This window comes from Stegastes partitus, unplaced genomic scaffold (assembly GCF_000690725.1).
Source record: "Stegastes partitus isolate 25-593 unplaced genomic scaffold, Stegastes_partitus-1.0.2 Scaffold172, whole genome shotgun sequence".
Taxonomy (NCBI): Eukaryota; Metazoa; Chordata; class Actinopteri; family Pomacentridae; genus Stegastes; species Stegastes partitus.
In genome coordinates this window covers 574,243-646,331 of record NW_007577903.1, presented here as the reverse complement: position 1 = coordinate 646,331, position 72,089 = coordinate 574,243, and the positions used below count along the sequence as shown (strand labels likewise).

Here is a 72,089-nt window from a genome sequence, read left to right as displayed (position 1 = left end):
AAATGCAATTTGGCTTGAATGTCTTCACCGAAATCATTAAAAAAAAAAAACAAAAAAAAAAAAACAGAAGATAAGATAGGAGCCAAGATGGAACCTTTGGGGAACACCTTTAGTTAACTCAAAAAAATTGAATTTCCCTTCTGGGATGAATAAAGTATTTTTCATTCTTTCATTTCATTTCTTTCAAAATCTGATTTGTGGCTCTCTGCTTGGACACACTGAGTTCTACCTGTGAAGTAACTGTTAAATCATTTCAGAGGCTTGGAACCAAAGCACATCTCTGAATTTATCTAGAACTAGCTCATGATCCACTGAATGCTTTTGAAAGATCTACAAATAAAGCAGCACAATGGTGTTTCCTGTCCAAAGGTACCAATGAGATCATTCGTCACATCCATGGCAGCAGTGATGGTACTGTGACCACTTCTAAAGCCAGACTGACGCTCACATAAAATGTTAATATCAGACAGAAACTATTTCAACTATAAACTGACCTGAGATTCAAGCATCTTGTTTTTTAAGAGACATTTTAAGAGAGTTGAGCTGGCCCTCAACTTTTATCAAGCGCAGAAAAACTGACTCAAATTTCCCTCCAGATGAGGTAAGTCTATAGATAATTATGCCAGAATAGAAAAAAAAACTGCTAAAAACGGATGGAATTTAGCTTTGTGCTAAATCAGGTGTATTTACTGCAACCTTGTGTAAACAACGAGTGTGTGTCACCATGTTGTAAGTGATGTAAGCAATGCCTAACTTATTCTATTCCAATTTAGTACTGTGGTATATGTGCGTTTGTGACACTGCCCCCAGCAGTTTGGTAACAGATGCCGCGTGGAGTGCGCAGAGTATAACAGCCACCTGCGTTTCTCATGCTGATTCCATGTGTCATGTTCATACAGAAAGCATCATCCAGCCTTTATGATTTCCGTATGAACGTGACATGATTTCTGAAAACCAGGGATTTTCCCTACCACTAACCCTGAACTTCTCAATAGGAACATGCTTATTAGAAATGGACAGGAAGATTGAGTGAAAAAAATCCCATGCCAGCTCAACCTCAGGAATTCGAGTGACTCTGCTAACGTCACTATCGTATAAATCATGCATGAAGTACTGCCCTTCAAAAATTTTGAATTGTCTTTTAAAAATAAACAGTGGTTTTTCCTTGGGGATTTTTGTATTTCTAACACAGGCAAATGTACAGTGATCACGAACATCATTGCAAAATATGCCAGTTGAGGAGTATTTATGTGATGCATTTGTTATAATTAGGTCAAGCAAGGTAGATTCATTTTCTGATTGAAGATTTGGCCTTGTTGGTGCATTAATGAGTTGCACAAGGTTTAAAGAGTCACGCAATTCTATAAAACAATCTGAGGTTCAGGAGAGCCAGTCCTTATTTAAATCACCCATGAGGATGAATTCAGAATCATTTAAATCATGTAAAATATCTGATATAGACTGGAAGGCATCTTTTGATGCAGAAGTGGGTCTGTAACAGCCAACCACTGTGATATGAAAATCCTTCGACACACCCACTTTAACAGCCAGGATCTCAAACTCAAACTTAATTTGTCAGATAATTTGTACAGCATCATTTGCCACTCTAAAAATGGTGAGGGGCCATGGATAGGTGTTAAACTATCCAAGTAGACAAATGGGTTTGGGACCTAACAGTTCAATTTAGATCTCATACAGAGGTCAATCCAGTGACAGTGGAGGGTCCTCAACAAGGTGACCCAACTGTGAGCAGGCTTTCTCTAGCAAACAAGGCCTCCATACATGTCAGGGCCTCCTACTGTTAGCTGAGGGCTCTGTAGGAGCGCTCAGGGAGGATACTGTTTCTGCTACTGTCAGTTAGATGGATGAAGGGGGAAATATAGGATAAGGGAGAGTCTATTTAGGCCTGATGACTGTGTTTGACACACAATATCACACACACACACACCCTCCCCTACCAACTGTTTTTGCTCTCTCACAATGTGTCCCCAAACACTTTAAGACATATGCAAAAGAAATTAGATTACCACTGACGATGAGGACCAAATTACATTTGTCACACCCTCACATGGGAATAGAGAGTGCACAAGGCAATGTACACACATGTCTGAACACATATATGAGACCACGCGTGTGTAGTACAAAGGTTAGAATTTCACACAAAAGAGCAAAGGGATGACACCATACTGTGCCACAGACAGGCAGGGTGATGGATATGATGGATCAATCACCTTCTCTGTTTAATGAGGACATCAGTCAACGAACTCGATGGGTTGCTGGGGTGGGGGCGTGATGGTAAAGTGGGAGGTGAGGTGTGGGTGAGAAAAGAGTGTGAGGGAGAGCTGGAGGCTCTTTATAACCACAATTAACCTCTGATGAGAATCTTTATGGCTGAATGGAATGGGGATGCCGTATGTTTAACAAGCAACAAGCACATGCTGGTGCTGCATAGTGATGTCTTGTTAAGTCACGGGAAGAAGGAGAAAAGTAGTAGTTCAAAAAGAAGGTTAAATATCTGCAACTGATAAGAGAAAATATAATGAAATAAACTTTTTTTGGGAGGGCGGGCTTTTTTTTTAGGACATTTACAGCAATGCTAGTGGTGGTGACGAAGGAGCCATTGGTTTATATTGACGTAGTTGAAAAGCGTTAATAGGTTTGGAACTCTTCCTATAGCTCTCTTTTATTGTTTGGTATGAAGCCCAGACAAACTGTGGACAATGATCAAATGTTAAATTATGTCTGAAATGCAAATTATCCTTCATCAGTGCTGTTTGGTCTTAATATATTGACTGTGAATGACTGAAAACTGGGTGTATATGCACACCCGAATACACTCCTCTTTTTAAAATGCCTTCCTAAAATCATGGCCACAATTTTTTCTCAATTATCCAGCTGCAGGCTTATTTTGGGGTGCTTAGATAAGCATGTCTGTTCTCATCTGATAAGTTTAAATATTAAACAGTATTATTGATTATGTAAATGTACGTGAATAATTTAAATGTTGTGGTTAAGACTCTACAACATCATATAAAATATAAATTACCACACTAACTTAAATGTCAGGGTTAGGAACCTACAATATTATATACTCTAACAAATCAAATAAAATCAATCCAATTTTTCTTGAAATAGAAATGTTTAGGAAACTTAGAGGAAGTGTGCATTCTATGATTTTGTTTAAATAGGCTAATGTCATTCAATTTTAAATTTGATCAATATCAGGTCAACACACAAACAGTGTTATATTTCCAGTATTTCTAATGAGCAAGGTGTTAGAACTGCATTTACTTTTTTTTTTTTTTCAAATAAAAAAAACACTTTATTCTACACTTTGGTATCTGCATTAGGGTGCACTGTGGACACTTGGTTTGATGACCTCAGGACTTGATCAATCCTGGCTTCAGCTCAGACTCTGGACACTCTGCTGGAGGTTTTATTTTTATATTTTTTAACTGTAAAACATCCAAAGAAGGTTGAAGTAGGGTGAAAGTAGTCTGTATGCAGAGAGGCAAAATTTTGGATAATAATAATAAGACTTTCATTATTTCCTCTTTTGTCATTTGGATTGCTCCAGCCGGGTAGTAAGAGTGCACGGAAATTGAAACTATAAAAGGATGCGTAAGAGGGGACCCAAGATCGGCTGATGACATTTCAGCAGGACAGGCCCACTGTCCCCACACCCTTGGCTCAGTGAAATTAATGAGGGTGCTGCGTTTTTGCAACACAGTTGTCTGGCTGAACATGACCTTCGTGTATACACATAGACCCTCTAGCATTTGTTTTCTGCATCTTTCTCAAGGCCAGTTCATGGTTGCTGTGTGTAAAAAGGTCACCTTTGGGATGCTTGTTATGGGCACCATGTGTATACCATGATGTTTATACTGTATCCCACATCTGTATATGTTTTCTTCTTGCTGCTGTGGAATACAATCATACATGCATACCCCAGTTGTAATTGGTATAGAGACGCATACCGGTCAGAGATGTCTGCCCTGAGCTTGAGCCACCCCTCTGGAACCGTGTCTAAAAGACTGGAAGGAAGCAGGGTGTGGATGGATCAATGCAATGTGGCAAACTTATCAATTTATTGCTGACCTGTCAGATCTTTGTGAGTGTGGCGGCAACTTATTTTCACTTCATGTAGATGTATGTGAGAGCTAGTTTGATAAAGAGAAGCATAAACCTGACAAGGCTTTCAGGCACAGCATCTCATTTCCTCCAGTGTACTTCTTGTTGCACTAAAATATCAAACTAATAGAGGTCTGAAACTTGAGTGTTTTGTGCTTTCATCTTGATATTGAAGCGACCCTAGTGAGGATTAAGCAATGTGTAGATAATGGATGGATGGATGCTGTATTCTGAAACAACAAGGCAGTGATCTGCACTTTCCTTGGTTAAAAGTTTGTGTTATGTTAAGATGACAAGTGTTTCTGAGTGAGAAAATGAGTGTATTATTATAAAAGGAGTTTACAAGGTAATGAGCGTCTCAAGAAAAATCCTGTGAGTTATGACTGGATGTTGAGTAACATCATGGCTCCTTCCTCTTCACTGGGTTCTTCAGCTTTCACACACCAGCAACTCACGACGTCACTGTAAACCCCAGTCTGCAGGAAACAGCTATTGTTACTGCAGGGAACAGTGGCAAGCAAGGAGTGTGAATTGTGAACTGTATGTTTGGCAGCAGGAGCGTGGTGGGGGGTGGTGGTGGGCATGCTTATGATGGATGTGTCTCTCTTCCTGTTTGTAGTTTCTCAGGATTGCTCTTTTTCCCATGCTGTGAATCACACACACTCATACACTTGCTGCCATGCTTTCTCTGTGCACACTGTGGGAGAAGAGCGGGCACAAGACGAAAGAGAGGAGGGAGATGAAAGAGTCACAGGAGTAAATCTCATTCCCCTCGGACCAAAGGATCTGTCAAACACATACTCAGGAGGGCTGGAGAGTCTTTTAAGTCAAATTCTTCATTCCCCCCTGTTTTGACATAAAACTACAGCCTCCACGGTGGTGTTGGTGGTGCTTGGGCACATAAGCTCATGTTCCTCTCAAGCTCTGGCCCTATCATACATCTTTTCAGTTGAGCAAACATGGACCTGCCCCTCTGCGTTCACTCACAGTTTTTAATTTTAGCTGATAATTGCCCTGATACCTAACCTTTGCTTATTTCAGCTCCAGATGACCGGGGAGGGAGGAGACCTCCAAGGTACTCCAAAAAGAAAAAGATGAAGATAGAAACAAGAGCTTAACCAGATCAGCTTCCCAGCTAGCCAATACTTCAAACCTGACCCTTGACCTCTCCATTTGGACTGTCAGAATCACCTGTCCTCCTTTCTCTCTTTTTGTCCAGCCCTCTTGAGAAAGATGATCCTCAGCGCTGACCACCACTTGTCACATATACGTGGTGGTGACAACTAAGTTCCTTCAGTCTTTTGTCACAGAGGTCATCTCTGAAGCTCCTTTAACACTTAATTACACTCTCCTAAGAGGAAAGGGGACATGGCTGTCACATGCGAGACAGACCTTCAGGTCTTTACTGGCGCTGACACAAACATATCGTCAGGAGGAAGATATTTGGCATATGGCAGTCATTGTGAAAGGAGAGCTCCTTTTAGCGATTTTAAATTGAATGAATTGTTAGGATGGCCATTCTAGAGTAATGGTCAGTCGGAGGATGGACATCTGGTCAGTGGCTCAATGGAAGTTGTCAAGGTGACACGGTAGCACTTGGTGTGTAATGATTTAGGGAAAGTGGCAAAAGAAATGCAACCACAGAGGTAGGTGATAGGCACTGTGGGGACATTATAATATTCATTTAAGGATTTTAACATTTTTCAAGTGATCTCATTTGAGCTTCTTCACAAATCCAACAAAAGAATGCTGCAAACTTTAGTTACCTTTACAGTTATTTCACTGACAGTTTCAGTTTTCTGAACATGGGCATTTGGATCATCAGTTTGATGAATATCTTGGAGAAAAAAAAATGTGTGGCGTTGTTTTAATTTCCTCTTTGATCATAACCAAGCAATGACAGTTACAATACAAAATGTTGTTAAAGTTGTTGGCCCTTCCCACAATGATCACAAGCATTAAAAACACACCAAGTTGCTATTGCTGTTTGTGTCTATTCAGTTCTCAAAGAGTGGATTGAGTATAATTATGCAAAGGTTCTTTTAGCCCGGGTCTGGCTGTCTTCCTTCAGACTGGCTCTCTCTTGTTTGAAGATTTATACATACAAATGAAGCCCCCGAGACTCAAATCAAATCAAATACAGAGAACACCAACACTGACAGTTACGTGACCCACCATCCATTATAGAGAATCATTGGCCAAAAGTGTTCTTATTCTTCCCAATCGCACCTAAAAAAATAAATAAATAATAAAAAAAGAGCTGATAGTGACACTGCTCACATCTGCTTGAGTGTTAGACAGACTAGACCCTTTAAACAAACCGAAGACCCTCATTAATTTCCAACACAATGCCTGCTGGGTAACATTTTCAATTAACATTGAGAGGAAATGTTCATTTCTATACAGTGACAGTAATAATACATTGGATTTATTTCCCCCAAATAATCTGATCTTGCTAAACTACATCCACTAATTGTGGCGAAGGCATTGAAAAGATTTTTATGGACACGTTAGACACTGACAGCACTTGGTTAGAGTTAAGAAAAATTGCAGTTTGGTTTAACCCTCTGAGTTTCAAACCCAAGGAATGAGAGAAAACATTTTCTTTCCTTCAAAAGAAAATCATGAAAATGACTCCATTTCTCAGACATAAACTCTCAAAATTGGAATAATCATTAGATTTTCAGCTTCCCAGTGGTCCAAGTGTGATTCTATGAGGAAACATAACCAAATTTAAACTGCAGCATTTCATCAAAATTAGTTCATTTTAAATGTTTCATTTATAAAAACACCAGCAATAAACCTGTAATAAAAACATTTAAAATATCTGTATTTCTCAGCAAACAGAGTCAGCTGTTTTTGGGTGAAATGCAGGCTGTGAGAGGAAAATGAAACATGCTAGGTGAATTACATAAATGCTGCATGGTTCAACAATGGTATACAGAGGAGCAAGTTGTTGGAAGATACATGTAGCATGGTGGAACATCCAGACTGGGTGTGCAGCATAGTGGGAAAACGGCAGTTTTTTGGGGTTTTTAAAATTTTGATTGTTAAATTTTTTTTATTTTTTGGACCATTTTTTCCCCTTTTGGTTCCTTTGAAATTGTTGGTTTTTTTTTTTCATTTTTGTAAAATAAAAAACTGCTTGGAGTTCAGAGGGTTAATACAGAAAAAGTCCCCAATGACTGAGCAACCCTAGAGGGAACCTTCGACGCAACATGTTTCCAAACATTTAATAAGAACCATCAGCATAAATGGGGAAACAACTTGGTAATGTGTAGATTTAATTTCTCTTTTTCTTTACTGGACCTTATCAGACTGACAGAATTGGCCCAGCTGGTATTCCAGGTGACAGCATTACAGCTTAATAAGTAGGAACCAAATAGGCCAGTGAAGGCATCTAATGACACAGCCACTGTAGCTATACTGCATTTGCACACACACACACACACACACACACACACACACACACACGCACACACACGCACACACACACACACACTAAAGTCAGTCAAAAGGTGTGGTGTGTGTTTCACTGGTACCACTGGTCAGTGCTGCAGTTCAGACTCCCCACAACTCTCCACTCCACTGACCTCTTAAACTACATCTTCCCTTTTTCTCCTCCACATCCACAATTCCTTCCTTAAAATCTCCACCTCCACCATCCTCCTCTTTTGTCTTCCTCTGCTCTTCACCTCTCCCATACCCAGCCTGAGGTGAAAGAATCGTTTTCATTCAGGGCAGTGGAGGGAGGAGGGGTAGGCTTGCTTTCAGGTTCCCCGCCTCAATGGCTCTCTAGGCCAGGATCCCTGGGCCATCAACATGACAATGTGACAATGTGGCAGGCCTTTTTAAAAGAGATCCTGTGTTTGTTAAGTGTTTTCCCTCTGAAGAGCACCCACGGGGCAGGGTCAGGGGACCTGAAAAGTGTCTGTGAAAGAAGAGGGCCAACTTTGATCACACAATGTGAAAGGGGAGAACTTTTTGATTAACTTGAGCTGGGAGAGCTTACGTTGGATTTTGGACTGTAGTTGGGGCAAATCTTTGTTCTGATGATACTCTACAATTCATAAAAATTCCATCAAGCTTATTTTTCAAAGGTTGTTTATGGACATTTGAATGCATATATTTCATACAGACAGAGGAAAGTTTCAGACATGCAGCAAATGGTCCCTGGCTAGGAATCAAACCAGAGAATCACTACTAAGGACCTTTGCACTCATCTGTCCTTACCACTTGGCTATCAGGTTACTCCAGCTAACATTCTTTTTAGGAAGCATTCAAATACACGTAGTCAGACATTCTTAAAGAGGCTTACCATGAATGACTTACAGTCTAGTGAAAATGCTTTAGAGGGGATTTCATACTTGAGGAGAATCCTCATATCTTCCACACCAATGAATGTCTTTTGCTTATTGTGTGCAGTGTAGAGTTATGTGGACTGGTCAGATCACTGAGATTTATCTCAATTCATAAATGTCAGTGGGATCAATACAAACGTTCCTAGTAGTGGAATGCACTGTCTTGGCGATGCTGTGGCTGTGGAAGCAGGTAAACAGGTAGTGGCATAATCTCATTTAGCAGTTAATTATGAAACTAGTGGCTATACAAATGCTTTATATACATAGTTTAAACAAACCACTTGTTCAAATCCTTAAATTCTTGACTGTTGCCTAAAATGTCTTTAATTATCTTAAAAATTATCCCTAACTTTACTGAGTAACAGTTCCACGACTATAGATCAGAGAAACTTGAGCAACATGATTGATTGATTTATTTTCGTGTCATGCACACAAATGTGTCCAACCCTCATGGGTTTACAAGACACCAGTATTATAGCGTGGCAGCAATACATCCAAAACACACATTATCCAGCAGCTCAGTCCTTAAAAAAATATGTTGCCTTCTATCCCAGGCCTGGCAAAGAAATTCTGCCATAAAAACAAAAACATTTGAAATACAATACATAAGTCTCTGTGTTCCCACCACCAGGCCAGTGTGTTTTTTGACTACCACATCCACTAAACTGTACTTAGATACTTGAGAAGACAATGTGCAGAGTCAGCAATCTTCTACACACTTGCACTTGTAGGATTATTGCAAATTACTCAGACGGCACAACAACCTACTGAGATATGAAAGTTTCTATCACGTGTCCTCGTCTGACTGCTTGTCAGCCTCTGTGTGGTTGCCTTTCCATAAACCATCCCACAATCCTGTTTCTGTATGTGCTGTTTAGAAAGTAATCACCACATGTAACCTCACAAGATATTTGTTCTGCTTCTTTTGTTAACATGCAGAGTACTTTCCAAAGGGATTGTGCAACAAACGTTGCTCTTACAAATTTAGACAGTAAAAACCACAACAACATAAATGAAGCACGGACTGGCGACCTGTCCAGGGTGTCCCCTGCCTTCGCCCTAAGTCAGCTGGGATAGACTCCAGCACCCCCGCGACCCTAATGAGGATTAAGCGGTGTATAGATAATGGATGGATGGATGGATAAATGAAGCACAACACTGTGCATCTGTTTGAATCATAGGAAACTCCATCCATCCATCACACCGTTCATAAGACATCGCAGGGCAAGGATTTGAGTTGTTGTAGATCTTCCAGGTGTAAATCCATTTTGATTTAGTCCAAGATGAGTCGAGCACTGGTTGTATGTAATTCAAGACCATTTGATTGATAAGCTTGACTACAATTGCTATCAGGTTAATTCCTCTGTAGTTTTTGTGCTTGCTGAGGTTTCCCCTTCTTTGGCAAATTTGAAATTACCCATAACAAACAGCAGATTGTTTTGTGGACTTAAACTGATTGCTTTGGTCAGTAATGAGTAGCGGCCTTCTGCACACTTATTACATAAAGATGTTACCTTTGTTAAAGCTTGTCATGAAAATGAAACCACATTGTAAGGTCTGTGGGGGTGGGGCAGTGGAGGACAACACTAATGCTTAAGTGCAGCTGGCCACACAACATGAAAGCAAACCTGGAAGGTCACTTTTTTTGCTACATCCATACATTATCTATACACCGCTTAATCCTCACTAGGGTCACGGGGGGGCTGGAGTCTATCGCAGCCAACTCAGGACGAAGGCAGAGGACACCCTAGACAGGTCGCCAGTCTCTTGCAGGGCCACACACAGAGACAACAAGCACACTCACATCGACGGACAGTTTAGAATTGTCAATTAACCTCAGCATGTTTTTGGACTGTGGGAGGAAGCCAGAGAATCCACGCTGCTGTCACGACTCAGACAAAGACTCAAACACGGACAAAGACTCTGCAGAACAGAACATTTCACAGTTAAAGATTTACAATACAGGAAACAGAAACTGAGTCAAAGACAGCAATACAAACACACTCAACACTGACGCCAAAGGTGTGGCGGACAGAGTATGAGCCAGAATCAGATATGTTACTTTTAGCAAGCGAACACAAAAACCCGTATTGGGAAATACTGAGTCAGGAAGTCAAAAAAAAAAAAAAAAGAAAAAGAAAATCTACCATACAAGTTGAGGAAAAACAGGAATTAGAGAATACAGTTTACTAAAGACAACAACGTGCGCCGTGGCAGAGGGAGGGAATGCTGACATGGCAGACAGATGCAGTGACCGGTGGAGATGAACCAAGAGACCATGAATGGAGGCAGCGGTACAGCAGAGCAGATGAGGTGGAACAGAACCACGTAATCATTGGCGGCAATGCAGGTCCAGCGGAAGCAGAAATGAAACCAGGATCAGAACACTGCAACAAGTACAGAGCAAAAACAGATGGGCGCTGAGCCAGGGTGCACTAACTGTGTAGCAGTTTACAGTCCAGCATCATGTTGCGGTCTGAGGCCAGCTTATATGTGCAGGAGCGGTGAGTAGACGATTGATGACCACGCCCCACAGCAGGTGAAGACACTCAGGTGATCAGCTGAATCAGTGCACCTGTCCACCTACACACCTGCCAGCACACGCCCACCTGTAAAACAAGGATAGGAGAGAGAGAGAGAGAGAGAGAGCAGAGAATAGGGACACGCAACCGTGCGGCTATTGCTCAGGTGGTAAAGCAGTTGTCCAGGGATCAAACAACAAGGTTGGCGGTTTGATCCCTGGCCTTCCACAGTCGAAGTGTCCTTGGGCACGACACTGAACCCGAAGCTGCTCCCAGTGGCAGGCTAGCGCCTTGCATGGCAGCTCTGTCACCATTGGTGTATGAATGTGTGTGGGAATGGGCGAATGAGAAACATTGTAAAGTGCTTTGAGTACCACCAAGGTAGAAAAGCACTATTTACCAGTTAACTACCACTAGACGAAGCCACAGGGGGAGGGCATGACAGCTACACAGGGAGAACATGCAAACTCCACGCAGAAAGATCCCAGATGTCTTATCCGGGATGCGAACTGTAGATCTTCTAGCTGCAAAAGACGGTGTTAACGACCAAGCCAACATGCGGTACAGTGTTAACAATGATCAATTTAAAGAAATATTTTAAGGCAAGGTGGGACAGACCTCTAGGAGTCTAGGGACCACACTCAGATGTTCAATGCTTTTTATAGCTACTTGGACACTGACTGATCCTGCAATTCAGAGAGATATTTTGTGACTAAGTCTATTATTATTCTGGCTAAAATGTGGTCCTGCACATACACTTTAAAGCTTGGAGTGACGTGATTATTAGTGACATATCCAAATTGTTCCTTCTGAAATTACTGCTACATGGCATCGTTTCTGACAGGGATTAGATCATCATAAAATCTACACTACCCTCTCAACAACCTCATCCTCCCTGCTCATATTATTGCCTCTTCTTTGACTCTCACCCCAAACTACCCAGGAGCAAAACAGAAAAACTCTGGCAAATTCTCTAATTTACACATCCAATGCTTCTCCAATTTGACTGGAACTCTTTTCCTCTCCATCTCCATCAAACATATTCTATTATTCATCAAAAGGGGCTTTAAGCACCTCTCCCTTCCTGTTAAACGAGCAAAAACAAGATATCTCTGGCTCTTTAATGTTGATTCCTCTCATCTCTGGGAACAGAATATGTGGATCATTAAAATAAAACACGACCACAAGTTACAGAAAATAGATTTTTTGTCTTTAAGCTAAAGCTGAGGAAATAAGAAAGATAGAAAGAGAGGGAGGCAGGGCGGGAAGGAGGGCGGGAGAGCGGGCAGGCAGGCACGGGAAGCTGTTCCTGGATGGATGAACCAAGACTTGCCCAAGTTTCTATTTCTGGTACAACAATCACATGATTTCTGTCTTTGCTTTAATGCAGGGGAAATTTGTATTTCTGAGGTGGTGCTCACACTTAATCTGAAAATACAGGCTCATGGATGAGTGCACAGTTCTTCAACATAAAGGCTATCTTACATCTGCGTGGGTATGAAAGTGACTCATCTGACAACTGGTATCAGTTCACAACAACTAAAAGCATTTTGATCTACAATCAAAGCTGCACACAGCATGACTCTTTATGAACAAATTATTTCTTTCTACTAAAATTAGACTCTGCTGGAATAATTAGAAAAAACTAAATAACAAAAAGTACCTCTGAAGTGGGAGCACTTTCATTTCTCACTTGAGTGGTATGACCTTTTTAAAGCTGATTCACTGGGCTTTTGAGCTATGTGTTTTAAATATAGTAATACCAGTTTATTTTGAGTGCAGCGCTCTGGTGAGAGTTATCACAATGGCCTCATTTTGCCAAGGGGATGGCAATCTTTTCTTGCAGGATTGTGTCATTGTCAAGCTATGTTTTTCTTTTTCCTCCCCTTTTTTGTCAGTTGGTCGGTTATCTGATGTTGTTGCTATATTTACAAGCTCAGATAAAAGCATCATTTTAGCCCCTGATAACAACATTTAAAATGGACACAGGAAGAGTTAAATACAGGTCAAACAGGGACAGAATACCTAATCACTGTGAAGTTCTGCTCTGTTTGCTGTCAAAGAAGCGCAACATGTCCAAATAACCATCACAGTTTCCAGTGTTCCTTTTAGAAGATTGAAGGTTGGAAGTATAAGCTGTAATATTTACACTAAAAGAGTATACATATTACATTTTATTTATTTGGAAATTAACCTCTAAGGTAAATTTTCCTCAGCTGGGGTGGTAAACTCTGATACTTTGAAATTAAAGACAACCAGAAGAGTTTTTTGTTCTCTCACTTCATTTTAACCCACCGGTGTTTCCTATAAATGTTGAGCTCCTCCTTTAATAGATACACTGATGCACTATACACATGGAATGAAGACACAAGAAGCCACTAGTTACAGTAAAAAGCGCTCCTACGTTGAAACAAATGCCCAGACTGACACAGATCAAAACACACGTCACCATTTGAGCGTCTTTGTGCTCATTTTATTTCTTTGTAGTAGTTTTGTGTCTGTTGTTACTCTTGTGATGAACCTTGAAGTGATCTCCAACATCTCCTTTATACCTGGCAGACAGATCAGGTCTGTTGTCAAAATCTGTTTTGTTTTTTTTTCATTTCTGACTTTATGCCAAACTGAATGCTAATCTCTGCCCCAAAGACTTCAACAGTTATCCATGCCTTTATCTCCATCCAGCAGCTGTCTCCTCAGCATCTGCAGCTGGTACAAACTGTAGCTACACATTTTCTAAGAGGATAAAGATGGAGTGATCACATAACACAAGCACTGGCTACTCCCCACAGGCTTCCTGTCCATTTCAGGATTAAATTGAAGATTCTTTCTTTGTTTGTTTTAAAGATTTTAAACGGGTTGGTGCCACCCAAGATCTCTTGCATCATCACATCACAGTTAAGAGCCCCAAAACCAACCAATCAGATAGATTTTGTGGGTTGTTCCTAGAGTCAGGCACAAAAAAAGAGGCGATCAAACCTTCACAGTGACCACTCATAATCTCAAGAGCAGTTTATCTTTTCATATAAAAACTTTTAAGTCACTGGGGGTTGGTATTTAATTCAAGCTTGATATCCTGACTGCATTTTTTATTGTGTTGTAATTTTTTATTCTTAATTTTTTTGTTGTGTTTTTTTATTTTTTTTATTCAGATTTGTCTTTTAGTCGTTGTGCCTTACAGACTGCAATTTTAATGAAACAGCCCTTTGGTTCAACTCTTGTTGCCTTTGAACTAAGTCTACTGGGGTAAGGAAAACCCTGGCTGTTATGCATCTGCCCACAAAAACACTCATCTGACAACTAGGCAGGAAGCCATGCCACTTATGAATGGGAATTTTATGTTACCCTAGTTTGCATTTATAATGTTGCAATGTGCAACATGATGAAAAACATATACCTCGTTCAGGGTCTGCACTGGATGTAAGGGCGCTTGATTCAGTGGGCAATCCCGAAGACCGACGGAAAATGTCGAAAGCCGCGGTGCATGTTGGGAAACTACAAACTGGTCAAACCGCCATCTTTCTATATTGCGAGTTAGTTGGGCAAAATAACAAGCAGTTTCGAATGATTGTTTCTCAAAAAGAAAAAGAACCGCTGAAGCAATTTGATCGGTTGTTGTAAATAACAAGTTTAAAAAGGATCTGGCGCGGCGGAGTTCCTGATATCTTACACATATCAACCATAAGACGCAGTAGTTTGGTGCAAGCGCTCGACTGGTGGAGGTGGTTAACATGGGCCGCTCTCGGAGCCGCAGCTCGTCCCGGTCTAAACACTCCAAAAGCAGCAAGCACAGTAAGAAACGGAGCCGGTCTCGATCACGGTCTAGAGACAGGGAGAGGTCCAAGAAACGGTCCAAGTCCCGAGAATCCAAAAGAAATCGGCGCAGAGATTCTCGCTCCCGGTCCCGGTCCACCACAGCCTCTTCCCGCAGAGACAGAGCAGCCTCGCCGCCGGAGCGCATCGACATCTTTGGCAGGACGCTGAGCAAGAGAAATGCCCTGGACGAGAAGCAAAGGAAGGAGGAGGAGGAAAGAAAGGCCGAGATGGAAAGGCAAAGGAAAATGTGAGTATATTTAATCAATGAGTTGGCGCAAACAAAATTACATAATGTCGCCACTATTAAACTGCAAGATGTGCTAAGCTAATTGCTAGGCTAGCTGCGTTCAGTCGTATAGATAACGTTAGCTCTTTGCACTAGCAAGCTAATGCTATGTGGCTGCAAAAGCATGCTAACGTCAGCTGGTTAGGCTGTACAGGCCCTGACTGCACAGAAACATTGTTGTGCTGTCAGACAGCAGCACCGCAGGGAACAGCTCACCTTCTCAGCTGGATTGCTCCTCAGGTTTGATTCATTCAGAGGAAATTTGGGTTTTAGGATAAAGAACATATGGAAAATTGAATGTTGTACTCTTTTTTTGCACATCATGGAGCTGTTTTGAGCATGACATATTGTGCGGTTTTAGAGTTTCCAATTTTATAAGAACATAGAAACCATATAGTAAACTACCTTTCCTGTTTTTTTCATCACATTATTTTAAACTCAGTGTGCTCTTTATTGCATTGAAAGCCAAACAGTGATCAGTTTTGAGCAGCTCTAGTACACATTTTTGAGTTACAGGCACAGATAAACTTTTTGAGTCATACATAGTCTGACATGAAGTGAAGCATATTACATGTATCAGAACCCTTAACCACTTCACAAACTGTAAGCATGCAGTGTGGCAGGATTGTCGTGTGCAGGTCTGTCAGTTAACCTTCCAGCGTTTTACCTCTATGACATTTACAGATTCAAGCTAGATAGCTCTAACACCAAGTTGGATAACAGGGAAGTAGCTGCTTCAGGAGGTTCTGATAGAAGTAAAGCCCCATCACTGCTGTGTTTTAAAACACCTAACTGCCTGCTTTTCATAATGACTGCAGCTCATTTATTGTCTCCTGGCAGATTCTATCTGTCGGACAGGGAAAGCTGCTATTGTGTAAGTGTGCGTGGTTGCCAGAGGCAAGCAGATACCTGAGATGTGAGCTGCTGCCCCACACCTGGTGTCCTGAGTGACTCTTTTCTAACCTGCTGCTTAATAGCCACAGGGCCACTTAAACAGGCATAGAAATGTAAATATGAAGACACAGAGACTTTTTATATATGGACGGGCCTCCGCTCAATAAAGTCTTTGGTTTCCCAGTGGCTGACAAAATGAAACCAGATCCAGGGAGGGTAGAGTGTGTGTTTACAGTTGTGCCAGGAATGATGTGACAGCACATCTTCCAACTCGTTCTAAGTGCCTGTTCACACTGCAGCTGGAGGGAAAAAAAAGCATTTTCAACAGGTAAACAGAATGACAGGTGATCTCCATCTTTATTAACCCTTCAGGCTGCTGCTGAACAGAACAGGCTTATTCACTGTTGCTGTAGAAAAAGCCAGAATCTCCACACATTTGGGAATGCTCTGACTGCCTTTGGGAAAACACAAGTTGTTTGCCATTTATTGTAGATAATGAGCTTGGTCAAAGGTGTTGTGTACTTGTAGCATGTTGGAGGTTAAAACGTTGCCCAGGCTGTAGTAAACACCTGTTCTTTGCAGGTCTTCATCTTGCCAGGTCAATGCAGCTGCAACAACTTTTACAACTTGGTGACTGCTTGCTCATAGGGAATCCAAAGGCAACTTTAGATTGTTGGGCACTCTGTTTAAAATTTGTAAGCTGACTTTGTAAAGTGCTGTGAGATGACATGTTGTGAATTTGCGCTGTATAAGTAAAACTGAATCAAATTCTGTTGTTGTCTTGCCACTCACCAGTGTGCACGTTTCCTAGGCAGTAGCACTATGTGCATTTTAGACTGGCTGATATAGAGTGACATGATGAACTTCTTTGCTGAATCAAATTCCTTTTGTTCTTGTTTTAGTGTTTTTTTTATTACGTTTGCTATATGAGCACATCATCTTTTGGATAAATAAGCTCATATTTCATAAAAACCTTCCCTCCTGATATCTTTTCTTATGCACCATCATCCAGCCGGCAGCAGGAAATCGAGGAGAAACTAATCGAAGAGGAGACAGCACGGCGAGTGGAGGAGCTGGTGGCTAAGCGGGTGGAAGAGGAGTTGGAGAAGCGGAAGGATGAGATCGAGCGGGAGGTGCTACGGCGTGTCGAGGAGGCGAAGCGCATCATGGAGCGGCAGCTGCTGGAGGAGCTGGAGAGGCAGCGGCAGGCCGAGCTGGCAGCGCAGAAGGCCAGAGAGGTAACGCTCGGTCGTTTGGAACGCAGCCTCTCTATTCCCTCCACTCCTCCCCAACCTCTTACGCCCCCGTCCCCATTTCCCCCTATTCACCCACTCTGACTGGTGCCTGTCTACGGAACATGTTGGGACAAGGGATGGAGCCCCTCTCTTATTTTACTTTTCAGAAAGTAACCCAGCCATGGCACAAGTTTCACTGCAGGGAAAGGAGATGCAGAGCCTGGAAGAGGCCATCTTGCAGAGAAATAATGTGTTAAAGAGTAGAGGTTTTTTTTGTGAATTTGTCAACATATACAACAAGGTAGAGCGCAAAGGGAACCATGCCAGTCTGAGTATCTCTTAACTAGTCAACCAATCTAGCATAGTCTATCTACTGAGCTGTATCTATACAAGTTCCTAATGTCCTTGTTAAATAAAAATTAGCCGTCAATGTAACTAATTTACTATTTTTATGGTCATTTCTCACAATTGCAAATACGGGACATTAGGTTGATCATACATTAAAGTTCAGTTATGCAGTGGACAAAATGACTACAAATGAATCAGAATACAGAAACTTGTGTACCTTATTTTGTTTGAGCCGCTTCCAGGTTAGCTAGAAGCTAGACGTAATGGAAGTTGTATTTCTAACAGCATCGGCATAGTTGGAGTTTGAATTGACAATTAAGGCTTCAAGGGTTGTAATTATTGACTCTTTGAGGGGTTTCCTAACTTGCGCGTGAGAGTTTTACCATGGCAGGGCTACCACAAATGTACGGATCTTTTTCATCATTATTTTTTCTCTGGTTCGTTTAAATCTTTTAATTTTATGTGTGTAAGCATCTCTGTTGTTTAGTTATAAGGACTTTTCATTTTTTAAGATGATGCTTCTGTTTTATAGTCACTGTCTTTGTCTATCACCGGCCATTTTTAAAAAAAATCTTAGCTTTTATTAAATGCCAAAAATTCTTTTTGAAAATTCCTATTTCATACTTTCCAATGTATCAGATGAGGCAGCTTTTAGGTCAAGTTGTAATCAAGCTGGATCCTGTTATGGCCTTTTATTATGCAGTTTTCAGATGAACCTTCCCAGGCTCCCCTACACTTAGAACTCTGCTTTTTTCATTCTTTTTAGAGATTATAGTGGACAGCTGTCTGACAAACCCTGTGCCCACCTCCCCAGGCATCATTAGGAAAAAGGGCGTTTGTTTACGCTACAGTAATAATGTATTGGGAATGAGAGGGACAGCTAAAGCTTAGTGACCCTGACTTGTACAGGGAGCAGCCATTGGCTTGGTACTAATAGGTTGAGAAATGTAGTCCGAGCATGCCTCCTTTACGTAGTTGGATATCTTCAGTCACAACTGTCCTGCCTTCTGCTCTGTCGCTACTACTCTGCTCTTTCTAGATCTCCCATTCTCTGTCTTAAACACTGTTTACCTACAGGACTGGTAGGATTAGCAAGACTCTTCTTGAAAAACCAAAAGGTCAAGGTCTGCCTTGACATGTTTAGCTGAATAAGAGTCAAGGCAAGACCCCAGTCCACGCTTTACTCTTAGTAGGAGTTAATGAAACATGAGAGGAGATTTTCTGTCTCTGTTACTCTCAGACTTAAGTCACATTTGATGTGTAGAAATGTTAATCACATTTGTTTAATTCACAGACAGTTTGTCCTGTACAGGTTTTCTGTACCATCCCCCCTACCTGCTCTTTTAACAGTCCTTGTTTTGAGAATCTTCTATTAGATGGCATCTGCTCTGGGATACATAATGATGGACAACTACGTTTCCTGTTTGACAAGGTTAACTACCTTTGAGCTAACCTTCATCTGTTTATATATATCTTTTTTTTTTTCTTTTCTAATATTCATTATTTAATACAATTGAAGACCTTTTCTCCCTAGACAAACGAATGTGCTGTGTTTTGTACTCATGACTTGCTTCTTCTGTAGGGCTGCTGCTAAGTTTGATATTGTTATTTGTAAATACATTTGTGTTGTTTTTATTTTGGAAACACAACTCACCACCTTCCTAACTAGCACTTGACCTGAGCTGGCCTGCAGCCTTTCAGCTCACCCGTGACTTGTGTCCTGTACTGTAAGTGTACCGTGGTCCGGTCCTCCTCGAACACACACAGACACCACTTTGTACTGTACTCTCCTTCACCCTGCTATCAACTCAGTGGGGACTGAGCCACTCTAACGCAAAGGAAAACAAACAAAACAAATGAATGCGAGCTGCGGCTGCAGGCGCAGGCTAAGCAGTCAGAGATCAGAGTTATAAAGAGGAATGCCGCGGGTGTGTATGGCAGAGTCCCCCATACCTACCTACCCACCCACCCACCCCAGGAGCGCTTCTCTGTCTCTGCAGGGGCCACACAGTCCGGACGAGACAGTAAATATTCAACCGTTTAATGCCGAATGCTTTCACCAGTTGTGTAGGTACACAGGCAAGGAAAATGCGTAGGTATACGTACATTGGTGAGCCAAAATTATTCCCTCCTTTATTTGTATCCTTTTTTTCTCTTGCTTATAATGATGTTAAAAAATTGCATTTTCTTCTAGACTGTGTTGTCTGTCATTTATATCTGTCTTCTATTTATGAGTGTGATGAGTGGGTTTCTCATTTTTTGAATTTTTATCTTAAGATTTTAATGTCTATCACAATAATGCAGTGAGTGCCTTAGGTGTAGCTTAGCTTTTATTTTTCCAATGAGGGTATTACCAGCAGTAGAGGGAGGGGGAAAAAAACATAGTTCATTTTCCCCCCACAGTACCTTTATGCTTTTTGCTGCATCTATGTATTTTTAAAAGAATTCAGGCTGACTGCAAAGAATGCCACAGTGTGGTCATGTGCGAGAGGCTAGACAAACTTCTCTGTGGTGTAATGAGTTACTTGTGTTACTTGTGTGTGTTTGTGAATGCTTGCTGGTGGTGACTGTATCTGTAACAATTAGATGGCGAGTGTGTAAGTATGCACAAAGGCTTTGTGGCCTGTTCGTGCGCTAACATGGCACTGTGTCACCCATCTAGGAGGAAGAAAAATCTAAGCGGGAGGAGCTGGAAAAAATCCTGGAGGAGAATAACCGCAAGATTGCCGAGGCTCAGGCCAAGCTGGTACGCCCTGCTCTCAGAGTGGCAGCACTCTTGCTTTTTCACCTTCACCTCTTATTAGATGCATTTTTCCAATTTCTGTCAAAGTTATAACTCAGTTGAGCAGCTTTTGCATGCTGCCTTGATGGCATACTAAACGACTAGCGCTACTTTTTCTCACACTACACTTTGATATTGTCAGAAACTTTGAAACCCAGCAATTTTTAAGTGGATAGGAGCATTATTTGTATTTCACATTTTTGTTGAAATATTACTGATCAAATTTCCTGTGCACACATCTGCTTTATGTGCTTTGTTATGTCAGTTTTGAACAGTTGCAAATCTGTACTGAGCAGGACTTTAAGGCTGTCACCATAACTTAACATTACTGAATAACTTAATAGTCCTTTGGCAGGGGACTGCTGCTATTGGGTAGCTTAGAATTGATGGTTATCAGCTGTGGTTAACAAGCCAGAAGGCTTTTTTTCCTCCTGTTGGCTACATAAGCTTCAGTCTAAATAATTTGTAAACCAGAACTTATTTGATTCAGACTTGAGTTGTACAAGCTGAGACGATACTAAAGTGCTGCACATAGACAAGGGGAGTAAAGCAGACACTGTAATGCTGGATCTTCTGAGAGGACAAGGATAAATGCCAGCAGTTTGTAGGCTTTAAGGTTTTAAGTATATTGTTTCCTTGCCTTGTCTGACCTTGTTTTTGCTGTTGCTCAACAGGCTGAGGAGCAGTTGCGTATTGTGGAGGAGCAGAGAAAGATCCATGAGGAGCGCATGAAGCTGGAGCAGGACCGTCAGAGGCAGCAGAAGGAAGAGCAGAAAATTATCCTCGGCAAGGGCAAGTCCAGGCCCAAGCTCTCCTTCTCCCTCAAGGCCACCGAATGACACTGGTCCCTCTTCGTCGACATGTCACACCCTGCCTTCATCCCCATCCAGCTTCTCTTTTTCATTCTGCCCCACTCCTCCTCCTCCTCTGTGGAATGCTCGCTTCGTTTTGGAAGTGCTAAAGGAAGGCCGAGGAAAGGGGCACAACCCAGTGTGTTTAACTCGCTTGTTCCTGTGAAGGCCCACGTTGTCCCTCCCGGTCTTGAAGAGGAGGCAGCTCTTCGCCCTTGAGGAACTGGTCTGCTCTCTCCATCCTTTGTCACGCCCACTGCACAGATGACTCTTGTTTGTGCTTTATTTTTTCGGTTTTATTTTCATTTTTAGGGAACTTGAACTTTTGATGTAGAATGCTGTAACATGTCCTTTGCCCCCTAAGTCTTAACTCTGGTGTATCAGTGAGCAGCTGTGCGCCTGTGCTCTTCATATGCGTCTTCACAGCCAGCAAACTACAACAGAATGCTAGTCCTGATAGAGAAGCGTATGTGTGACTTTGTCTAGTTTAGCATAGTGTGAAAACTCATGTGCAGCTTGGGAGTTAGCCTGTGGTTATCCTGTTTTTCTTTTTTTAAAAATTAAGACTCCCAAAGAGGCTGACGCAGTGTTAACAAATCACTGCACAGCCTTTAAAAGCACAGTTAACTTCCCGTCCAGCTAACAAGTTTGTGTCTTCCATAATTGTTTTGCCCATATGCCGTGTACACCATATAAACCTGCAGCTTCTTTCCTCTCTGCTTCATCTTTGTCTGCCACATGTGTAGTTTCATTTCTAAATGACATTGCAGCATGTTGTCCTGAAGGAAAACTTAAAGCTCTTGTTAGATTTAAAGCCACTGCAGTGCAGGTGAACTCAGCTCCGATTCCCAAGCTGCCCGTGATTTAACCACAAACCTACAACAGGATATGTGTCGTCTCTGATAAGGGGGCCTATGGGTAAAGGAGGAGAGAGGGCATTTCCTGTATGATGTAATGTTATTAGCCTTGCTGTGATGTGCTGACTCCCACTCTCCCTCCTCCCACAAGTCAAGATTGTGTTATGACAATGATCCATGATTATAAAACAAAAAGTCACAGTAATGGTAAGCTTTGTTCTGCCAGACTGAATTGTACAAAAGCAGCTGACCACCGGTCCATGTTCTGTTCCTCAGTTATGTCAATGTAAATTAACTGGGTAAGGCATCTCATTTGGCAAGTCTTGATTCGTAGAGGATGCACAAGTTCAGGTAAGACAAGGTTTGAGGTCAGTGTGAGCGCGCGCCTGTGTGTATGTGTGTGTGTGTGTGTGTGGGTGGGAGAGTGTGTGTCTGTGTGTGGTTGTGACTGACGGACTGACCTCAGGTAGGTATAATGACTTTTTGTTATGTTGTGAGATCTTGAATTTGTCATGTAATTTCCCCCAATTGTCAAGGGACTGAACAGATTAATAAATTCATTGAATGCTGACATGTGTGATGCTCCTAATTTACTCACTGCAGTTATTCATCAACTGGAAGTTTTAAGGAAGACGCGTAGAAGAAACCCACCTGAACTTGGTCTATCTGGCGTTCACTTGCTGTTTGGCATGGCCTTAATTCAAACTGAAGACACTTTACACAGTCATCTTAAATAAGCAGTGTGACCTGATCAATGACACATTTTAATGGCATTACTGGCACCGTCTTGAGGTTTGTCAGCGGGTTATTGCACACTGCGATCCATTTTCTACCCTTGAGCCGTGCAGGACCAATACATCAATGTCAAGTTAACTAAATCCCTGTAATAACATTGCCTAATTAGTTGGCAGCTCCAGTTTGAGAATTCTGCAGCTGCTGGTTCGTTTCCAGCATGTGAAGGCTGACGTGACAAAGACTGAGATCATTACAAACTGACTGGGTTCAAGCAGGCACGGCCTCACTCTCAGATTCACCAGATTAAAGAGGATGATAAATCACCTTAACAATTTACACCCAGCTTTTAGTACTGTTTGGAAACAGTTTAACTGGCAAAAACCTGACTGATGAATCCAATTTTAAATGTCAACTACGGCCACGTGTAAGGGTAAAGGTGAAGCAACGATGGATGAAAACATTAATGTCTAATGTGTTGAATTACTACACTCTTTACATTCTGGAGCCTGCATTAGAGAAACAACACTGATTGTCTTGTGGCCATTATGCTCTACAAACCCCAAAAAGCAGTACCGAGGGAAAAAGTAAGTTAAAACCCCAGCCTGACTTTTTGACATTTTACCCTGCCATGTTAATAACACTATGCTGTAGAAATGTGTAGTTTTTGGCAAGTCAAATCACCCTTTATTTATATAGGCCTAGGACATTTAAACAACAGCCCCTGAGCCAAAGAGTAGAAAAATAAGATTGCTATTCCAAATTTACCTACCAGGTTTAAATATAAGGGTTAAAAACCTACATTATTATTATTATGTATGTTTACCTGGGTGACTTAAACATTTATACAAACACAAATGTATCTGACTAATTTTAAATATTAAGGATGATCCTACAACATTATATACAGACCTTGTACACATTAGCCTATGCTGAGGTTAAGAACCTACAATACTTTCACAAATTACCCAACTGATTGAAAACAAACTCCAGCAGAGCCAGGCTCTGGTAGGGAGGCTGTCTGACTTGACTGGTTAGAGTGAGAGTAAAGGTGTTAATAGACATTTTTAAATGACACCATATTTAAACAAAAACTGGAGCTGAATTTGAGCATAAATAACTAGGGAGTGGGACTTTTAGCTATATACCCTTTTTATTTTATATGTATTTATTTATTTATTTTACTGTTTGTTGTATTTTAAGAAATCTGTTTTTGCCCCAACATGGCATTGACAAGGTTTTTTAGATAACACAAATAAAGTAGACGTTAAATCTAAAGCTATATATAAATAGTTAATAGAGGCGAGCTTACCAGAGCAGCAGTACCTGCTGTTCAGCTGCCTTTGGTGAGAATACCAGATGCCCTTATGTTATATATGTCAATGTTTTCAATTTAGGATAAATTCAGCTTTTAGTTTCATATGCAAGACTGCAACAAAACCATCTCTTCTTTAAACCTTGCTGTTGTAGTAGTGTTAGGTGTAGGCTGCCTATCTAGTGACTATTAAGTGAACCTGTCGGAACATGTCTCTGGTAATAGTGTTAATGTCTGTTTTTTGTTTTTTTTCCTCCCCCCACTGTTCATGGCAAATAAATAGCCTATGATACACTGGAAATAACAAGAATAAAACTTTAATTTTACAGCCAAACTGCCTTCATTTTAGAATTTGGCTAAAACTAAAATGTTTAGTTTCTTTTAGGAAGTCTTTTGAACTTTATAAGGCAGAAGCTTATTTATCTGGCATTCTCTATTACTAATACTGACTCCACCAACTATGTGACCCGCATGTCACACACCAACGCCCGTGAGAAATACGGTTAAAAGAAAGCGGAATGTCCTTACTGTACCGCGGGGACAGCCACCGCAGCCCCCGGTGCCTGGCGGTCCGCCCCGGTGCGCTCTGCCGCGGCCTGAGCGCTGCTCTCAGCCCCTCTGATGCCCGCGTTATCCGGCTGTGCAGGGAGCTGCTGTGTCACTGGAACACGGAGATGTTTCAGGGACCAAATGGCAGCTTCAAAGTTCTTTTAAGTTTGTGTTATTGTTTTCTTTATAGTGAAATAAATATGGATGCTTGGTTAAAAACAATAACCTTATTTTCTTCCTGAAAGATAGGAATAATATGAAAAACGGAGGGTCTTATGTTTGATGGTAAGTTTATTTAAATGTCTGGAGAAGAGATATGAGAGCTGGGTGAGGGCATGCAGGACACCCACCAGGTCTTGGAGGTGTTTAGACCCTCAGTCACGCAGATCGGCGTCTTTATAATAAAATCACTTTGAATTGGTCGTCACGTTCTAAACTTTGCAGTACTTTTTGCATTAACTCAACATTGTTTATTTTTTTCCCCAATTATTATAATTTAATCTACTTTATCTTCTGACACTGTAACAACAGTTTCAGTCCTGTCCAGGCTGTCTTTAGGTTTGATTGTGTCAAACTCACAGATTTACAGTTTAAGTGTGTTTCCACCTAATTGAGACACATGGGAGAGCAAAGGAGGAGATTTATAAAGAAAGACAATTAATTTGCAGGTTTGTCACGCAAACAAAAACCTAAATATACGGTTACAGCAAAAAATTTAATAAAATTATATCGACTGAGCTCAAACCTAAATGATTAGATTTTTAAAAATAATTAAGGAAAGAAAATGATAATAATAAAAACAATTTAAAAAAAAAAAAACCTGCCACTTTCCTTCTATATAGTTTTACAACATTGTGTGCATTAAATAACGACTGAGCACTACAGATTTTTATTTTTTTTCCCCTCTATAGTGTAAAACATTAATTAAAGGTACCGTGGGGGCCGCAGTCTCACAGGAAGCGTTTGTTCTTCTAATGCACTGATTGAGTTTTCTTTTAACGCGTCTTACAATTCAATTAACGTGACTTAACACACGCTGCAATAAACACCAAGTGTTTGCTGTGAGCCTCTGTGTTTATTCCGTGAAGGAGAAGAGAGGGTCAGCGCTCGGACTCCTCGGTTAAGTGTCCGCTGTTAGATCAGCCATCAGCTCAGCAAACAGCCTCGATCCGCAGCAGCAGCAGCAGCAGTCTGGAGGGAAAAGAAAGGAAGAAGGAAAAAAGAAGGAAAAAAACACAGACCTGATCGAATCAAGTCGTAAAACGTGTGAAAACTTTACACGTGCAATCGGAGAGCTGTGATATACAGCTGTCAGAAGTGTGTGTGTGTGTGTGAGAAAGAGAGCGCGCGCTCATTAAATTAGAGGCTGTTTACTAGAAGTCTAGTTGACTGTTTGCTGGTGTGAATGTGTGCCGTTGCTATTAAGAAAATACTACAGTGAACTATGTTTTGAGGGTTAATAATGCTGCGCAGTTGAATGTCGGATTATGTTAGTAGGCTAATAATCAAAATAATGTTCATTAACGTATAGTGGAAAGAGTGCCGAGTCTTTATTGAATTCGAAAAACCTCAAGAAACGTGTACATTTCCCTTTAAATCTCTTTCTCTGCTAGAAAACAACGTGAATTAAAAGTTATTTGTTTAAAAAAAAAAAAAAAAAAATTTAGTATAATTTAGGTGTAAAATGAAAGAGAATTCCTGCTAACTTCCTTGTGCTGACCCTCCTGTGGTTTTTCCGCTAGTGGGCGCTCTTGCCTTTCGGATGAACTGGAGCTGCGCTGCTGCTGCTGCTGCTGCCCGGTGCTCCACCACAGTCCTCTACCAGCCCTATAGGAGCCAATGTGTTCTCCTTCTCTTCATTATGGGACTTCCGCAATTAATGTAATGCTTTTCAGGAGTAAAAACCGCCATTATTTTACAAGAAGTCTGGTCTGCTCAGTTAACGAGAGATATTATTTTTTAACTGTACATAATCATTTTCGCCTTGTTGCACAAATAAAGCTTATGTGAAGAAGTGTTTTATTATGACAAAAAAACTGACATGAATTCTGCTCATAGTTGGTTTTCTCCACCTGCCTGTTGATAAAAGTAGAATTCAGCCATAGTTGTTCTTCCATTAGTCACCCTATTGAACCAGTTGCCCTCCTTGACTGACAGCAGAGCTCCGATCGACTTCCCCGCCGAGGGACCAATCAGCGGCGGAGGGGGGCGGGGCCTGGGCAGAACGAGCTCCACCAAATATTCCCAGTCGCGGACCCTTGCAGTTACTTTCCATCCAGGTTTCCGTGCAGACGTTGTGGCATCATCCTCCCTGCGTTTGTCTGCGGGCGTTTTTGCGGGGGAACGGATCAGCAGGATTGAGCTGAAACACTTGTTTTTTTTTTTCTGGTGGGGGAGGACCTCTAGTATGAGAACTTCCATTCCAGCTCTTTTGATTTATTTCATTCTCACATGTGATCATTTTCTTCATTTTGACCATCCGACCTCGTTATTTCGCCCTCATTTTTCTGCTGCTGTCACCCACAGTTTGTTGCTCACCACCACCAGCATCAGCTGAAAGGGGGATATCTCACCCTTCCACCACCAGCCATCCTTGTACTTTTCTCTGCCGCTGCTCTGGATTTTGGCGAGCATTTGGTGGACTATAACGCAGAGGGATTTATATTTGTATCGATTTCCATCTAAAGCCCGGTGCACCAGCGGACACCACCACTTTTCCTCTCCGAGGGATGTATAACAGCGGGTTGAAGTCTTGCGCCCTGATGAGGGGAGAATATTAACGCAGTGTCCGCTGAATGAACTACTGCCGTGCGCCTTTGGTTTTTGGAGCAGGTCTCTGATCTGGAGATGCTCTGATAGGGGTTTTTGGTCCGTGCGCATCCCCACTGGATCGGGATATAAGGTGAAGAAATTTCGGTCGGCTCTCTCTGGAGCGCTTGTCTTCTGATTTCTTTTTGAATGGACATACACATTTGGGGCTTTTTTTCGAGACGGATTGTGCATCCAAGCCGGAGGCACGTAGAATAACCATGGGGGACTCGATGTGGAGATATTATTTTGGAGTTTTGTTTATTGCCTTCAAAGTGGACTTGTGCCGGGCGCTCATCCTGGAGTCCATCTACTGGAACACAACAAACACCAAGTAAGTGGAGCGCAAGCCGCGCACATTACTGGCCCCCATAGCGCCGCACACGCTCTCCGTGTGGACACGATTTTATGACACAAAATAAGGCAATTTAATTTTGGTTGCATATACATATAAAACAACTCGACTCAAAATCCAGCCATAACCATTTAATGTAGCATGCCCACACAGGAGCAGAACAAAGAGCTCTCAGAATTGATGTAAATGTTCGAATTTATCCACGCCTTTTCAACTCATCATTTTTCCACGGCAGTGCGATCGCGTCTGGAAAGTCGGGTTTTGTCAAAATAAACACAGCTAGCTTGATCCTCTCGGTGCTTCTCAGAAAACCTCAATGATATGTTGAAATCCGGAATCAATCCCTGCCCGCTGTGCAGTTTATTTCGCACACTTTTTTCAACTGAGTTTGGGTTTTTCTTGCTTAATTGACAAGAATCGAGTTTAACCACGCAGGGCATTGCGCTTCCAAATGGTAAAGCAATCACCCGAAAACACATGTCAAGACAAAGGAGGCTATATTTAGCTGCTTAACTGATCCATTTATGTGTTTGTGCCTGGTCGCCGTTGGGGAATAGGGAATACGCACAGTGGACGGCGAAGGCCCGTTCGGCCGTGCGTTACGGTGGTATCCAACATGACACAAAACCCGCCTCGGAAGGTACCAGCTCAGTAGTTTGTTTTGTACATAGTTTTAATGAGCATATTTCTGTGCATTAGGTGATATGCGTGGCTCATTTTGAAATACATTTTAAAGGCAAAGCGCTTTTCTTGTCGGGATCACCAATAATTTCAAGTTACATGTATACAATTCATATTTAACAGGAACAGATCTGAATTAATTACAAATAGCAGAGCTGTAAAGGCGCTGAGCTCATGAGAATGCGCCTGTTTTCCCTCACAGTTGTGTTTCCACAGGATCATATATTTATTGTATTTTTTTTATCACCCGTATTGAAGATAATGATCATGATTCATGGTAGAACCAGTAGAGAAATGAAACCAGTTTGTTCCGACGAGGCGGAGGCTTGGTGGAGCTGATGGGACGTTACACCGGCCTCTTGTGCTTTGTTGCAGTTCGTGAAGGGTTCAAAATGGAATAATTCACTGAACAACGATGTGCATTTTGGAGTTATTTATGCTGGAAATATGGATAGTGTGAAGGAAACTTTTAATTTTAAAATCCAAGCTGCTGCTCTCCAACCATTTACAGAAGCCACAATGTAAAAGCTGCTATTGAATGCATGGTCCATACAGTGGAGTGCATGTTTCCAGCAGTGATCTTTACTGATCATCCGAAACAGGTCAAAGACAAACTAGATTTTCGTACTCCTGCATTTGTCCTCACACCCTCCAATCTAATGTAATCAGGCCCAGCTAAATATTCATCCAGGCCAAGAAAGGCGGTTAAACTCCTTTTCTGCAAATGGAGAAAGGTGTCTGTCTCCTGCTCTACACCCTGGTCTCGGCCCGCGGGGGGCGCCCGTCTTTGTGGCCGTTTCGTCACGGCTAAACTTCCAACTCCTTTCTAGAATTCAGCTTTAGGCTCCAGTGCAGCCAAAAGCCCCTCTCTCCCTCACTGAAACACTCACTGTGGGGGGAATGCTGATGGTCTAACAGGTGTCTATTGTAACAGGCTTCCGTGCGGGCTCCTGTAACTGCTGGAGATAAAGGTTAACGTGAGGCTGTGCACAGCCGTGCGCGCCGGGATGTCTGCCGTGTGTTTCAGGAGGATTTGTCTGCGGGAGTGGTCTGGGCTCTGCTTCTCCATATGCGGCAGCCTCGGCCTTCCAGCCTCTGGACTGCCACGGCCATCTGTGTCCAGACGCGTCGGTATCCAGACGGTGACGCACAAATTACTTAATTTTTAATAATAGAACATTAAACTTAATATAGGCTACAGTTGCACCGTGGACTCCTGTTTTCACCCACATGCAGCACTGTGCCTCCCAGTTGAGCTGTGATGTGAGTTTTTGAGACTATATATGATGACATTTAATGGCCATTTAATTTTGGAGGGTGATGATTAAACAACAACAACAACAAAAAAAGACAACAAATAGTTTAGCAGGAGGCATTGCTTGAGTCTGAGGTAGGGACAGAAGTGTAAAGCAGCAGACGACAGAAAGGAATCTATAGTTTTCATATATGGAAACGCTCATGTTTATGCTCTGCTCCCAGCAAGTCCTTTTTTTCCATTTTTTTTTAAAAACGTTTGTCCTTTCCATTTTTAAACTGCAACCCTGGCAGTGTAGTAGCCTATGCCATTTCACTTGGCATATCACATTTAATTGTGAAAAAGGAGCAAAAAGCAATAATAAAAGCGCGTCCAGCCTTGGAGCAAGTACAGGCCTCGGGCTGCCATAAATATACGTCCTGCGTTCCGGCGGAATTAGTGCGTGCGTTAGTGGAAGTTCTTGCGTCGCTTTTTTAAAATTTTTTTTTTAAAATCTGGCGAGCAGTTCAAAGGTAAAAGGCCAGAGAGTGATATCATTGGCCTTTTTGTGACTTTTTTGATTAGAGTATAAAGAGAATAAAATAAATGAAATGAATCTGAATGCCACCTGAGCGTTAGGCTGATTCAGCAAAAAATCTTTTCTTTAGGTTTTCATCATTACAAAGGAAGAGGTGGCAAGTTAGGAAGATCTACTCGTATTTTCACACTCAGTCCGATAACTAACTTTGTCTGGGAGTGTCGGCTCAATACCCAAACTTCTGTGATCCCCTTTTCACAGCTTGTTCAAAGTCCTCATGGCTGCTGCTCTGTAACAGAGAGCCTTAATATCTTTATTCAGCAGGTCAGCAATATGCTCAGCAGACCAAGTTGTCCCTGTCTCTGCGTCTCTCTTTTAGTTTGTGTTAGTCTTCCTCTTTGACTATTCAAAAAAGGATGAATGTTAGAAATGTGGAGTCTCCGGGCCAGTTTAATGCCTTTGTGTGTGTGTGTGTGTGTGTGTGTGTGTGTGTGTGTAGGCTGGGGGAGAGGATAAAGAAACAGCTAGCTCGCTCTCCCTCTCACTCCCTCAGTGTGTGCACTAAGTGTGCGTGCATCTATCAGTAAAAAAAATCCTTCACAGGGCCCGCGGCTGTCTCGATTAAACCTTTGTTGTTTGTGCTTTACTACTTTACTGCCCTTGTGCATGAACCCTCTAAGAAAAAAAAAAAAAAAGCAAGAGAATGACCCCACCACCTCCTCCTCCTCCTCACTCCGGTCTCCCCCACCATACATAGACACATCACATAGCACCACACACACCTCCTTCGTCTGGTAATCCATTTTGTAGTTGGGAGGGAGAAACAAAAAAGAGGCCTGCTTTACATGGTTTATGTAAAAAGAGAGCTCCCTCTACTCCACTGCAGTTCATTAAGAGATTACATAGAAGCCCCAAAGGCCCTTTGTGACCGGCCAGTCACGGGGGCACCTCTGTGGGTCCTTTTGTGAATGTTGGAAGGATGGAGGGAGGGAGGGAGGTGGCATAGAGATGCAGGTCTATCATGAATGACTGACGAGATCTTGTGCTGAATGTCGAAACGGTGCCCTTCCCCCCTTCCAGAACCTCCACCCTCACCCGTTAACTTTATTTCTTCTATTATCTTATTGGAAAGAATTATCCATTGTTTAAATGAGGCTAGCCGCTTCCCCCCAAAAAATAAAACAAAATGAACGAGCAATAGACTGAAATCCCGCCATGATTGTGTTCACACTGTTATTGTTGTAGAGGCTGACATTTTTTAAGATAATTGCCACAAGAAAAGTTACTGATTGAGATTGCGGTGAAATAACAGAGTGAGAAGAAAAAAGAGAGAAATGAAACTGAGCAGGAGTGAAGAAGGGAACAAAGCATCAGGGCCCCAGGGGGCAGGGTGGGTAATTATGTCTAGGCCTGCGCGGATCCCATCGGCCTGGATTACTGGATATAAGGTAGGGGCTGAAGGTACAGAGCACAGGCAGAACCAGAGTGAGGACGAAGCGAACCGAGGGGGTAGGGTGACACTCGATGTAAAGACCTCTGTCCTCTTGGCCGACAGAGGGCGAAAGCTTGGGCGCTGCAGAGAAACGCGGGTGGATTAACCCTTGTTGCAGCCCTGGCCTGGCCTCTTTGTCTGCCACCTTAATGAATCCGTGCGCTGCAGCTGGGATTCAGACACACATACAGCTGCCCTTGATCTGCAGTAAATATCCGCCCTCCCCTTGTTTTACTTTTTTCTCTTTTCTCATAATTCCAGGGCCACAGGGTGAGAGCATGGGAGGGGGGGAGGGGATTACACCTGGGCGGTCACTGCGGCTCTGTTTGGTCACACACAAATCTAACAATCCAGTGGTTTAAACAGAAAGTCAGGACGGCGAAAGAAGAGAGGGGGGTGATGTAGAGATGACACGGGGAAACAGAAAAGAGGGGTTTCGCACACATGAAACATCCTAAATTTTTACTGCGGCAGATGCACCTCAGAAAATACTGTCCCCCTTCCTTTTTTTCCTCCCCTTTCGCTTTGTTCCTTTTGCACCGAATGCTTCCTCTCTCCTCTCCAACATCCCTGCCACACACACTTAAAAAATGACAGCTAACTTAAAGGTGAGGGAGGTAGAGAAGGTAAATGTACGTTCAGATCTCACCCGGTGTCGTTCACCTGTGGTCCTGAAGCAGCGCACTTCCACCGCTTTGCTCAGCGCAAAAAGCATCCTAACACAAACATTTACAACTCACAAAAATTTCATCGATACACGTGTCATGGTTTCGAAGCTGGAGTTTGAACTGCTTTCAGTTGTATTATCTGTCCACTGCTTTAAAGTCTTCATCCAAGAAAAGCTGCGGTGGCTTTTTGTTTTTGCTGTCATGGTGCTCCTTCATTATGAAAATCATCCTAGAATTATAAAAGCTCAGACAGAATTCAGACACCCGTGTCTGTTCTCACCTTCTCACCAAGTATCCCGACAGTGCACTCCGAGAGGACACAAAATGAGGCCTGGCAGCTCTGTCCAGGTCCTCTGTTAACTTCTCTTACTGCTGAAAACGTTTCATTCCATGAACGATTCCTCAGTATGACAAAAGAATAATATTGTGTGAAATGACATAGAAAAAAAAGAAGCTAAATTCAGTTTTATTTCCACAAATGTTTCATAATTTATTTTGTAGTTTATCAATAGATAATACATAGCAAATCGTTAACTTTTCTAATAGTTACCATTTATCCAAATAATGTGGAATAAGCAGTAGGTGGTCAAAAGTTAATTGTGCCTAATAAAGAAATTAAAACAGTAAAAATTAGCAAATTCTTTCCTGACTGTTTTCCACATTCCTTTCACTATAACTGTATTCATAGTCTTGGGATACAGGATACTATTACTTCAGTCAACAATTGTTTACTTCAGTTAACAATTGTGAGTTTAATTGCCTTTAGTGCTTTTAATTCTTAATCTGTGTTGCGAGGCTGTGGGCTCTACACTCCAGTAATATTTATGATGGAATTGGGTATCTGAAGGGAGAGTTTGCAGAAAAATTGAGGGGGGCTGGGAGACAGAAGGGATGAAGGGCCAAGTATGCCTTAAAGCGTAGTGGGGAGGGTGGTCGAGGATGGGGATCAAATGTATTTAAAATCATGGCATGGCAGCACAAACTGTATTTGTTTTCGCTCCCCGCTGTCCCTTTATTCATCCTTTCTATACGTGGCAGTTCTGTGGGCCTCCGCAGCCTGTCTGAGTAACTTTGCAGACCTGGTGTTTTCTCCGATAGCGGCCATCACGCCAGGTGTCCAGTGTCCGACATCTCACGTCAGATCAGCAGAGTATCTAACTTGTCTTCATCTCCTCTCGCCATTTTTCCTACAGTTCTTTTGTGTGTGTGTGTTTTTAGCCAGACAGTCCGGAGTAGTTCATATTTACCCTTAATCAGCCTCTTGGCAGCTTATCTTTAAACCCACATTCAAAATGTTTTTCTTCTTCTGTGTCAGCGTTTATTGAATGCTCTCATTATACTCACTTTCCTGTAAAACAGCAGGCTGAAATGCAGCAGTGTAATAGAGAAGGTGTTGTGTGTTCGCCTCGTGAATTTGCCCCTGGCTACGGCTGATCTCAATTTTGAATTGTAAAAGAACAGACGAGAGCCGTTCTGATGACGTATCCTATATTCTGTCAAGAAGATCACACAGGATGCATGCCTACTGAAAGAGATCGGGAAATGCCAGGACGACATTTTCTTTTGCAGCTGTAACTATGTGTTTGCTGTGTGTAGGCCCAGTTATGTTTGATCTCCTGATGGTTGTCCAACTCCCACTAAAGATAGCATTCATGCTCGCAGGGCAGGAGTTCCAAGGCCCTGGTTGATAGTATTGTCAGAGAGGTGTTGTTCAAATTTGTCATCAGAAAAGATTGGATATTATTCACCTGATCACCTTTTAGTGCCGTGTATGTACAGTAGGTGTGGGTCTGTATGTGAGTGAGTTGAGTAAATGAAATAGACATTTATACTAGATGTATTCAGGGGTAAAGCCTAGAAGTGGCCACGGCCACCACACGGTACCGTCTGCCCACCGCACACAACCAGTACTGAAGCCTGTTTGAGAGCAATGCACATACTTATAGAACTCGAGTATATTACACCCAGTACGACGAGCAACTACTATTTTTCTGGCGGAAGCCATGCTGGAGCCATTTCTGTACAGCTTTAGTTCCCATACAGATGCATTTTAATAGCGCATCAACAATTAAAGAAGCAGAACTTTAGCAACTATTTTCCTATCTTAGTGTCAGATTGAATTTATTACAGACCTGAACTTTTTCTTTTTATTGCTGAATCTAACAATTATTGTCACAATCAATTAATCTGCCATATTTACATTTTTTTTTATTGAATTTCCCTTCTGGGATAAATAAAGTATTTTTAATTTAATTTAATTTCATTTCATTTCATTTCATTTCATTTCATTTCATTTCATTTCATTTCATTTCATTTCATTGATTTGTTTTGTCAATAAATACCAGAAATTTATGAAAAATATCTATTTCAGATGTAAGTATGGAGGAGGGAAGCATCAAGTCCTGACATTTGAATTGTTATGGTTTTACTTTTAAAAAAATCATGCAAATTATGAATCATTCACCAGAATAGCTGACAAATTGCTGCTGCTCTAGTTTCTTTAAATATAGCATTTTATCCTGAAGTCCAAACTCTACACTCCAGAGGACAGAAGATGCAGAAAGCATGCTGTCATCAGTGTCAGTTGCATGTGATCCAGACAAACTGAGCATGACACAAAATTGTGCTGTTGGATAGTAATCTGTCTACCACCTCTTTGTGGTAGACAGCAGAATATTTACACTCTTCTAGATCGCACTCTGTAGATAAGGCATGAGCTGCAATACGCGCACAGCAATGTTTAAAATAAGCACATGCATGCATGCTTTCACCCCTGTATAAACACACATGCCCACTTGCACGCATGAATGAACATCTCCAGCCATGCTCCTACACACACACACGCACAGGGTTAATGCATACACATACAGCTCCACAATATTTGTGTAGAAGTAAAACACCTAGGGCTTTTCAAAGGACCTTGCCTTTCTCTGCCTGTTTCTTTTTGTCTATTTCCCTCTCACTCAGTGCTCCACTTCTCTCCCCTCACTCTCCCTCTCCTCACACATACATGGAAGATGATGCTAGATGGCGCTGCGATGCATAGACATACATGGTCTTTCTCTCTCTCTCCCTATGTCTGTCACTGGACACACTGTACCACCACTGAGTACGTCCTGAGGGGGTGGGGGTGAGGGGCATAAAAAAATATTCGCTTGGCCTAGTTAGCCACTGCAGTGTGTGCATGTGCGTATATGTACTTCTATGTGTGTTTGCGTCCATGAGAGTGCACGTGCTTCTGCCAGAAGCAAAGAAGATGATGCATGCTGCAGAGGCAAGAAGGAATAATGTATTTGTCTGCATTTGTATGTTGAAAGCCAAAGTGTGTGTGGGACAGAGGTTGACAAAAGAAGTAGTGTGAAAAAAAAAAAAGATTTTGTGAGATTTCACAGTCGCTTTGTGTGTGTTTGCATAGAGTCATGAATAAAACTTTAAATACACTTGTAAAGACCATGTATATCATGGCAGAAATGAATTTCCAATGATTCATGATGATTAACTCATTTTTTTAATGACAGAATGATTGAGCCACACGGTCTTGGTCACAAAAAACATTCATGTTCCTTCATAAATTTATTATAAAGGTCTTTTGGAAATTAGACAAAATCTGCAGTGTCAAAATGTACATTCAGCAATGCTAATAACTGATTACATGTCTAATCTAAATCCTTAGTTCTAATTTAGACATTTCTTTACCATTTGTGATGTGTGTTTGGGGTCAATCTCTTGTTGAAACACCCAACTGTGACCAAGACCCAACCTTCTGTCTGATGATTTTAGTTTTTTTTTTGAACAATGTGGAGATATCCCTCCTTCATTACTCCGTTTACTTTGTGTAAAGCATTAGTTCCACTGGCACCAAAACAACCCCAAAGCAGAATACTACCACTATCGTGCTTGACATGCTTGGTGTTCTTGGGCTTAAAGGTTGGCTGACTCTTGACCATCCTGACCAACTGTCTCCCAGTGGCAGGTGATAGTTTGCATTTTCTTTCTGATTGTGGTAGTGACTCAACGGTACCATGCATTTAATACTTACAGTTGTTTGCACTGTTGATTTTGGGATCTAAACTATCTTTAAAATGGCTCCAAGTGACTTTCCTGACTTGTTCAAGTCAGCGACTTGCTTCTTCAGATCTGTACTCAGCTCCTCAGACTTTCCCATTGTGGCATTTGAGGCGCAGTCTCATAAGTGTATCAAATGATTGTTATTTGAATTAGTTCAGAGGACTCAGCAGCTGTAGCCAATTATAATTACAAAAAGCTAAGCGGCCATGTCACTTAGAAAATTTAACACAACTTTGTACATCAGCGACATTGATAATATAAGATGCTGCTCCATCCTTTAAATGTTAAGAATGGTTGTTTTCTTCCCATTCATGCAAGTATATATATATATATATATAGATATAGATATAGATATAGATGTATGAGGTGTTTCAGAAACGTTCCAGGACTGGTGTCACAAAAAATATATTTCAAGCCCAAACTACAAACTACAAGTTTTCCCCTACAGACGATCAATCAGCACGTCTACAAAGAGATCCTGCGGCGATTGCTTTGTTCAGTGCGCGAGAAGAGGTGAGAATTGTGGCAGGACGAGTCATGGCTGCTTCACCATGACAACACGCCTGTTCACAATGCCCTGAGCATCTGACAGTTCCTGGCTGAGAAGAACATCGACGTACTGGAGCAAACTCCCTACTCACCCCACCTGGCTCCATGGGATTTTTTTCTTCTTCCCCAAGCTCAAGGGGGTCATCAAGGGGACCCGTTTTAAAGATGTGGACGACATCAAGATGGCTGTGATGATGGTGCTGGGGAGAATTCTTCCAGGAGTGCATGGTAGCGTGGCAGAGAAGGCTGGGAAAGTGTGTTAGAAAACTTGTAGTCTGTTGGATTTGAAATATATCTTTTGTGACACCCATCCTGGAACTTTTCTGACACAGCTCATATATATTAATTTTCTATTATCAAAAAGGTACATTTTTCTTGTCCTTCCTTGCTTGAAAACCAGTACTTCAAGTGCATGTTTTACCGAGATGGTCCCCACTACATGTTCATATTGTTCATTTACATGTACCAGTATTCACAGCATGCCTTCAAAAGCCTCCTGGGCATGCGTAGTTAACTTTCCAAATTGTATTCAAGCATGGGGCAAATTTGTTTGGCAGATAAATACATGGTTTCACCTCTAACTCAGGCTCCAACTGTGAAAGTGTATGAGTGTGCAATCACAGGAATGCTGCAGGGGCTCTCGGTACCTGGAGACAAAATGGCAACATTATTTTACTTTGGGGAAGAATTTAGGGAAATTCAACTACACTCCCAGATAAAACCCCTCCAGGCTCTTTGTCTATTGTGTGTGTGTTTCCAATGCCATTACTGTTGTTGTGGATTTACCTCACAATGCTGGGTGTTTATTGTTTTTCCATTTCTGTTTTGCATGGCAATGTCGTTCCGCCATTTCCCTCACATCCGGCATGCGTGCGGCCTCCTCTCGGTTTATCCTGTTAGTTGTTTGGTCCTCCATCGCTGCCACAATGCTAGAAAAAAGCTCAGTGATTTTATCTTCTGATCTGGGGGTCACTTTGGACTACACATGTTCGCACACACACATCTCACATTCCACCACACTATCCTTCATCATCTAAAATTAATGGACACAATCACTAATTACCACATCAATAATTAAACTGACTTCTCTTTTTTGCAAGTATGGAGAGGCTCAATGGCAAACACTCCAATCCACAATGCATAATGAATGACTTCTCATCAGTTTTTCTATGTCTAACTAATATCCATCTCTCTCTCTGTCCTTGTTCTCCGCCTCCTTATGTTTCCTTCCAGATTTGTGCAAGGCCAAGGTGTGGTATTGTACCCCCAGATTGGGGATAAGTTGGACATTGTGTGCCCTCGCGTGGATGGTGGGATTGGCGAAGGCGTGGAGTATTACAAGGTGTACATGGTGCCCAGGGAGCAGCTGGAGAGCTGCACCATTACCAAGGCTGACACGCCACTCCTCAACTGTGTCAAGCCTGACCAGGATGTCAAGTTCACCCTCAAGTTTCAGGAGTTCAGCCCCAATCTGTGGGGACTGGAGTTCTTCAGAGGGAAAGACTACTACATCATCTGTAAGTACTTGTTCATCCCTTTCCTGAAGGGAGACTTAATTCAAGCTTCCATTCTTTAAGTGTCAAACAGCCTTGACCAGTTTAGCCATTTTTAAGAGTCACTTGGTTTGTGAAAAATCTGAAATGTCTGCATCTAGTTTGTTAGGTGTTTGTGGGTCTTTTGGATTCCTTCAAGATTCATCATTTTGTGGCATTAGCTAGTTGGTTGCACTTTGCAATTAGTTTATTATTGTTGTTGGAATTCCGACCAATATAAGCACAAAGTAAATATTTTCAATGTATTTGAAGTTGTACTAAAATACCACAGAGGAATCTGCAGTGTTTTCTCCCTTTGGAATTTGTTGCTTTTCTGAACCAAGCTGCTCGGTCGATCCAACACGAGTATTTCCAAGCCAAACCAAACCAGGAAAACTTGTGTGATAAGTAATTCTGATGTTTAAATACCTCAGTATACATAACACTTGTGCATGTCAAATTGTGAAATAGTGTCTTCCAGTCCCATGGTGCAGGTGTGGCCATTCTGCCTTACTGATTGTCTGTGATGTACTAACACCATCCTGGGAGGAAGCTCTGATGTGGTTTAGTGACGGCCCCCTGGTTTGAAACATGGGAGGTGGACTATACCATCTGTGTGGTGCTGATAGGGGTGTGTGTGTGTGTGTGTGGGTGGGGGGGGCGGGCGGTGGTGGAGGGGAGTTTTCGGGGGGGGGAGAGTTTGCGATTCGCTGCAGATAGGACCATCTGTGAGGCTCTGCCATAGCCATCTGTGAGCTGTCACAGTGGGGAAGGCCATGCTTCTGACTGAGTAGAAGGACGGGGAAGAAAGGAGAGTGAGGAGAGGATGAAAGAAGAGCAGAGAATATTGCTTCTTATCCAAACATTCTATTGTAGTGGAGGAAGTTGAATTTTGCAAAACGTGCAAATTTGAGAAAATTGTTTTGTAATGTACTGTAACCCTGCTTGAACTGAATGTAGTTGTCTGTGATTGCCTGCAGGTTATTTGCTTGGCAGGGCATGTTTTGAGTGTTTAAGTCCAGCAGGTATATCTGTGTATTCAGGCAAATCTGTCAGAAGGAGTAAAGCTGGTCAACATGCATGAGAATGGTTCTTAATTTTATTATTTTTTAGCTTTTATATATTCAGCTTGGTGGCAAAAAAGCTATATGGCCATATCTGATTGACTGAGCATCAGCATCAATACCCAGAGAAGCCGAACAGGCCATTCGATGTGGGTTGTGTGTGTGTGTGTGTGTGTGTGCTCAGGGACTACAAAGGCGATCAGCCTGCTCTCGTCTCCTCCTCGTCTCCCTCCATCCCAAACGCTGCACTTAATTATTGATGAGCTGATGCTGATGTTTGCTTAGCCCTGTTCTCCCGGTGCTCTGCCTCAGCTCCTGCAGCTGAATGCTATCATTTTGTGGTGGATCAGAACCTAGAAGACAGGGTTACATTCAGGTTAATGAGGAACACGGTTGCAGAGGTACTTGTGGATTGGAGAAGCAGTCAGATACAAGTGCATGTAGGCAAACATGTACACACGGTGATAATACACACACACACACACACACACACACACACACACACACACACTCACTCACTCAGGAGCCTGGAGCTTCAGCCTGAAGCTGCTCCTCTGTGCAAACACAGCTGTTGCTGTACATAGGACCTGTGACAACAACATTCCGCTTCATTCTATATCCATTCCTAAGATTATTAAATTTCCTACTGGCTCAAAGTAAAAAAACAAAAAAAAACCCTCCTCTTTATCGCCCTGTTGAGTCGACAAGTTGGAGCAGAAAGAAAGTGGGAAAGTTCAATTTGGATCTTGAAAAAGGGGGTCGGAAAATCCAATTTTGCAGTTCCTGCAAATTCCCTCCACCGACATCCCTACTTCTTCACCGCCTCCTCTTGTCACCACCATCCCGCCTCTCTTTTCCAGCTACCCAAAATGCTAATGTGAAGCTTAAAGAGGGAAGAGAGTGAGCTGCTTCTTCATTGAAGAGTGTCATTTTTTGCTGTTAATTGCTTCTCCTTGACTAGCTCTGGTCCCAGTTCTGCAGCTTTAACAGCCCACTGCAGTTTCATTGTGGTGTTATGTTGTATACTTTGCTCGGGTAAACACCAGGAGTAAAGACCAGGCAAACACCAAACAGAAAAAGAGAGAGTGAGAAAAAGAATGAGAGAAATGTGCAGACGTGTGTGTAGGTTGAATTGTGGCGCATTGCTTGCATTACCTTGCATTGTTCAGAGCCAGCCAGTTTGTGAGTCTTTGCTTGTAGGCATGATTGCTTTTATGTCTGTGTGGTGAACAAAAGGGGTATGGGACTTAATAGATACTTGTACTCTCTCTGTATACGCCCCCCTTACTCAAGCCTTGCTGTCTAAGATTCATCTGAGTGTGACATCGCCTCAGAAAAGTTCACTGCAAGGATTTCATCAGTCTTTTGGATTGAGCACTTGATACGTAATTAATTAACCAGCGTTTAATCCTCCATTTCTTCTTACAATTGCCAAGGCCCTCACATCAATGCTACGGATCTGAGTCTCCACCAATTGGATTAGCACTGCCTTGTGTTGAGTATTGTGCCAAGGCTAGACCTACATTAGATGGGTATGTTAGACCCCCCACACACACGTTTACATACAAATAACTGACATCAAGCCTCAGCATTGCATGTCTCAGCCACACGGTCAGATATGTTTCTTGTGCACCAATGAGGAAAAAGGTATTTATGTAAATCCTTTTCATATGTGTGAGTGCGGCTGTGAATTTGCAAACTTTGCGTCCTGTGTTTGCTTGCGTGCCTAGAAGGGTCGACTGTGTACATGCAGATTTGTCACCACGCTTTCTTGTGTTGCACATTTCTGTATCTGTGCATGCACGTGTGTTTGTGTGCCTTTTTAAAGTGGACGTGCACAATGCTGCTCCAGTTCAGAGCAGATGAGTTTGATGTGATTGTTTGCGGCAGCATGGCCTGCAGCCGAGAACCTAGTGAGCTAGATGATTACATGAGCTAAAGAGGGGGAGAGAGAGATGAATAAGGAGGGAAAGGGGGCAGAAAGAGTGACGAAAGCGAAAGAGAGCTAACGAGGGAGAGAGGAGAGGGAGGGAGGGAGGGAAGGAAAACGGAAAGAGAGCTAAAGAGCGAAGGAGGGAGTAGAGAGCTGAAGGGAATGGGGACACTGCAATAGATGCAATAAGAGAGATGAGTTAAAAAGGGCAGAACAAGGACAAGACTGCATTTACAGTCAGTGCAGAAATGCACAGGGAAATTTCATCAAGGCTTTAATCACCTTTTGCTTTGGTCACACAGAAAACAGGCACGCTTCCTCCTTGCTACTCCAAATCAAACATGAGCTGTGAGGGAGAAAATTCCTCTCTTTAAATTTGACATGAATTTAAAACACACTTTTGCGTTTTCGTCTGATTTGTGTGATTGGAACCATCAGTTCTTTGTTTACCCCAGTTCAGCAAGTTTCAGAGAATTAGAGTGGCGGTGGCGTTATTATCACATTATGAAAATGGGCGGCAGGAATAATCAGCTGTAGTCACTGCTACTTCGTGTCTGGAGAGAGAGGCTCTTGTTTGAACTCTGCTTTTTTGCACCTGAAATTGTAATTAAACCACTGCTTACTGCTATGCTAATTGAATGTTAACATAACCTTACCTCGAGTGGATTTAAATATTGGATTTAAAATGTTGATGTGTTGCAGAGGTGATAGCTAGGGCTGCTTGTCACACAGCTTTGATATTTATGGTGACTCATCTTTGCTCCGACTCATTTCTGAGGGTCACTGGGTCAAAGGCATCTCTTGTCATAGGCGATTAGGGCAGGTGGCTGTGACAGGCATTAACCAGCCTGTAACCCTTGCACTGTCATGATGTGTTCACGCTCCGCAGCAACCAGACAGATGGCAGTTACACTTACTGTTAAGATCGCAGCTTTAACTGTCTCTCTTGTTCTTCTTCTGTCTTTTTCCAACACATCCTCAACCTGTCCATACGTCCGTTCTCTGTCTCTTTGCAATACACTTTCTCCCCCTTCCTATCCATCCGACTGAGAGGCCTCTTCAGTCTGTTGTTGCCATGCCTTTGCTCTATTCCACTATTTATGAGTGGCCCAGCATTGTCTTTCAGTAGTGCATTGTGTATTAATTATACCCGGGGAATTTGCCAGTGCTTGCGAAGCAGCTTTCAAAGTATAATTTTCAAGCATTATTAAGGCTTTTCATACCAGACCACAAATAGTTCTGCTTTCACTCAGAGTTCTACAAAATATCTAGAATAATGGTGAAATCTAAAATCTCGAAAGTCATTAAAATGGCCATGAAGTTCTCCTTAGTGATAAATGACAGTGCAGTATTAGCTTATCATCATTGCCACAAAAATCCTATTATGGTCCAACACACGCCTTGAATGTTATATTCATTGCTATTGTATCACATACTTCCATACCTGCAAAAAATAATCAAAATAATTAACTACTAACTTAATTGACAGCAATTATGGCAATTGATCAATTCATTTGAGAAACTTTTGGACAAAAAAACCCCTAAATGCTCTGATTACAACAAAAAATGAATATTTTCTGGTTGTAGGAAGTTAATTCACAATAAAAATAATAATAAAAAAATGGCTACTTTCAGCTCTACATACTATTCTCTGCTCTTCCCATCTTTGCTGTGGCCAGCTCAGAAATCTGTAGAACTCGAGGTATTTTCCAAATAGCAATACGAGAAAGGAGGCAAAGTAGTCAGGAGTTCATTGTCTTTATCTGGATTGCAGCTCACAATAGTCTGTCTCGTTAAACACAAGGTGATTTTCCACTCTCTTGATTTGATAAACAGGAGAAAATGAAGTTAAGGAGGTTGAGGGTGTGTGGGAGCAGAGGGTGACTTGTGGTGTGTTTACGATGAGGAGGTAGGATTGCGGTTAGAGTGCATGTGTCCTTGTTGCATGCAAGTGATAATTTTACAGGTGGTTTCAACACACTGACACTCAAAGTGAGGACACTTCTTTAACACACTTCTGCCATGTGTTTGAGACTCCATGTGACTCGGGTGTGTGTGTGTACACTGGCACATTTTATACAGAACCGCTCAAGCTGTCACTTTGGTCTCAAGCGGTACTTTGTCACAGCCGGTGAGTGATTTTTTCCCCTTGTTGTGGGCTGTGTTTTGTGTGTGTATGCGAATGCCTGTGTTTGAGAGAATAGCATTTTCAAGCCAAAACCCAATCTTAACCACATTGGCAAATAGTGAAAAAATAGACTAACTGTCATAATTGAACAAATGCTGAGGAAATATGAGATGTAGCTTTCTGTTTCCTTGTCCTTCCTCTATCTTGTTTTTCTCTCCATGTGCTTACCAAAGATCACACACAAGCTGAAGCAGTGGCTTAGTCTTTTAGTTTTTTTCTTCTTTTTTCACCTTGCACTCCCTCACCTCTCTCACTTCCATTTAGCTGGTGACTAAATCCATTTTTGAAGGTCTTGCATGAACCAGGTCCCTCCCACCCACTTCCTCTCCTTCCACTTATCGTTACCTATTAGCTGGTTAATTCCAGCTAGCTGGTCTGTCAGCCAGTCCAGCCTAGCCTCTCTGACTGGACTGAGGAGGCCCAAGTCATTCAGCCAGCCTTAGCCCATTCAACAATCACATTCTGTTTAAATCCAAGTCAGGCTTGCCGGGACTGCAGCCTTGGCTCTCTCTGAGAGTGTGTGTTTTACTCCACATTTAAAGGGGAAGTACAATTTAAACTTTAAAATGAGACAGATCAAAGGATTTTTTTCCCCCCTGGTGTCTTTTAAATGTCAAAGAAATATTGCAGCCAAGTTTGGAAAGATTTGTTTTTGCAGGTTTGACGAGGAACAGGCTTCTGTTCTGTTACTTTCAGCGTAGATGGGTGCTGGTGTGTTAAATTCTTATGTAGGGCAAAGGGATGGAGAGAGCACATGGAGAAGAGGTGACACAAGTGCCTATATGTGAAGGAGATGAGATCGAAATGTATTTTCTGTGCAGCTCATTGCATTTCTCACCCTGTGAACTCGGACCTGTCAGGAACAAGCGGTTTTGTGCGTGCATTCACCTCAACCAGCCCCAAACATAACACACTCTCACTGTGCCCATTGCTCAGCAAAATACACAGAGTTAGGGTGGTTAATGACATTCTGCAGGATTGTAAAATACATGTGTGTCGTGCTAACAGGTTTATGAAATGACCACATGCGCATACACACATGCGCATACACACAGTCAGAGTAACAGGAGCACAAGCCTTTAAGGAGCTTTGTCTGTAATGTGCTTTTCGGTCTCCACTGAAAAGCCATAGGTCAGTTAGAGAAGGAGACGGGGGGAGAGAGGGGAGGCGAGATGGAGGGCAGGAGGGAGGGAGTCCTTGTTAACATGCTCTTTGTGTCCACTCCCATCACCATCTTATTGAAGCAGGGGGGATTCGGATCAAAATGATTGGTGGCAGGCAGGGAGGAAAAGGAAGCGAGAAAGAGAAAAGGGACAACAGGGAGGAGGAAGAGAAAGCAGACAACTGTGCAGACCTTAATTTTTCAAAGCTATTTAAATCAGGATGCTGCTGAAGCACCTGCCTTTCGGTTCCCTCGTAGCAATAGAAAAGCTTGCAGGAATGGGAGGAAGACATGAGGTGGCGATGAGGGGAGGGGTAAAAGTGGTTAAAGGAGGAACAGGGTGTATGAGAAGAAGGTGACGGCTGCAAGGTGGCTGCCCTAGAGAGGAGGATACTGTGGATGATGGGGTGTTGTTCAACTGAGGGGAGAGATGAGGAGGAGGAGGAGGAGAGGAAGCAGAGGGGAGCAGTGGGGGGGCGGTCGTAGTGAATGCGGGCCACTGAGTGCTGGCGGGAAGCCAAGCCACTAAGCCCTGGCAGCTCGTTAGCCTCTGTGTTACTGACCTGATAGACCACAAGCCCTACTACCCCCACCTCCCCTTTCCCTCTCTCTCCCTCCCTGCTCGCCTGTTCCCTGTCCCACTCAAGATCCACGCTCGCTGCACTTCTGTCCAGCAGCCTCTAGAGGTAGCACAGATTAAAGCATAAGAGCAGAGAGGCGGAGCAGCGGCTAATGGGCTCCCAGCTGATTGGGCTTCATCAGAGCGGCTTGCTCAGGCTATTGCATCTTGTCTTTGTGTGTGTCCATGTGGGTCACATCTGTAAAAGACTGACATAAGTATATATAGTAAAAAAAAAAAAAGGCAGTTTAAAATTTTCTCTGCTTCTCTGCTTCCTGGACCCATCTTGTCCCTCCTGTCACATGTGGGACGTCTCGCTCCTCCCCTCCAGATTCCTCTTCAGTCGTCTGCTGCTGTCTCGTAAACACAGTGTTTAGCAGCGAACTTCTGTTTTGCCCTGTGTTTAAATGCTTTTTGAGATCCTTTAAGCTCTTTTCATGTTAGGGCCATTGAGATATTTATTACCTCCCTCTGTTCCCTTAATTTCACTGCCTCTCCTGGAAAAGTGCCCTATTTTTTTTTCCTAAACATTTCTCATCCCCTCCTGTTTACATCCCTGCATTAAGAAGAAAAAAAAATCATGTTGTCAGCACATCTCTCCTTCTTCTTTAAGCCTGGCAGCAAGTTTGGTTTTCAAATCAGAGCATTTGAGTGCTTTTAAAATCCAAAAGTGTGTTCCTTAATAACTGGCTACTGCTCTCTGGGGTGTCGTTTACACTAATGCATGATAAGCCGCTGAATTTCCCGCAGCTTGCCAAGATGGCCAGTGTCATCTCAGTCCTCTCTCAGTCTTTTTCCCACCTCCTTTAACTGCCTCCTTCATGAAGCCCATCAGCACAGTTAGAGATATTACAGTCACAATTACTCAAGCTAATTGACTTTGGGGATGTGAAAAATACCGCTGGAGAGGAGCGACTGAGGTGATGAACGGGGAAATGGTGATTTTATTAAAGGGGGTATGAGTCATATCCTTCCGCAGCAGAAGGCATTCAGTGCTTCTGTTGTCTTTGGGAACTGACTGTTTTCGCGAGATAGGCTTAAGGCATATATGGCAACACAATTTCAACAACACATCCTTCTTCTACTAGATGCTTGCAGTGACAGCTAATTCTAACCCTGTTTTCTCTCTCATGTCTGCTTTAGCTACATCTAATGGCACCATGGAGGGCATCGACAACCAGGAGGGGGGAGTGTGCAAGACCAAGTCCATGAAGATAATCATGAAAGTGGGACAAAGTGAGTATTGTATAATTCAATAGAATTATAACCGTGAGTGCCTGCAAGCATGAGCAGGCAGTCACAATGCAGCACGTATATTGTACAAAATTGTGTGCGACTCTGAAAATGCCCTAATGAGGTCATGGGAGGCTGTGTAGCATACAGCTCCATCGTCTCCATGACACCTGGGGCTGCGATGGGGCAGGAAATGTAATCTAGCGGAAGTATAATGGACTCAAATACATGCACACACACACACACAGAAACAAATACAAACACACACACGTACACACAATTGTGTATGCTTGCATGCACACATGCACTGGTAGCATCTGCTGTTGTATAGTCTTTCAAATAGGTGGCTTCCTACACATACAAATCTAGCTTAGATGCACACAAATACATCATTCTCATGATCCATGTAACACCGACACACTCACCGAATGAGTGGGAATACTGCATACTGCCTGTGAAACGTGCACAGCAAGCCCCACATCCAGTCACACTGGACAAATCAGACCCTGGCCTTAATTGTGGCAATAATTATTCATATATCAGTTGTCTGGCTGCCACCTGGAATAGTAATTTCCCGGGTTCAGCCCTCTCGTCAACACCAGCTTTAGCGCTATTGAGAATAGCCGAAGGTCGGGAATTAATCTAAGCTGCTGCACACCGAGGAAGAAAAGAACAGGTGCTGAATAGGCCGAAAAATCAGTTGTGTCTCCAAGTACTACTGAAAATCAGTAGTATTTGGAGAGCTGCTTACAAATCAGCAGATTTATTAAGAGTTGTGTGGTTTCGTCACAGAGTTCAGCCAGGGAGTTCTAGCGATTATAACAGCAGATGCTCAGAGAATTACTCCACCATTTAACGTGACTGTTTTGGAGTCTGCTTGACTTTTCAAACCACTATACATGCTCTATTCAGAACCAAAAACACAAGCATTAACTACTTTTTGTGGTGGATTCCAGTGATATCTAGGTCATGAAGAGCTTAATTTGTAGGAACGGTTTGCGTTGATGTGGAACCAGTTGAAGGCGTTGGGGGGGCTAACCAGCAGTTAAACTATACCTGATGATCAGAATAGAGATCTACCTGGTTAATTTGACAAAGTCTCAAACTGTCCTTTTAATATGAGCCAAACAATATGGATATTCCCCGTTAATTCCTGTGCATCTTATCTGCATTTTTCAGATCCCTCTGACCCTATTTCACCCAAAGACAACCCCACCAGAGTACCGTATCCTCCCAAGCACTCAGATGGCAAGGGCACTTACAACCCTAACGACGTGTTGGAGAAACCAGGTGAGATGGACACTTTATGGCTTAAATCCTGGGAAAGTAGTAATTGAGTGGAGAATTTATTGAAACAATTTGGCATTTGGGAGCACAATTGGTTGGCCAGCTAAGAGCAGATAGCACGAGGTAAGTGTGTGTGTGTGGCAAGAGGAACAGATGTGTGTTTGAAGGAAAGAAAGGTCAGCAATTCATCGGCCAGTAATTGAATGTTGCCCATAAAACTGATAGGCATCTCTGGCCCCTCAAGGACTTATAAGGTATCTCCAGACTGGCCTCATTCCAGCTTTAACCCACTGCTTAAGTGACATTTTCAGGAAAATGATCTGATCGCTGTCTGCCATCTTTTTAACGACCTGTTCTGAGTACAGTTACACACTTGTTTCTGCACCAAATCACAACTTAGACAGACATGCAGCTATGGGCTGGCTGCTCACATCTCTGCTATTATATTGCAGGTAAAAATCTCATTTACAGTGAGTTGTGAGCAGAAAAAAGAAACAGGAAGGTCCTGAGAACATAAACAAGCTGACCTACATACAGTCCTCCAGTCCGTCCCCCATGTTCCGGATCACTGAGGGCGTGGCCTTGCCTTACATTCTCTGTTTTTACTTCAAAATTTGTTCGATGTCGAACACACAAACATGTGATTCGGCCATTAAATCCACACTGGCAGACACGAGCATCTTTCTCTCTGCATTTCTCGTCTTCGCTCATGCTTTTTTATGTCTTGTCCCTCCATCCTGGCCGATAGCAGAGCACATGGGCGTCAAAGTGGAATGGGCAGAGTGTCTGAGGCAGCATAATCCCCTTGTATAACAACGACAGGGTCCTTGCTTTGGGCTGCCTGCCATCGTATATCCACTCCCCACTACCACAGCTAAAGCACTTTTAGGCCCTTGGGAGAGCAGCGTCAGACAGGGGGACACAGTAATCCTGCCGGCTCAGGGAACACACTCTCATCCTGAGGAGAACAGAACAGACCCGCCCTTGAGTGTTGAATCTGAAATAGAGTGTCCATCGCTGGGAGTCAGAGCGCAGCTTGGCTTTCATAATTGATGTCCACTGATGACATCAAATATGCCTTTCTTATTTTCTTCTCTCTGGGGCTGTTAGTTAGAAAATGAAGTTACTTTTTATGTCTTTCAAAATGCAATTTATCTGAGTGCCATTTGCCTGTATCTCCCCAGCCATTGTATCTCTTGTCAGGCTGTGCTTGCCCTAGTTTCAAGGTTGCAGTCTTCACTGGCTGAATTTGAATAGCCACCGATCGAATGTGACCTTTATACAAAAGCTTTCTATAGACAGGCTTCATTCTCAGATGTGCTACTGGCCTGTTCTCTGTGCCTTTACTAAGAAATAATTAAAAGATGGTGAAGAAAATGAAAGGCAACGGCAGGGAAAGTCTGAGAAAAGGGAACTGCTTTTACTTCCTTTCCTCAAACAGCACCTAAGATCCCCCCGCCCCCATAGCTTTACAAGATCAGAACTGAGGGGCTACGCTCAATCTTTTCTGGCAATCTGATTAGCACACCCTGTTTACACAGTGACTGGTCAGGTGTGACAATAGGCAGAATGTAAAATTCTCTCAAGCGCTCATTTTCATGATGTGCACCATCAGATGTGCCTTTGACAAAAGACTGTTAGAAAATGCCATCCCCATTTGTACTGTACTGTTTTGCCACCCACTGCCCCTTGAGCTTTTGTTTGACACGTACACAACAAAAGCTTGCACATTTTACTAACTTTTGGTTTGTGTTGGTCTTCCAGATTCAGCGTCAAGAGAAAGCAACGACAACAACGGAAGCGGTGGAAAGTCGTCCAGTGTAATCGGCTCTGAGGTAGCCATCTTTGTCGGCATCGCCTCAGGCAGCGTCATCTTTATCATCATCATCATCATGCTGGTCCTGCTGCTGCTCAAGTACCGACGGCGGCACCGCAAGCACTCACCGCAGCATGCAGCCACGCTGTCTCTAAGCACCCTGGCCACACCTAAACGGAGTGGAGGGGGTGGAAACAATAACGGCTCGGAGCCCAGCGACATCATCATTCCGCTCAGGACTGCTGACAGCGTCTTCTGCCCGCACTATGAGAAGGTCAGCGGCGACTACGGACACCCAGTATACATAGTTCAGGAGATGCCGCCTCAGAGCCCGGCCAACATCTATTATAAAGTCTGAGGTGAAACTTTTAAAGGCAGGAACTGCAACAATCCACGGGCAGAGCAGGTTTTTGGTTTCGGCAGGCACCGCTGGCACACCCGCCAACAAACACTCTTGCTCTTTGTCTCTCTGTCTCTCTCACTCTGGCAACTCCTCCCTCTTTTCTCTCATGTTTTTGTCACAATTTTTTTCCTCAAAGTTTTGCTGATACCTTGTCACGCTGGTTCAGTCACAATCGATGTGGACGGGATTAGTGGAGGCCAGGAGAAAAGGCTGCTGTTGCCACTGCTGCTGTTCTGGGAAATAGAGAAGATGAGCTCTTCTTTCCCCAGTGTGGCAACTATTTTTGAATTTTTTTTTTTCTTCGTGCACTGCAGTCCGCATTCTGGAGGAGTTTTTGTGGGATCAGGAAGTTAGACAGATGCACAGTGTGTTTTTTTTAATCTTTGGGACAAATAGGCGTATATATGGAGAACAGACAAAAAATGAGGAGGAGACTTAACGGAGACGTATGGGCTGCCCAAGAACTCACAAAATGGCTGCCCTCCCTTGATGATCGCAGGCCAGAGAGACTGTGTGAATTTACCAGCTGGACCAGGAAGAGGGAGAGAGATTCTTACACTGACTTTTCCTGAGTGACTCACAACGATCACCCATTCACCCTGCCACCCACATGCTCACCCTCACAAACACACACATATTCACCCACACACACACAGACACACTGTCTCACTGGTAAGTGTGAACTGTTTGGGTTTAAGTGCAGATCACACCACTTCTACTCATTCCCAGATATGTTTTTAAATCAGATCTCTCAGATGTTACTTGAAGGTTTTCAGAAAAAAAAAACAGATTCCCTGTTGTTGTGAACATTTACTGGTTTTGTTTTCGGTCATATCTGGTTTTTGCCTCCTGGTATAGTCCAGATAGAGGTTTTCTTTTCCTTTAGGGACATTGTCATATGTGGTGTTCAAACACAAGTGACTCTACAGTGGCTAGGAGAGGCAAGAGCATGAAAAAAACTATCTCTTTATGAGAGGGTGCAAAAATGACGTCAGGTCTGCCCAAGTGGATTCTGGGAAGAGTGGAGGAACTTTCATATTACATAGTGCAGCACTTTTAACCCCTCTTTTATTCTTTGGTACCTCCACTCTCCACAGCGGTCCACAGAGAGAGACACAGTGATAGGTAGAGATGGGAGAGCAGCTGTAACCTGTCAGATTTAGTAGCGAGGGCTCGCCTCTTGAACCTGGGCTTTCTGTACAGGAAAGCTTTTTGGGGCAATAAGAAATCCAGTTCGCCTTACTGCCGTTTTTTTACGCATCAGGTGAAGTAGAGGCCCGAGATCTAGTTGAGGTTAGCATAGCTGGCTGAGACAGCTCTAGGTACTGTAATGTTTACCCATAGGGTCCAGTGATGATGAAGGTTGCCCAAGGGCCCAAAATCAGCATGACCGGTGCTCTCCTATTCTTGTTATTAAATAAAGCACAGGGACATCTACTTACATTGTCACTGCTTCTCAGTCTTCATTAGCATTTCCATGTTGTAAGTTTTTGATTTACTTCTTTCTTTTTTTTCCTTTTACTAAATAGATGTACATTTAAAAAAAAAAAAAGAAGAAAAAAAAGGACATTAAAAGATGAAAAATGAAAAATAAAAGCAGAATTTATTTATGATAGACACACAGAGCACAGTTGTTGTCAGGTGGTATGGAGAAGAAGAAGAAGAACAAGTAATGTTAATATATTATGGTATAAGTGCACATTATGCAATTTAGGTTTTTGATTATTTGATAACTCTTGACCCACTGAGTCCTGTATTTTCATGAGCTCGGTCTTGAGAAGGAGGACCAGGAAGGCGGCGAGGGGAGTAGAGTTATCTGACCCAAAATAGCTCACATTGGTGTACACAAGGGCAGAGTAGCTGTGTCTCCCACACTCACTCAGTGTAGCATCTCCCAAAGGATAAATCCCATGAACACCCAGTGCCCCTGATTCTCCTCATACATAACCTTCATGTTCTCTGTGTATGTTTGTGTGTGTGTGTGTGTGTGTGTGCGTGTGCGTGCGTGTGTGTGCATTTCAGTGACTTCATCTTCATTAATATCTTTGGCTTAGGATCCTAATTGTGATTTCAGCCTTTCTCGGAGCATATATCAGCCCATCGTAAACATCCTCATTTGTTCATGAAGAACATCAAATTTCACCGAAAAGCCAAGCCTTGTATAAACTGAGGTTTGTGCCTCTGCGAGGCTACAAAATCTGCAAATATGCAATTCTTATTTATTTTTTTAATCAATTCTGAGAAAAAAAAAAAACAACACCTATGGAAAGTGTTCTTAACCACTGAAAGATGTAACAACAAACCAACAACACAAAACTAGCAAAATTTGTAACACAAGCCTGCTGTTAGCTTTTATTTCCTGCATTTTTTGTAGTATTATTTGAACCTTTTCTGTTTTGACTATGTGCCGTAGTACAAAGATAAACTGTGAAAAATAAAACTATTAAAAAACATATGTACCACACCTACACAGGTATGAAGAAAAGGTTAAAAAATCACACGCATACAACAGAGAAATGGCTGTTTATTAGTTGCTGTCTGCGGCAGAATATGACAATCTTATTAGTTTTTTTGAATCTGGCGTCCTTTTCTTAGCTGCCACTTGACTAATGCTCTCCCAACATTGAGCAGGTTTTCTCTGACCTGTTCTGAAATGTGGTAGCGATGCTGTGAGAGCCTTAGCACATGGGCTAGGAGAAGCACCTCAGGCTACTGTAAAATGCCTTGCTCGTATGGTCAGCCCTTGGTCACTTGACTCAGTAATTTTGCACCGTACTTCTGTAGGTAAGAAACTGTAAATACATTAATGTTTGTATTGTATATGGATCCTGGGTTGTTACAATAGCCTTATTCACCTTTTTAGGAAAGTAAATGGGAAAAAAAAGTACAGAAAAAATGGAATACACTTCAGTAAAACAGAGCATACTACTTTTTGGTAAATAGCTTATGTAAATATTGACCAGAACCCAATAAAAACATTTTTTATAAACTCTTAAAGTAAGATGTTTTGTATAAAATTTGAATTTTTTGCTATGTATTTTAGCTAGCGCTCGATGGAAAGCCTGTGTCCTCCCCACTCCCTCCCCTTTTGCACTGTTTCCATGGTAATTTGGTTAAAAAAAGAGAAAAGTTGCCAAACCGACTGCTGCATATTTGTGCCATAACTGTGTACCATAAATATTTATTGAATTAGTTTCTTTTTCTTTTTTTCTTTTTTTCTTTTTTTTTGTTCTGTGTTCAGTTGTTCATGATTTAACTTCAGCCCAGTTTGTAAGTAACACAGTATTATATTTGCATTGTTTGTTTGTTTACCCCTGGTTTTCTTTAGTCATGTCATGGTTACTGGGTGGCTGTAGCCCTCTTCTCCCCTTTCCTCGCAGTATGAAATGGCCAGGCTGTGAAAAATGGTTTTAACATTCAAAATTTAAAACAAGTTCAAAGTGAGGATAAATGACACACATTCCACCAGTCTGTTACAAACTGAAAATGTTTTTCAATAAAATGTTTTTCCTATGGACGTGTTGTCTGCCTGTGCTGCTTTGAATTTCTGCTGTCGTACTGCATGAATAAGTAATATCCCTTCTTCACTGTCTCACACACCATGACCTTGACTTACAGTTCATAGAAGGTGATTTATTAGTATAGAATAGAAACGTATAGATAATAGAAACTTTAGACAATTTATACTAAAGACTATATACAGTACAAGACATAAGTCAGCACCAGCACTGGCATTGGGTATGAGATAAGGTCTGGCTTTTACAAAAACGTCTTCTTCATTCTTTCTTTGTGTTTTCACATTCTGATCACTGGCAAACACAGTGTAGGTCACTGAAAAGGAATCTTTTATAAAAAAAAAAAAATATTGTAGGGTGGAGTTTTTCAGAAACTTTGTTTGCAGTTTTAACAAGTAGACTGGAAAAAAAAATGGAGACACCCATGAAACTGACACCCAGGTATGAGTCTGAACTGGATCTTTTCAGTGGCTATGTGTTCATTCTTTATTCGTCATGCCCCTATCACATAACTTCACAACAAAACAACCAACCCTCTGCTTCCTGCTAACACAACTACATGCATGCACAGTGTATATGAATGGTCATGGGGTTCTGAAACACTTGTCAGGATATTGTGAAAATATAAATGCATGACTGTGGCCATAGCCTCAGTTCATCCAAAAGGTGTTGGATGGGGCTGAGGTGTGAGTTGTCTATATGCCAGTTACGTTCTTGGACACCAAACTGAGAAATGTTGAAACAGTGAAAGATTTTTACCAAGCTGCTGTCTAAACCCCTCTTGTTTAAAATGTGGTACTGTGTTTAAATATGGTACTATTAACTCCATACACTTCTTTTAAAAATGCCTACCCCCAAATTTAGTCTTTAACATCTCCACAACTGTGTCATCAAAATGACCAACTTTTGACTCTATGGATCAGAGACACCTTTGAGAATTGTATAATACAATAAAATAAGCTTATATTAAATAACAACAACAACAACAACAACAACAACAACAACAATAATAAATCTCCTTGTCCTGTGTTTTAACTATAGTAGCAGCCTCATAATTCAACGTCCTATGCTCAGCCAACTTCTTAAAATGACAAATACAGGCTGGTAAGGGTACAGGGACCACTAAGTTAGGAACAATTAAGGGGAGACTGCAGCATTTCAAAGAGTTGTGGGATGTAGTCATGCTACCTGACTCAAGCCTAATGGGTCCTGACAAATTGTTGAATTTGAGTTTGCAACATACAAACTGTAACTTGCAACAAATAATGTCCTCCTTTTGCATTAATTCTGATGTATTACATGCTATGCGTTAGCAAGAGGACTGTAACACTGTTAGACTCACAAATCCATCAGCAATTTGTAAGTCACAGTCGTATTTTAAATAGGACAGTGGCATCATCTGTGATTTGGGCCAAAGCAGCACTTAGAAACTGACCTTGCAAAATGTACAAGTACAACTGTGGCCTTTGTTGTTTAAGGTTCATGCAAATGTGTCGTGTCCAGCCCTTGAATATCCCTTTAAGTGCACTCCTAACCCAAAAATAGGTCAAAAGGAAGTGTCAACATCGTTCTGGGCAAATTGTACAACCCAAGAGATTAATGTGGTCTCACAACACTGTTGTGCACCCATAGTAAAGGTGTGTCTACTGTGTGCAGTGTGGCCCACTCTCTGTTGATGTAATGTGAACACAGTGATTAAGCGATCCTGTTTCCTATCAGTGGGATGATGGTTACTCTCTGAAACAGAACCAGCACAGGGCCAAATTGTCACTAAGCCTGTGAGTCAGTCTTGTTTTGTCGGCCAATATTTCCAGGCAACCAGCCTGTACAACCAGTCATGCTGCCAGTGAGTCAGGAGGAGAGCTGCCAAAACGTAGTCAGGCAAAGACACAGCCATAGCAAGCCAGGCATCCCGTCCACTATAGCTGGCTAGCACCACTGAACCAGTCACCAAATCAGCTCATAAAGCCCATCAGCTCGCCATCATAGATCTCTGTTCAGAGTCTGTGAGCCAGGGGTATCGAGGAACAGCAAGATTATAGCTTTGACAGCCAGGCATCTAGCTAGCCAGCATTTTTGGCAATGTCTACATTACAACCATCAGATTCTTGGCTTTACTTTAGTATCAACACTAGGTCACTGAGTCTGTGTTTTCTTTCTGATAAAGGCTGAACCACTGAATTTGAGATCAAAACCTTGCAACAAAGTTTGAGGTATCCAGCAAACCAAATATGAATTAATTGTGGATTTAGTCTGGACCCTAAGGCAATGCGCTATACTGCTCATGTGGTTGTAACCAACTGCTGGATGATTCCATCATAATTTCCATGATTTCAGGATCCAGTAAATCACAGAAACATCTGACAGTCCCAACAATAGCCATCCCATACACAGAACCTGTTTGAGGCCCAGTGGTGCCAAGTAACTAAGTACAATTCAGTCAAATATTGTTTCCACGCTGCTACATTTATTTGATTATTTAGTGACTTTGTAGATTCAGATGACTAATGGTAAATACGATCAACAACTTTTATGATATATGACTGCAGATTAACCCTTTAAGCGAGAGGTTTCACACAAAGAAATAGTGTAAAGCAACGCACTCTTCATGAAAGAATATAGTGATGCTGCACATCAAATGAAACAGCAGAACCTGGGCTACAAGAATATAGAGGCCATTTTTACATGCCCCAAACAAAACTCAAACACCAACTAAATGAATTATCAAACATGGACATCGATATAGCGCCATCCAGTCAACCCACTCGCCACATTTCTGGCTCAAGCGCTTTGGTACTTTATGCAAAACACACAAACAACCGCTCAAACGAAAGCAGACAGTCCACAGATTCCAAACATGTCCATCAAAGCTCTCTGAAATCAAAGCATCGGCAAGAAACAACCCAAAGAACAGTAAAAACCCAAACCCCTTCATGAAACTACAGTTGTAAAATGTGTCTTACCTTAGCTGCTTTGCCATGAAAAGTTGGTTTTGTTGGTAAATCCACACCGGAATCAGTTAGTACTACTTCCTGTGTTACACTGAAATCATTCCGGGCGTCTTCTGGAGGCTTTGTTAGCCGAAGGGAGCTAAGTAGTGTGCACTCGCTCAGCAAACTAAACTCACATGGACACATGGGTCTCCCAGCAGAACATTTCCCAGAGCATCACACTGTCTGTACCAGTTTGTCTTCTTCCTACAGTGCATCCTGCTGCCATTTCTTGTGAGATACAGTATGTCAAAGAGGGACTCTTAAAAAATCTGAAAAATCTAAGTGAATGGTTGATGGTCCAACAGGTTAGCTGTCTCCTAGTGTCATATATCAGTACCTTGCAGTTTGTGTGACAAATTACAGTTGTGAACAAAAGTTTTCATACACTTGTAAAGACCATGCACATGACAGTCTTCATTCCACTGGTTCCCTTTAAAAATCAACAAATGCTTTGAAAAGCAAGCAGAAAAATGGGCAGAAAGAGAAACCCCATGTTCAGGTTGTACAGACAGTGTGATAGAAGAAGACTTTGTTGGCTGATGCCACAAAGTGTGCTAAAGTGTAAGAGGTTAATTTAATCAATCTGCAGGTGATGATGAGGACAGTGTAGAGGCACAAACGTCAGAGAGGAGTTACTGGGGAGACGCTGCTGTGTCATGCAAACGTGTTCTGTGCTGTGAACTCACTAAATGTTCTTGTTACCCTTTGGGCCTGCAGCAGGACTCCAATGCTGGAGTCCTGCTGCAGGCTTATTTTTTCACAATTGTGTCCAAATGAAATGATTAAAAATAGCGCCAAGTGGTTGAATTTAAAATAAATCTCTTTTTTTTTCTGCTGGTCATAATTAAAGAAATAGATCAACAGAGATGATAAATAATTATCAACAATGACTGAAATTAGGCTTTTTATTGTTATACTTTTTTTTTTTCTTTTTTTCTTACAGCTCTACCATCCAGTCCTACAATATGGCATATAATTTTGCTGGCTCACCCAGCACCAAAAAGGATTTGTTCAGTACCCTACCAAAAACAAACAAAAAAACAACAACAGGTGGATATGGCTCTGAACATAAAGCGGAAGAATACAGGAGAGACCAGGAACCAGCACAGATCACATAAGTGGGAAACTACTGAACATTTTTGTGACTGTAAAGTAAATCAGAGCACAATACATCCAAATATTTTTAGTTGTATTACAATAAACAGAATGAATGGCATGTATGTTTCAATATTTTAAATAATTCTGATCGTGAAAAATAGTTATTAGGTCAAATTAAGTGTCACGTAATCACTACATTAATTTAAAATTTTTGCTTTCTGTACAGACATCACGAGGAAAAACTTGGATCTTTTTTACATTTTAGCTAAACGCAAACAATAAAATGAGCAGATTGTGTGTGTGTGTGTGTGTGTGTGTGTATTTTTTAAACTGATATCATTCTGATGTATCAAGTTGGGGCTAATTGAAAGCAAATTCCAGAGCTGTTTTTTGTTGCCTGTCTACCCCTGACCTTGTTAGTCCTGAGTGAAGCACTGTGACTCAAATCTCTGATAAAAATAAAATAATAATAAAAAAAAACCCTAAAGGAGTACAAAACCTCAGAGCTGAAAAGTAGTCACCATCTTTTTTCTTCTTTTTCATCATTATCCAATACACCCTTCTATTCTGTGCCACATTGGCGGTGAGTATTAAAGATATTAAAGCCACTGGCTATATATTCATCATTTCTAACCACATTGTTTTCAAAGCCCTCTGTTTATGAGGCTGCTGCAAAATGAAAATATCTTCATGGCGGTGGAGCTCAACTCCTGAATGACCTGAGAAATCAAAATGGAAAAAGGAGCAGAAACAAAAAGAGAAAACAAACTGTGAGGCTCAGATCCCTCCCCCCTCTCACTGTCGTCTGTCATCTCCTTGCATCTCTCTCAGAGACTTGGTGACAGGTGATGAGGCGTTGCATGTGTTTAATGGGCTTTTTCTCTTGAAGAAGCTGAAGAGTTTATCATTGTGGTGAACACAGGTTTCTGGGCCTTTCACCTCTCTCCACATGTTGGTCATTTATCATTGTTCCGAGGCTACTGTTTTAATGCCCATAAGGCTCCTGTTATGCAGACTGTGTTTTTGTAGGAATTTGTTCAAGTGGGATGGAGTCTGCCTGATGGCTGCTTTGGCAGCAGACCTGTATGTAATAGCGTTGTACATGTCTTATTTTTGGGGTGTGAAAAAAAGCAACTGAAAACACTGTACTCATTTTGCATACTAATATAACGACTTCAAAATTCTGTGTTCTGATGTCGACCACTGAAGAAAATTCCTGTGTGATCCGAGATGCATGCTGCGTTTGATGTTCAGTGTTTTCCTCTGGAGCTTTTGTGGACTGGCAGAGGCTGGAGATAGGCTTCATTGGAAAAATAATTACCCAGTGATGCATATGGTTGTGCCATGTGAGTGTGGAATCCCATCCCAGTCATCGATATGTGGAGGGAGTAAACAAGTAAGTCATCACGGTGCATCAACATGTTACTACGCAAAGAAGATAATCCACACTGAAACTCTTCATTTCTGTAGTGTGACTGCTCTGGGAATATGGATTCCAGTCATGAGTGAGTGCACGTGGAAGGCATTTATCATATCAGTAAGGATTTGGTGTGATGAAGGAGACTCCTTGTTGTCCCCAGGCTGCTCAAACTACACAAAAATGTACAAAATGTTCCTGTATTCTTTTGTAGCATTGGGAAAGTACAGTTCAAACACAGGTCACTAAAAAAAATATCAATAGCTTAGCAAACATTTAACTGAAGTGAGGCATTTTAAAAGGGTTATTTGTCATTAAATTTGTTTGACATTTCGGGCGGCAAGAATGTTTACGGGATTGACTCCCTAATTAGTCCTTTCAGACTTTCTGTTTCCACTAAGATCCGGCAGCTTCAACCACAATGCTCTCTCAGCCCAAGTTTTGAGGACCTTGAGCCGGTGCTTAGGTGGTGGAAACACAAAGAACTGGTGCTAAGTCAGGCTCTGGCTCCGAACCAGCACTGGAACCAGCTTGGTGAAAAAGGCTATATATGTGGAATTGAGCCAAGTGAGTGCCGATGTCTCTCGCAATAAAGAAAGCTTTGTTCTTGATGTACAGCAATGGAGCAGATGAATAGGATACATCAGGCTTTAAATACACACTGTATTTTGTTAGTCGTAAGAATTTATGGTTGGTGTTGGTCTTTTTATGGGATTTGTTATATCGGAAAACTAACCGGGAAAATAGAGGCTATCATCACTTAAGCAGACCATTTCAGATCTTTTTAAAATAAAAGAATAATGCAGACGGAGGAACTGACCTCTGGTTTGTCACAGCGTCAAGTGTCTTGCTGCTGTATGTGAATCACCGTAACTCATAGACAACCACAGAGTTTCAGTTTCAGTCATAGGTGCAGGACCATAACAAACCCCACAGTTCTTACTCATGAACACTTTGGGTGTTGACACTGTTGACATGCTGCAGAGGTATGTAAACACAGCCAACACCTTCAGCTCACTGGAGAGCAGCCTGACCGCACATGTACACACACTTGTTAAACATGTGTTTCCCTTCCCTGCATGGAAAGCCTCCCTCACCTGTTGGTCTGCTCTGGTATTGTACAGACTTCCAGCTCCACCCCTCTCCTTTGTGTGGATGAATGGAAGGTGTTAGCATCTGTGGCTCTCACAGTAAAAAAAAAAAAAGAACAAAAGAAGAAGCTTTCTGATCACTTAATCTGTGTTTTTTCAGTTGCCTTTAGCTCTTTCCTGCGTATGTTTTCATTTTCACCTTCATTCCACAATCTTTCCAATATTTTAATCACACACCTCAACCCCAAAACGCCTCCCTCTTTTATTTCTTTTTCTGCTTGGAGTCATACAAATACTGTGTCACATGGTTTTGACACAGTGAAACTCCACAATGGAGCACTCCCAGATGTTCAAAGGGGCTCAGGTGATTCATGTGATTGCTATGTTTGCTCTTGCTAATAACTTTGTGGAAATTAGTGTTGCATAATTATGCTTTAAGTGTGATCATTACTTGTAGTGACTAACAGTGTAATAAGTACTTACTCAGTATTTATAAACCATGATCACCTTAAAACTCATGTCTGCACCAAAATCCAAACTTAACTCACGTTTGTGTTGGTCGTCTTACACTTTTTTTTTTTGTTGTTTTTTTTTTCACTTAAATGTTCAACTCATGATCTTGTAAATTAATTCACATAAACAAGAGACCAGAGACCAGGACCCCAAACACTGGTAAGAAAAAAGTGCTAAAACCATATTTTGGCGATATGTTGCAAAGTTATCGTGTCTATTCTTATCCACAGTATCGGAGAGGCGCTTGATTGGTTCTAAATTCACTGTGTACCACAGAGGAAGCCAGGCATTACATGGAGACAAGGAGACAGCCTAAATCCATAGAGGAATTGTTCTCCAAGATGCCAAACAAACTACGTGTGAAGTAGTGAAAACTGATTTTGTTTTCTTTTGTTTCATTTGCCTTTCTATATCAATGACAAAAGCGTTTTCTTATCTGTCACCTGTATGATGAATGTTTAGCTAGGCTTTAGGCAGGGTGATTTTGTCCTGCATATTTGATGTATATCGTAGCTGTACATGTTTTCAGTAGAACTGCTTGTTTGGAAGTAAACTGCTTGTCTTGCTTGAAACCTCCTTAAGTAGAATTTGGTAAAAAAAAAAAATGGCCATAGTTTAGGGAAAGCTATGTACATATTGTATCACACTACAGACATTGGCCTAAAGCATGCGCTTTATTAATTTAACCACAGAGTCTCTCATCTTTCACAATACCTCTTGATATTCTAATGACAAAAACGAAGCTCTTTTTGTCAGGACAGGCCAGTGACAATATGTATAACAGCAATTCAATCACCAGACAACCATTTGGTAACAAACCTAGCAGCTGAATCTGACCAGATACATGAGGTTCAGTCTCAAAGTAATAATGCTTTCTTCCTTTGCAGCCTCTTGTTGAACAATTATATTAATTTCCCCTCCATCTTTAACCACAGCACAAGCAGTAACTTTAAGCTAATAGCTACTCTCTCAAAGGTCTGTAAAGATTAAGCAGAATTTCAACAAATTTGAACTCTTGTGTTTGTTGAAAGATTTATTTATTTATTGCATTTTTTAAAATTTTTTTTTAACCTTCACTAGATAGGCACAGTAGAGACAGATGTGAAATACGGGGCAAGAGAGCAGTGGAATCACATGTCGTTATGGCCAGCTAGTATAATTAAGGACTCATGGTTGATGGCATTTGTACCATGCTATAGGGTTGCCCAAAATTTGCTTGGAATTAACTCAAAACACCATACACACAAGAACTGACGTAAAACCCTTTCACAGCAGCAGCAGCAAAAAAAAAAAAAACAACATTCACCAGGGAAGGCTGAAATATATCCAAAAGCATAGACATATAATGCCAACATATTGTGCAGAATAAATGTGTGCGCATGAATGTGCCTTATCACCCGTTTCCACTGACTGATGCCAGCACCACAAAATGAGCAGCACTGAAGCCGTGTCACCACCACCTGTCAATCAAGCTCACTGACAACAAATCAAGGGGTGCGTCCCGCTGTCCATGGCAACCCAGGAGCTGTCACTCATCATGTTGTCATGGGACTATCCTCCCTTTGAACTGCTTAGCCTCCTGTGTTGCTCTGTATCATTGGAGCCCTATCAGTCCCCAACATAATGCGATCTACCTATTTATTTAGTTTATTTATTTAGTTTTAAAACAGTTCTTTTCTAAAATTACTTTGTATTTCCTTTAAATTGCTTGTATCCGTGAAAGTTGGAAAAATCTGCTCAGGGGACCTTGTACAAGATTTGTTCCAGGGCCCCAATGTCCCTCACTATACATGGCAGCTATATTATTATTTCCCCAGACACACCAAAACCAATCAGTACAGCCACAGCTGAATTACACTGCCTGGCTGGGAGTTTTCTGAATGTCAATTGCTTTGAAACTATTTGACAAAACACAATTTATTTAAATTTCATGACAGCACAGGATAAACAATATTAACAAAGGCCTTAAAGGGTTGTTATTTATTTTTGGAAAAATGCATAAAATCACTCTTACATCTGTCTGTTATCAAATCAAATTCTAATTCAAAGTCAAATCAGGTTTATTGTCATTTTGCTGTACATACACAGTAGTACAAACAAGATGAAAGAGCGTTTCTTCAGGATCCAATACCTTAAAGCAATTTAAATAAAGAAGTGTTTGCATATCTGGATCAGCAGTTCAGCATTCTGACAGCTTGCGGAATGAAGCTGTTGATCAGTCTGGAGCTTCTTCCTTTAATGCTCCGGAAACGTTTCCCTGATGGTAGCAGTTCAAACAGTTTATGGAGAGGGTGTGAGGAGTCCCTGACAACGTTCAGTGTCCTGCTCCTGCAGCAGCTCTGGAAAGGTTCTTGGACAGAGGTGAGGGAAACTCCGATGACCCTCTCAGCTCCTCTAACTATCCTCTGCAGGTCTTTTCCGTCTGACATATTGCAGCTGGAGGACCAAGTTGAGATGCAGGATGTCAGAACACTCTCCACCACACCTCTGTAAAAAATCCTGAGGGTGCTGGCAGGGAGAGAGGCTTGCTTCAGCTACCTCAGGATATGCAGTCTCTGCTGGGACCATTTGATGATCGCTGCAGTGTTCTTATTCCAGCTCAGGTCCTGCGAGATCTGCACTCCAAGGAACTTGATGTTGTCCACTCTCTCCACTGTGCAGCCACTGATGCTGAGGGGAGCATGCTCAGGACGTGACCTCTGGAAGTCGATGATCATCTCCTTCGTTTTGTCCATGTTAAGCAGCAGGTTGTTCTTACTGCACCAGCCCTCTAGGTGTTTCACTTCATCTCTGTACATTGATTCTTTGTTTTCGCGAATGAGTCCCACTACTGTGGAATCATCAGCAAACTTGATGATCTGGACATCCTGTCATGTGTGGCTGCACAGTGGTGTGTTAGCGGTGTAAACAACAGTGAACTGAGCACACAGCCTTGAGGAGATTCAGTGCTCAGCATGATGGAGTTGGAGATGTTCTTTCCGACATGGACAGACTGGGGTCTTTCGGTCAGAAAGTCCAGGACCCAGAGACATGTGGCGGTATCCAGGCTGAGTAGGAGGAGTTTCTCTATTAGTCTCTGGGGGATGATTGTATTAAACACTGAGCTAAAATCAATGTACAGGATTCTAGTATAGGTGTCTTTATTGTCCAGGTGGGTGATGTCTGAGTGCAAGGTGGTGGATATTGCATCCTCTGTGAAGTGGTTGGGATGGTAAGCGAACTGAAAGGGGTCAAGCGATGCTGGAAGGCTGACTGTGATGTGTGGTCTGATGAGCCGCTCAAAACACTTTATCACAATCCGAGTCAGTGTGATGGGGTGATAGTCATTCAGACAGCTACAACTGGTTTCTTTGCCACTGGAACTATGGTGGATGTCTTGAAGCATCTGGGGACAATGGCCCGACTGAGGGAGATGTTGAAAATGTCACTCAGCACATCTGCCAGCTCGTCAGCGCAGACTCTGAGCACACGTCCCGGGATGTTGCTTTTCATGGGTAGACCCTGGCTAGGGTCCTCTGTTTGTCTGCGGCGCTGATGGTGAAATCTGGCCTGACAGATGAAGCCCTCTCTCTGATTGTCAGGTTCAAACCGTGCAAAAAAGTTGTCGACCTGTCTGGAAGAGAAGCATCACCGTCGTCGAGCCCATGCCTGGTCTTGTAGTCCGTCAGTGCCTGGACTCCCTGCCACATCCGTCTGGTGTTTCCTGTGTCACTGAGGTGTTCCTGGATTTTCTCTGCATAGGTGCGTTTCGCAGCCTTGACCCCTTTTGAGAGGTCAGATCTGGCTGAATGAAGAGCAGTCCTGTCTCCCACTCTGAAGGCTGCATCACAGTCGTCAGCAGCAAGCGCACCTTGGAGTCATCCAGGGTTTTTGGTTTCCACGTGCTGTGAAGGTCTTAATTACAATGACATCCTCTGTACACTTTGCAATGTTGCTGGTTGCTGCCTCAGCATACTCCTCAATATCAGTCTGATCACCCTGGGAGGCTGCTGTTTTGAAAACCTCCCAGTCAGTGTCCGTAAAACAGTCTTGGAGTGCTGAGGATGCACCCTCTGGCTTGTTTTTCAACTGGTCTGCTGCACTTCAGTAGGGGTTTGCAAGTGGGCACCAGCATAACAGAAAGATAATTAGAGCAGCCGAGGTGGGGGCGGGGGGTTGCTTTGTATGCATCAGGGAAGTTAGATATTAGACTCGAGCAATGAGACGCTTAGCTTAGCTTAGCCTAAAGACAGGAGGAGGTACCTTTCAACTGAAGAGTTTTGGTGCTGACTTGTAAAATCAACTTCGTCATTTAGTTATCTTTACATTTCTCTGTGTGTATGAATTAAAAAAAAAAAAGAATATTAATTTGTGGGGAGTACAGTGGTAAAAGAGGACTGTCATCTCATGTCTGGAGGGTCCTGGGTTTACATCTCCTGGTCGGTTGGTGCCTTTCTATGTGGAGTTTGCATATTCTCCCTGTGCCTGCGTTTGTTATCTTTGGGTGCTTTGGGTTTCTTACACAGTCCGAAGACATGTTTAGCTTAACTGATGACTGTGAATTGGCCAAAGGAGTGAGATTAAGTGTGCTTGGTTATCTGTCTCTCTGTGGTGGACTGGTGGTGTGGCCTGTTGTGACATCACAACTGGGCACAGCAGAGACAGACATGAAATATGGGGAAAGAGAGCAGTGGAATCACATGCCATGATGGCCAGCTAGTCATTGAACTTGGGACTTACAGTTGTGACATCACAACGGGCTACAAACCTGAATGGCTCATTCAGAAATACACTTTCTGATCTAAGGAGAAAGAAAACAATGAAAACTGGATTTTACATAAAATGACCACTTTAACTGTGCGGGTAGGCAGATTTTAAATTGTGGACAAAGTCGGCCAGCCTCCAGTAACGTCAAATCTTTATGCTAAGCCAAGCCAATTGTCTTCTTGTTCCATCATTAAATTTAAAGCTGAGATAGACAATATTTTGTGGCATCATTGGACAAAAACTGGACAAAAATGTAAAATCTTTAATGATGCAATAATGCGTTTTTGGGAAACTGTTTTTGATGACTGATTGAGGGTGTATGTGGCACATGTGTTCATCGTAATAAAGGATGCAGTGCTATGGTGTGTGTGGCTCACCGATATGTTTTTAACGGATCTCTACTGCATAGAGGAACACAAGGAATGCTTAAAAATATGGACAATAGAACATGTATGACGATGAATGTAAAACTGATGTTAATTTCACCTACCTATGTAGATTAATGTACAGTTGTCCTCAAATTTATTCATACCCTTCCATTAAAGAAAAGGCAAAATTCACAGCCATTGCTCAAATAACTAGAAACTGAAAAAAGTAATTAAAAATTGCTTCACTATAATTTTGTGAAATAAGATATTGCTTTTGAATTGTGGGTGAAAAGAAAAATTAAAATCTGTCCAAGGACAAATTTGAGCACTTTGCTGATGAGCAATGCCAAAACACCTGTCAACAGGTGCAGAAGTCTGATTGAGAGTTACAGAAAACACTTGATAGGAGTGATTGGCTCAAAGGGTTGCTCAACAAAATATTAGTTTACGGGTCCTATCATGCTTGTTTGCTTGTTTTTCTGTTTTGTTTTTGTTTTGTTTCAATATTTCTGTTAAATCACAATTCAAAAGCAATGTCATGATTTTCATTAAATTTGTATTTATTTTTACTTTTGTAACCTTTTAAAAAGTGGTGGTTTCATTATTTCATTTATAACAGCGATGACGTTGATTTTCACAGTCTTCTTTCCTGAAATGTAAAACCAGTGTCAGCCTGTATGCTGCATTTAATGGTGATGGCTTTAAACGTATCATTAAAACATCTGCGTTGCATGACAGGAAGTAATGGCAGAGTGTCTGTAAACATCTGTTCAGGCACTGGTGTTTTTGACATTGAGTGTTACCACTGAGTTGCAGTTTTGAAGGGGAAAAAAAACTGGATTGCAGCATAAAGTGACTGAATCACCATTCCAAAATTAATCTCCATCACCCTGGAGAGGAGCGAAGAGGATCATCTCACAGCACAGAGAAAGAGGGAATGCAGTTCGTGCTGCAGCCCCACTAGCTTTCACTTCCCTGCTTCCACCAGCCTCTTTTCCCCCTCATTTCCAAAAGTGGATTGACCTTCTTACTCTAGTCGGCACCGAAGTCGCCCTCCATTCTTCCATCCAAGGCTGAAAACTCATCTCCTCCAAAAGTAGCTCATGCTAGACTTTCCACACATAATCATATCCCCTTACCTACATCTTCTTCTGCTACCTCTAATGCGATCGTGACAGAAGTGAGCAACCCCCGCCCCCACCTCTTCCCTTCCTGCCACCAGCTTCTTACAATTATTTTCTCATCACCTGAATCTGAATTCTATGCTATTGTTCTGAAAACTCTACTCCTGTGTATTAACTGCTTATCATGCTGTACTAAGTTGAAGCCTACTATGATGTTGTCTTCACTCAGTTAAGAATTTTCGTCATATTGATGTTAAAAAGCTAACATCAAAAAATGGAATGTCATTCAAACTGTAAAAGGTGTGTCCTTGAAAAAAGAATATCTTTAAAAGAACTTGAAGACATTTTACTTAACCGTGTCATATTTAATACACATAGACTCCTTTTCCTCTGTTGTGTCCGATGATCATTTTTGGTCCAGCAACACCACCTTATATTCACAACTGGAAACAAAACACAGCTACACAGATGCATAACAGTATGAAAATCAAATGCACATTCTGCAGACTGTTGAATGACATGCTACTATATAAGATACACTCCATGAATCTTTGAATTTTGAACCACCTGAAATCCATTTCGCCGGTAAATTCAAGTTCAGTCTCACTTTATCCCTGTTTTGTCTCAGCCCACCTGTTTGCACTGATTTCTTTGTCTCTGATGCTGAGATTATGAACTGCTTTTGTCACTCTTATCGGCTCACAATGATTTTGTTTTAAAATGTTCAGTGGTCCTTGAAGACAGCACAAAGGTGTAGATCCACATCTATATGAGGGGTTTGGGGGGGTGTAGAAAAAGGAACAAATTAACAAAGCAATTCAGTTTCATTTGCATTGTTTTAATGGCAGAATGGAGAAGGTTTTGCATTCATAAATATAAATGGATGAATTAGCTCTTTTGGCTCAAAGAATGAAAGCCTCAGTGACAGGTTTGGTCCATTGTGGTGGAGATAAAGAAAGGAAGAGCGAGTGCAAAAACAATAGCTTCTCGTTCCTCACGCTCCAGCCGGATCATCAGTACTGATCCGTATGATTGGCTGATGATGAGGTGCTGGGAACTGGTGTTAATCGCAGGACGGTGACAGATGACTGGATATTACGGTGGAATAATGAGAGGACATGTGGCAGAGAAATGAGAAGGGAGATGAGGTAGATTTGGGAAAGAAAATCAGAAGCGATCAGAGATTGTGGACAGGAATCTTGTAAAAGAGAAACTACCTCCATCTTGTTCCTCTCCTCCAACCCTTTGTGTTTTGTGTATTTAAAAAAAAAAATTGTTGGCTTATTTACTGCGGCAATGTGCGTTAATCAACATTGTGCAAATGCACCAAAATAGTCAAGAGGCAATTTATTAAGTGGACAGATGGTACAAAGTCATCCCAAAAACTGAATCTAAGAATAAAATCGCAAAGTTACTGAGATCATTTCTAAACACACAGAGCAATAATGAAGAGAATATTTATGTCTGTACAAAAACATCATACAGGACATTGGTATGTCACACCTCCAGAAACGATTTAAAACAGGAAGTGTAATGTAAATCTTCTCTTTTTTTTAATTTTATTTTTATGACAGGCTGAGCAGATGAAACTGAATGCTTGGAGTATTAATCTGCTCCGGTCCAGCAGTGTTCCACACATGAAAGAACTGAACAAGGTATATTCTGTATAGATGGCAGCCTATTCAGTTCTGAGGCAAAGTCACACTAGAAAGTGTCATCGTGAAAGTCATCTGCCAGAATTTGTAAAATACTTAACAGAGGTTGTTACATAACCACCAGGCTTGTTGGTGACAGACATGAACTGGCCATTTGGATGTTCGAGTTTCTTGAGGCTCAGGTCTTGTTAATGCCGATGTTTTTACATTACATTAGCAGGTAGCAGCTATGATTACCGTGCAGAGAAGGTGCCGAACAAAGAGAAGGTGTAAAAACAAAGAAAGAGGCTATAGTGACTCATATTATGAAGTGTGTTAAGAGACATATTAAAGAAGTTTGCAGGTGATGAAGACAGTGGTGAAGTCTGACTGGGTGAGGCCCTGTTCTCAAATCTACTAAACGCTGTGATTCCAAATGATCAGATTTTGCAGAGGAATATCACTTCATTTAAATGTACTAAGTGTCAAGACTACTTCAGCAATTCATTTTATCATGGATTTGCTGTTGACAAAGTCTCAGAGTGATGGACGTGGTTTGTGTTATGCCAGGTTAAGATGACAAAACATCAGCCTGATTGTACACCAAACCAAAGCGCGTAGGGCACGGTAACCTACTGTTGCCTCATGTGACAGCTTTCTCAGAGTATTTTATTGACCAGCAGGAACACACAGCGAACATCTGTACACAATGACAAATTAAGCAAAGTGAAGTTTAGGCTAAAGAATGAACAAGCCGTACTGTCCCATTGTTTGTTGACAATTGTTTTAATGTCATCATGGAGGTAATCATATGTACAGTTGAAACCAGAACTTTACATACACTGTATAAAAAACACATATTTTTCTTACTCTCTGACATTAAATGTTACTAAACCTTCCTGTTTTAGGTCAGTTAGGATTACCAAAATTATTTCTATTTGCTAAATGCCAGAATAATGAGATAAAGATTTCTTTTTTAGAGATTTTTTATTTTTTATTTTTAACTTTCTTCAAACGTTATGTACAACCAAGCTCTATGAATGACGTTTAGGACTTCTCTGGTGCTTACAGCTTTCCTTCTACACTCTGTATTCCATGTTTAATAGAAAAGATATTGAGTAATCCAACAAGCGTAAACTATGAACATGATGGAATGCTACAAGAAAAATAAGAGCCAAAGAAGGCAAAGAAGATGGTGAAGAAAGAGGGGATAAGGATTTATGTCTTTATCTTCTTGCTGCCATTGATTACACATGAATAATTTTCCACACAGCTTAGTCCCTACTGCTGGAGGCTGTAGCTTCTCCAGTGACAGTTTGAAAAAGGTACAGCCATGAAATTATATGCTCTTATCGACGTGTAACTTGCTATATATATCATCCTCTGTGTTGTGTGCGTCATGGAGCGGGTCGAAGGCTCAAGCATGGACGACAAAAGCACAGCAGACAGTACTTTAATGACAAGAATAATGTATTTACAATAAATGTGTACAGACATATACAGACGGGTAAACCAGGAGGGAAAGGGGAAGTGACGTAATCCAGGGTACGAGCGGGGCTGCAGTCTCACGAGAGACGACCACTGGCTGGGCGGATATACTGCACTGAATCTGGATAATACAAAGAACAGATACAAGGCTTGACTATAATTTCAAACAGAATCAGACTGACTTCATCTTAAATGAGCAAGATATATATATATCTAGCAGCTGACCAGCACTTTGTACCACCAAGCGAGGAAAGGGAGGGTCTTGGAAATTACGCACACCACATGGCAGCAGGTTAACAATACAGAAAGCCACCAAGGCGACAGACAGGAGCAGAATTAACAAACAGACAGGACTGCATTTATCAGAGACCAAGCAAGACAGGGGGGCAAACCAAGCTGGCGGAGAGAGGGGTGGAGGGAATCTGAATGGAGTTTGGCTTGTGACGTGTGGAATACCGTCTTTGACAGGTGCAAACCAGGTGGAGGTTTCCACGACATGATCCGAGAAGACCAGGGTGGAGAAGACTGATTCACATGATGATCTAGGTGACTGGCAGGCAGAACAGGCAAACGGAGCCGGCAGGAGTGGTCAATGATGACGTGATTCAGCAGTCTAGCATTGTGTAGTGGCAGTCTGGCTTTTATGGTGCAAGAGTGCAGTGTAGCTGGTGGACCACTCTTTTGGCATCTGCTAGAAACATTGTGTTTATGCAAAACTTCTACAAGTTATGATAACTTTACGTCACCAGAGGCGTTGCTGAGATGTGGGAAGGGCAGCTAACATGTCACTAACATTTCTAAAACACATTTTGACTGATGCTTAGTTGGCAACCTGTTTTGCAGTAAAATTTAAAGAATTAAAACTTTACACAAGAAAACCAATATGCATGTTACGTTGACATACAAGGTTTTTCTGTAACCTGTAGCATGTTAACAGTTGTATGTTTCACTTCCAGCAGGGACAGCAGCTGGTTTTTAAGCTGCTAAATATTCAAAAGGTTGTACACCCACCTTATCAGAGGGTTTATGGGAACGATGAGATGTTAAACAATAACACTGCAGGCTGTCAAACCAGGAGACTGTCATGGCGGGTCAGGAAACCCAAGTGCATACACAGACGTAGGCAGACACACAGGTGGAGTGAACAAAGATTTATTTAACCAGAAGTGAAACTGAAAATCAATACAGAAAGTGCAAAGTAAACTGAGTGGAAAACAGAACAAGGTACACCAGACTGATTTTTAATTTTTTTTTAAACGGATGAAAGTACAAAAAACAGAAAACTCTAAACTAAGAACTGAGGGAAAGCCTAAGAAAGATGAAAAAACTAAGTTTACTGAACCAAAAAAGAATACTTACAGAACAGGGCACAAAAACTGGAGAAAGCTGGCTGGAAACAGGTTGGGGGACCAGTGGCAGGAGAAGGCTGGCGGATCCAGGTGGAGAGTGTATTGCTGATGCTGGAGGGGTTCATGTCGCAGTGGCTCGGGGATGGTAGGCAGGAGACAGAACAGGGACCGGCAGAAACACAGGGTATGAAAGTCTATGGTCTGGCAGGGTGTGGTGGAATGAACAGGGCTTTATGCAGTGAGGTGATTGTGAGCAGGTATGCCGATCCCTGCAGCTGTCTCTCATACCTGTTATAAAGGACAAGGGAAGAGCAGCAAAGATTTTAAGATACGTTGTGTGAATGTTTTCAACAGGTAAGCAGAAAAATGAAATGATGCAACATCCACTCTGTAGATAATGTTCATAATATAATGTGCATTTAGGATTAAATACACAACATGTGGTCC

General features: G+C 42.0%; 2 protein-coding genes across 2 annotated transcripts; both read left to right on the top strand.

The window, feature by feature from the left end:
* The first annotated feature begins 14,496 nt into the window (after positions 1–14,496).
* Positions 14,497–22,651, top strand: LOC103355895 (arginine and glutamate-rich protein 1-B). The gene is made up of 4 exons (XM_008279846.1): positions 14,497–15,074; positions 17,020–17,245; positions 20,253–20,336; positions 21,047–22,651. Exons 1-4 carry the CDS (start codon positions 14,743–14,745, stop codon positions 21,209–21,211), a joined length of 807 nt encoding a protein of 268 aa, XP_008278068.1. The 5' UTR covers positions 14,497–14,742; the 3' UTR covers positions 21,212–22,651.
* A 4,384-nt stretch (positions 22,652–27,035) lies between these two features.
* On the top strand, positions 27,036–51,872 carry efnb2a (ephrin-B2a). The gene is made up of 5 exons (XM_008279845.1): positions 27,036–27,818; positions 38,303–38,586; positions 46,711–46,803; positions 47,980–48,090; positions 49,852–51,872. Exons 1-5 carry the CDS (start codon positions 27,706–27,708, stop codon positions 50,259–50,261), a joined length of 1,011 nt encoding a protein of 336 aa, XP_008278067.1. The 5' UTR covers positions 27,036–27,705; the 3' UTR covers positions 50,262–51,872.
* Positions 51,873–72,089: the final 20,217 nt, after the last annotated feature.

Excerpts from the sequence above, each read along its gene's own strand:
- LOC103355895 (XM_008279846.1), top strand. The coding sequence starts at position 14,743 with ATGGGCCGCTCTCGGAGCCGCAGCTCGTCCCGGTCTAAACACTCCAAA. Across the intron at positions 17,246-20,252 it reads CAGCGCAGAAGGCCAGAGAG|GAGGAAGAAAAATCTAAGCG; the intron begins GTAACGCTCGGT and ends TCACCCATCTAG. Across the intron at positions 20,337-21,046 it reads CCGAGGCTCAGGCCAAGCTG|GCTGAGGAGCAGTTGCGTAT; the intron begins GTACGCCCTGCT and ends GTTGCTCAACAG.
- efnb2a (XM_008279845.1), top strand. The coding sequence starts at position 27,706 with ATGGGGGACTCGATGTGGAGATATTATTTTGGAGTTTTGTTTATTGCC. Across the intron at positions 27,819-38,302 it reads TGGAACACAACAAACACCAA|ATTTGTGCAAGGCCAAGGTG; the intron begins GTAAGTGGAGCG and ends GTTTCCTTCCAG. Across the intron at positions 46,804-47,979 it reads AATCATGAAAGTGGGACAAA|ATCCCTCTGACCCTATTTCA; the intron begins GTGAGTATTGTA and ends TGCATTTTTCAG.